This window comes from Pelecanus crispus, chromosome 10 (genome assembly GCF_030463565.1).
Source record: "Pelecanus crispus isolate bPelCri1 chromosome 10, bPelCri1.pri, whole genome shotgun sequence".
NCBI lineage: Eukaryota > Metazoa > Chordata > Aves > Pelecaniformes > Pelecanidae > Pelecanus > Pelecanus crispus.
Window position 1 is genome coordinate 5,668,769 of NC_134652.1, and position 71,190 is coordinate 5,739,958.

General features: G+C 46.1%; 4 protein-coding genes across 4 annotated transcripts; all 4 read right to left on the bottom strand.

The window, feature by feature from the left end:
• Positions 1-1,214: 1,214 nt before the first annotated feature.
• Positions 1,215-5,960, bottom strand: LOC104026680 (scavenger receptor cysteine-rich domain-containing protein DMBT1). The gene is given in 6 exon segments (XM_075717894.1): positions 1,215-1,509; positions 2,152-2,540; positions 3,073-3,245; positions 3,490-3,701; positions 4,014-4,233; positions 5,633-5,960. Coding segments are annotated over 6 exon segments (1,617 nt in total).
• A 1,077-nt stretch (positions 5,961-7,037) lies between these two features.
• Positions 7,038-12,928, bottom strand: LOC142594467 (scavenger receptor cysteine-rich domain-containing protein DMBT1-like). The gene is made up of 7 exons (XM_075717895.1): positions 12,898-12,928; positions 11,782-12,112; positions 10,184-10,488; positions 9,628-9,669; positions 8,861-9,172; positions 8,317-8,358; positions 7,038-7,567 (listed from the first exon to the last, which is right to left on the bottom strand). The coding sequence occupies exons 1-7, from the start codon at positions 12,926-12,928 to the stop codon at positions 7,038-7,040; spliced, it is 1,593 nt and encodes a 530-aa protein (XP_075574010.1).
• Positions 12,929-22,758: 9,830 nt separating this feature from the next.
• On the bottom strand, positions 22,759-38,443 carry DMBT1 (deleted in malignant brain tumors 1). Its single transcript, XM_075717897.1, is given in 19 exon segments — positions 22,759-22,931; positions 23,604-23,875; positions 25,667-26,055; positions 26,450-26,622; positions 27,713-27,921; positions 28,133-28,286; positions 28,797-28,844; positions 29,110-29,421; positions 29,980-30,291; positions 30,850-31,172; positions 31,719-32,031; positions 32,383-32,449; positions 32,585-32,901; positions 33,253-33,319; positions 33,455-33,771; positions 34,258-34,641; positions 35,200-35,511; positions 36,217-36,381; positions 38,377-38,443. Coding segments are annotated over 19 exon segments (4,374 nt in total).
• Positions 38,444-50,139: 11,696 nt separating this feature from the next.
• Positions 50,140-58,036, bottom strand: LOC104033850 (scavenger receptor cysteine-rich domain-containing protein DMBT1). The gene is made up of 10 exons (XM_075717898.1): positions 57,826-58,036; positions 56,535-56,688; positions 56,094-56,308; positions 55,356-55,447; positions 54,832-55,012; positions 52,993-53,143; positions 52,434-52,645; positions 51,994-52,166; positions 50,955-51,343; positions 50,140-50,425 (listed from the first exon to the last, which is right to left on the bottom strand). Exons 1-10 carry the CDS (start codon positions 58,034-58,036, stop codon positions 50,140-50,142), a joined length of 2,064 nt encoding a protein of 687 aa, XP_075574013.1.
• Positions 58,037-71,190: the final 13,154 nt, after the last annotated feature.

Consider the following 71,190-nt stretch of genomic DNA (forward strand, 5'->3'; position numbering starts at 1 on the left):
CACTACTCAAAAGAATTAGAATATTGTATAGTCACAATTCCAGATGCCATGGTAAGATCAATTTTTACATTTCCTTTCCAGATATGACCTATTACTTCTCCCCAAATTAAATCTTCCTTCCTCTTAATAAACCTTGAAATATTTATTGATGCCTCATTCATATTTTCTCCCCAGCTCACAAAATGTTGAGGCATTAGGTAAATGGTCTTAGAAGGATGTGAGAAGAGAATTAAAGAGGAGGAAAAGTGATATAATGATTGTACCAAACAACTTGTGACACGAATGTTGAAATTACTTCTTAATCATTTAAGAGGTGTTAGGATTACAAAGTTATTCTAAAGCATTGTAACAGGCTAGGATTCATTGTAGGTAAAGATATCACAGCTTCGTACAAATGGCACATGTGTGACTGTCGTCAGCGAAGCGTTTTGGCGGTTCATAATATGTGACGTTTGCCCTGTAGTCATTTAGTGGATGATGCAGACCTTTGATCTCACATTATCCCATGCAAAAGCGGTTTCTTCAGTGCAGGTCTCACAAGAAAACCGGCAAGAACAAAAACGGCAACTGCCAGGACAGCGACAACAGCAAGGACCGGTGTGAGGGGTTTATCATCACCAGCGGGAAGCGCCTGGACAGGAGGTGCAGAAGAGTCCAGCCCTGCGAGTGAAGGCAGAGGGGTTTGGTCTCAATATATTAAAGATCAGGGCACAAAGAGCTGCTGCGTTAAAAAGGATGGTTCCCAGGTTTAGAAATAAGCTAACTTCTTACAGATTCATTGATTTAAACTATTTGAACAGGCTTTATATTAGCATGGATGACAACTTAACTAGGCAAAATTCGTAAGCAGAAGACAACTGAGGGGATTAAATGTTTCTCAAGAAGGGTGGGAGTTTGCTCCCAGCTGGCCATTGGATTACACAAGCAGACCGGAGCTAATTAGTTCAGTGGAGTTATAGCACTAAAGTGGGTTTTGTGCTACCTCTCCTTTAGGACAGCCAAAGCAGTTATACTTTTTATACATTCAGGTGAAAACAGGAGGTTTGCAAGGTGTTGAAAGAAGAAGAGATTTGTAGACTTTTGGGTCAGCCAAACAATCCCTTCCTTTTTATGGAGAAGTTAGCAAAAACAGATTTCAGTGACAGATGTCAGAAACGTAGAGCTATGGCTTTTCTTAAAGCCCAAAGTAGTCTTAGGATAAATATGGGAGAAATTTATTTGACTTTACCAGTCACATACTTACTCCTACTCTGAGCACCCCCTTCTAGAAGCTGAAGTGGTCCGGCAGCCACTTTCACATTTTCCTGGGCAGAATTTGTATCTCTCTTGGACCTGTTAATACAGCCCTGGTAGCAGCGGGAGGAATAGTCACCGAGCCTGCACACCACCAGCTCACACTGCAGGTAGACTAACGTATGGCGGCTAATGAACTCAAAGGCATTAAATTTGAACCGAGCAATGTGGCTGTAGGGGGAGTAGTATGTGGCATAGGAAGAATCTCTAACACATCTGTGAAGAAACGGAACAGAGAATCAGTCCTCATGGATGCACACATGTACATTCCTGCAAAAATACAATAGATTAAAACAAAATTATATCATAGCCAGGTCCTAAGAACATGATGGGATAAAAATGCAACTTTTATAGCATAGTATAAGCTTTTTAAATATAGACTTATTTAAGTCCTATGAAACAGCTAGAGCATTGGCAACTCTTTTTTTTTCTTTCAAGAAAAGGAGAATGTAAGTGGTGAAGAGGGGAGAACAGACTCTTACTAATGTCCATGCTATACAAGGCATAAAAAATGAGTCTAATGCTTGACCTGGTTTTACTAAAATATTTAACACCTAGGACGATAGATTCCTGCTGCCAGTTTTCACTGTCTCATCTCCTCTCATCTCATATCCCTCACTCCCACTACTTTGAATTTTGCATGTAGGACAAGGATGAAGTAAGCGAAATGAAATGTTAGTAAGGTCTAAATGTTATTTCTTATTTCCAGACTCATACTGTAAAAATAAAAAATCAAAGACCCCTTTTAACTGTCTGTTGATAATGAGATCTAAACCAATTCAGATTGGTTCTATTCTTTTAAATAAATGCAGAAAGGGTATTACAGTTATGCTTCTAACAGCTTGAGAAAGCTCTTACCCGTTCTTGATTATATCATAGGCCAGAGTGTTAAAATCATAAGGATCAGGTGATGCCACACATGTGTCCACAAACACGATCAGATTTGGATCAGAGCTGTGAAGATAGGCTTCAAGGTACAGATTTTGGTTCAAGTCAATGTAGTATGGGGAGTCGTGCACTTGCCGCAAGAACAATGAGGAATCATAAAAAGTGATATTCATGTCATATCTTCCAAACTGATTTTCATTCATGTCTATGGTATCCTCAGCAACATACATTATTTGCATCCATGTGTTCTGTAGCATTTTGCAACTGATATGTAAGTGAATGTTCTTCTTCCTCTTGATTATGTGCCCAGAAGATGTAACTCTGATCATGTTGGAATAGTTGATTGTATCATTGTGCTCCTGTTTAACATGTAATTTAAAATAAAGAATTGCATTTTTGTCATGTTGCAAGTTCTAAGCTTTCATAGAGTAATATGCAATTTAAAAATGTAGATTCATCTTAAACTCTTTAAACCAAGAATCTTGATGTTGGTCTTTTCTGCTCCCACATTGTAAATAAACCTGCTGAAGTATGTAATTAAACAGAAATTAGTGCAGAAAAACTCTTTGTTAAATCCAAGGCAGAGCCAACTCATTGAACATCTGTAGAAAACACCAACCGTGTAGTACCCAGTCATGCCAAACCTGCATGGCACTTACAAGACTATGTCTACTTTAAATCATGGAAACTTCATATAACTTCCTCCCATGCTTTTCTTCCTAGAAGCTCATTTCTATTAAACATGGGGATTCCCTAAGGCATGGAAAGCTAAAGCACTAAAAACCTCCGAGTCTCGTTGGTTCTCTTCTTAGCACTGTGGACGTGAAAGGCCCTTTCACGACCCTTTTCAAAGTGGGTCCTGCCACTCAGTGCACAAAACGGTGAGCGTACCTCTCGTAGCGTCCCACAGCCATTGTAGGGAATGTTGAATATAACCTCGTGTGACGTGACTGTTGGTTTACAGAAATTGTCATTCAGGGTGACCATCTGAGCCGAGTAGCCTTGAGACTGGAGATAGTCTCTGCTAACCACTGCATGCATGTAGTCTGGCAAGCACAGAAGGGCTGGTAGAAGAAGAAGATACAGTATATCAGTGACTTCAGGAATTTGTTAATGATTAAAGGCCATAATTGAACTAAATGTTTTTTTCCTAATTTGGAAGGTAGGCAGTTCACATACCAACCCATCATATGTCATGCACATAATTTCATTTCCCTAACATCTTTAAATATACACAAATATTTATTTTGCAAACCAAAGCAATACAACAAAAGCTTGCTCGTTGAGAAACACCGACCGGGAACTTACTAGTGTTGTGATCTGATGGAATGGAGGAGTAGTGAGCCTGAAACCCCCTGAAGGTGTATCTAGAATCGCTGTGAAAGCGAATGGTCATCATGTTTGAAGAGGATACGTATGTGGGAAAGAAACCAGAACAAAGTCTCCCAAGAAGCGGGGAAGAGTGTGGAGGCCCATCATAGACTTCAATGTAGTCATACTGGCATCTGTCGCTTTGCATCCTGGCAAACAAACATCAGCACCTTGTCAAATGTGTTTCAGAAACTCTGATTTAACTGCCTAACACATGATAAAATCTTTCAGCACTTAAGGTTTTCATGGCAGAGGTTTTATTCATTTTGTATGTAGGTGTAGCAGAAAGCTGTGAGCAGAAAATACTACAGTAATCCAGGTTTTGTTCTGGTCTTCCAACTGTTGGATATTATTGAAAGTATCTTTCAAATTGGCAAGGTTGCCTGTTTCAAATAAGTTTTCAAACTTCTCAAGTAAGTTTTGACTTTGTTATTTACCCAGGGAATCAATGTTTTACTTACGCAATGTCTCTAAATGTGAGCATAACACGGAAATTGTTCTCTACTTGTATTTCCCACACACAGTCAGCGTTGTTTGGATAACTTCCAGGATAGAATGGACTCTGCAGCATCCCAGAGGAATTTGAGATTGAGCCACCACAAAAATAAGGTGCTGCAGAAAGAAATGGAAGAGAATTTACTTACAGTTAACTCTACAAAATTGTACTTGAGCTGTAGGCGTCTCATCTGCAGCTGCTGAAAAGCAGGTCTCCCGCTGACTTCAGGTGATATTCTGTATGACCCAAATTAAAACAAATATTTGGTTTTGCTTTAGGTTCACTTTCATGTCAGATTTGGGATTCCCTGTCACATCCATGGTGTCAGACCACCCTCTTCAGGCTGGGCTGGTAACACCTTGATGCTTTCTGCTCTGGTCTCTGCACTTGAGGACTGATTCTGGGAGGTGTCATGACAGTCAAAATGAAAGTACCATTGTGAACAGACAGCATGTCCTCGGTTACTCTGCTGCTTCTCTTTATTCCCCTAAGGACTTTGGAGGATAAATGATTTGCAAGTCTTCTAGGAAACCACTCGTTTTTATGTTCTCAGACTGAAATAAGCACTCCAGACTGTTGGGCCAAGTCTTAAATATATCTCATTTCTCCTATAAGCGTAGCTGCAAAAAGCTTTTGTGTTCCTGCCAGCATGAATGACATATAATTCTTATGTTAAACACACAGATATGTGTTTAAAGTTTCCTTATAGGAGGGTGAGCACAAGCTCTGAACTTAATTCTTACAAGATATGACATGTAAAGGCAACAACCCCCCATTTTATAGTCCTGCACAGGGACACTCCCCAGTGCAGCACACTCCTCCCTGCCTCAGGATTTTGAGATTCTCAGGCTATTCCAAGCTTGGGAGCATCAGCTATACCCAGACACTGCCCCTTCCTCTGATCAGACTGGATGGACTCTCAGGCACCTTCACATTCGTACTGTTTTCTACTGTGAATGTAAAGCTCTAAATCTAAAACCTGCTTTCTAAGGCAAAAATAGCACACTGAAGACCATAACAACTCTAGTAAGCAGAAAAGCCAAAAATTACGCATTGCAATACTTGAACGCCACCCTGCCAGTGCTGATGTATGTGGTTAAAAGTTAGAAATGAGACAACACTTCCTAAGCCTTGACCCAGCTGAAGAACCCAGCAAGGAAATGGCTTGCCCACCGCCAACCAGCATAGCTGCAAAATAAGCATCACTGAAATGCAAAGGGATGTCACAGCCTAAGAATTATCATGCAAATTTAAAGTGATTTTGTCACAGAAACAAAAATCAAATTAAAAAAAAAGCCCAACAGGGAGACAGTCCACAAATAAAAATGGTGAGAAGAGCCACAGAAGACCATTACCTGATGGAGGTGTTGGGGTGACCAGGGCACCTGCGCGTGTGGGGGAAGAAGAGCCACAGGTGAGACGTGTTGCTCAGGAGAAAGGTGCTGGGGCACAGATGTGGCCCCACCTTGGGGCGTAGGGTACCACGATGGGGATCGCAGTGAGGAGGGGGTGGGGACAGGGAGGGGTGGGCACAGAGCGCAATGAGCTCCACCGGAGAGTTGGTGGCCACCGCTGCCCGCGTACCTTCACAGATGACGCTGGCGTCCTCTGTGTGCCTACAGTTGTGTATGCCCCAGCCGTTGTGCCTGCACATCAGGAGGGAGGGCTCGTCCCCGCGGCACTGCACGTCGTCCAGGAAGATGGTCCCGGAGCCGAGGCCGAAGCGCGCGTTGCCCGGGGCGTCCGTGGGCTGTCCGCAGCCCAGCTGCCGGCACACCACCTGGGCATCTCTCAGGTCCCAGCTGTCATCGCACACCGTGCCCCAGCTGCTGCCATAGTACACCTCCACACGGCCCTCGCAGCCGTTGCGCCCGCCGGAGAGCCGCAGGCGGGTGCCTGCGGTGAGGCACATGGCACCAGGTCAGGGTCCTGCCACCCCAGCACCCCCGGTCCCCTCCTCCCCATCTGTCTTGGGGATTTGGCTGCAGTGCCCATGAGCTGGGGTGGTGCAGACCCAAAGGGAGCAAGGGAGGGCAGCGGCTGAGCAAAGACCGCGGGTGCGGTGGAGAGCAGTTGCACCATGTGCAGGGACCTGGTGGGGTGTCTGTGGGAGCTGCCTGGGGGCAGAGGTGCTCAGGGCACTGGGGAATTTGCAGAAAAATCTTTTGCTTACATTGAGCATGACCATGCCCTGAGGGAGCCCACTCATGCACCCTGGAGATGTTTGAGTCCATGGTACTCAACAGGGTGCATGCAAGGGTGCTGGCCACCTTGGCTTGACGTTGCAAAGGCACCGCCATGCCCTGGCATCAGGGCAGCAACCTGCTTCTGGGCTGCCCTGGCGGGCGTATGGGGTCGAGGGAAGGGATGACTCCCACCCCCTTGGCACTTGCTGCCCCAGAGTCAGGAGCCATGGGGTGGCTAGCCGAGCAGGGCTCGGACCTGTCAGCATGCAGCCGCCCTCCTGCAGCAGCTCAGCTCCTCCCTAGAAGCACCCCCAAACCCCGTGGCCCCTCACCATGGGCAGAGGGGAGCAGCGGCCCCGCACCGGGCAGGCACGGGCCAGCACGTCCCCCCTCCTCTACTCTCATGCAGGGCTGGGGCTCCCTGCAAGGCTGGGAATAATCTGGGTGGGCAGGAGTTACCTGTTGTGTACGGCCATTCAGCAGGAGTAGTTGGATGTGCAGCTGCAAGGAAGAAGAGAGAGTGAGTGAAAGGGCAGTAAATGCAGCAGGCTCGTGGCAACGGGTGGATGTGGACACAGACATGGAGATGGACATGGACATGGACATGGACATGGATATGGATATGGATATGGATATGGATATGGACATGGAAATGCAGGGCTAGAGCACTAATGGGGGGAGAGAACATGGGGCTCTCTCCTGCCATTCCCCCTCCAGACACAAGCCTGACGTGTCCCCAGTGCTGCCCCATCCTCCCCACGCTGCAATCCCGCAGTCTTGCTCTTTGCCAACGCACCGACCACCTACACCTGTGATTGTGGAGAGCCTGCTGTGCGCTCTGTGTGCAACAGCAGGGCTTTTGCATGACCCGTGCTGCCAGTGCCCTGCAGCAAAAGCCCCCAACCTCGCCACTGCACCGTGGCTCTTCCAGGGGAGGTAAGTGTGGCTGCTCCCAAGGGAGGGCACCAAAACCCACCCGGTGGCATCTGTGTGACAGCCGGTGGCCTCTGCTCCCACGCACCTTCACAGATGACACTGGCATCCTCCGTGTGCCCGCAGTTGTGTATGCCCCAGCCGTTGTGCCTGCACATCGGGAGGGAGGGCTCGTCCCCGCGGCACTGCACGTCGTCCAGGAAGATGGTCCCGGAGCCGAGGCCGAAGCGCGCATTGCCCGGGGCATCCGTGGGCTGTCCGCAGCCCAGCTGCCGGCACACCACCTGGGCATCTCTCAGGTCCCAGCTGTCGTCGCACACCGTGCCCCAGCTGCTGCCATAGTACACCTCCACACGGCCCTCGCAGCCGTTGCGCCCGCCGGAGAGCCGCAGGCGGGTGCCTGCGGTGAGGCACATGGCACCAGGTCAGGGTCCTGCCACCCCAGCACCCCCGGTCCCCTCCTCCCCATCTGTCTTGGGGATTTGGCTGCAGTGCCCATGAGCTGGGGTGGTGCAGACCCAAAGGGAGCAAGGGAGGGCAGCGGCTGAGCAAAGACCGCGGGTGCGGTGGAGGGCAGTTGCACCATGTGCAGGGACCTGGTGGGGTGTCTGTGGGAGCTGCCTGGGGGCAGAGGTGCTCAGGGCACTGGGGAATTTGCAGAAAAAGCTTTTGCCTACATTGAGCATGACCATGCCCTGAGGGGGCCCACTCATGCACCCTGGAGATGTTTGAGTCCATGGTACTCAACAGGGTGCATGCAAGGGTGCTGGCCACCTTGGCTTGACGTTGCAAAGGCACCGCCATGCCCTGGCATCAGGGCAGCAACCTGCTTCTGGGCTGCCCCGGCGGGCGTATGGGGTCGAGGGAAGGGATGACTCCCACCCCCTTGGCACTTGCTGCCCCAGAGTCAGGAGCCATGGGGTGGCTAGCCGAGCAGGGCTCGGACCTGTCAGCATGCAGCCGCCCTCCTGCAGCAGCTCAGCTCCTCCCTAGAAGCACCCCCAAACCCTGTGGCGCCTCACCATGGGCAGAGGGGAGCAGCAGCCCCGCACCGGGCAGGCACGGGCCATCACGTCCCCCTTCCTCTCCTCTCGTGCAGGGCTGGGGCTCCCTGCAAGGCTGGGAATAATCTGGGTGGGCAGGAGTTACCTGTTGTGTACGGCCATTCAGCAGGAGTAGTTGGATGTGCAGCTGCAAGGAAGAAGAGAGAGTGAGTGAAAGGGCAGTAAATGCAGCAGGCTCGTGGCAACGGGTGGATGTGGACACAGACATGGAGATGGACATGGACATGGATATGGATATGGATATGGATATGGACATGGAAATGCAGGGCTGGAGCACTAATGGGGGGAGAGACCATGGGGCTCTCTCCTGCCATTCCCCCTCCAGACACAAGCCTGATGTGTCCCCAGTGCTGCCCCATCCTCCCCACGCTGCAATCCCGCAGTCTTGCTCTTTGCCAACGCACCGACCACCTACACCTGTGATTGTGGAGAGCCTGCTGTGCGCTCTGTGTGCAACAGCAGGGCTTTTGCATGACCCGTGCTGCCAGTGCCCTGCAGCAAAAGCCCCCAACCTCGCCACTGCACCGTGGCTCTTCCAGGGGAGGTAAGTGTGGCTGCTCCCAAGGGAGGGCACCAAAACCCACCCGGTGGCATCTGTGTGACAGCCGGTGGCCTCTGCTCCCACGCACCTTCACAGATGACACTGGCATCCTCCGTGTGCCCGCAGTTGTGTATGCCCCAGCCGTTGTGCGTGCACATCGGGAGGGAGGGCTCGTCCCCGCGGCACTGAACGTCGTCCAGGAAGATGGTCCCGGAGCCGAGGCCGAAGCGCGCGTTGCCCGGGGCGTCCGTGGGCTGTCCGCAGCCCAGCTGCCGGCACACCACCTGGGCATCTCTCAGGTCCCAGCTGTCGTCGCACACCGTGCCCCAGCTGCTGCCATAGTACACCTCCACACGGCCCTCGCAACCGTTGCGCCCGCCGGAGAGCCGCAGGCGGGTGCCTGCGGTGAGGCACATGGCACCAGGTCAGGGTCCTGCCACCCCGGCACCCCCGGTCCCCTCGTCCCCATCTGTCTTGGGGATTTGGCTGCAGTGCCCATGAGCTGGGGTGGTGCAGACCCAAAGGGAGCAAGGGAGGGCAGCGGCTGAGCAAAGACCGCGGGTGCAGTGGAGGGCAGTTGCACCATGTGCAGGGACCTGGTGGGGTGTCTGTGGGAGCTGCCTGGGGGCAGAGGTGCTCAGGGCACTGGGGAATTTGCAGAAAAATCTTTTGCCTACATTGAGCATGACCATGCCCTGAGGGGGCCCACTCATGCACCCTGGAGATGTCATGGGCAGAGGGGAGCAGCAGCCCCGCACCGGGCAGGCACGGGCCAGCACGTCCCCCCTCCTCTCCTCTCGTGCAGGGCTGGGGTGCCCTGCAAGGCTGGGAATAATCTGGGTGGGCAGGAGTTACCTGTTGTGTACGGCCATTCAGCAGGAGTAGTTGGATGTGCAGCTGCAAGGAAGAAGAGAGAGTGAGTGAAAGGGCAGTAAATGCAGCAGGCTCGTGGCAACGGGTGGATGTGGACACAGACATGGAGATGGACATGGACATGGACATGGACATGGATATGGATATGGATATGGATATGGACATGGAAATGCAGGGCTAGAGCACTAATGGGGGGAGAGAACATGGGGCTCTCTCCTGCCATTCCCCCTCCAGACACAAGCCTGACGTGTCCCCAGTGCTGCCCCATCCTCCCCACGCTGCAATCCCGCAGTCTTGCTCTTTGCCAACGCACCGACCACCTACACCTGTGATTGTGGAGAGCCTGCTGTGCGCTCTGTGTGCAACAGCAGGGCTTTTGCATGACCCGTGCTGCCAGTGCCCTGCAGCAAAAGCCCCCAACCTCGCCACTGCACCGTGGCTCTTCCAGGGGAGGTAAGTGTGGCTGCTCCCAAGGGAGGGCACCAAAACCCACCCGGTGGCATCTGTGTGACAGCCGGTGGCCTCTGCTCCCACGCACCTTCACAGATGACACTGGCATCCTCCGTGTGCCCGCAGTTGTGTATGCCCCAGCCGTTGTGCCTGCACATCGGGAGGGAGGGCTCGTCCCCGCGGCACTGCACGTCGTCCAGGAAGATGGTCCCGGAGCCGAGGCCGAAGCGCGCATTGCCCGGGGCATCCGTGGGCTGTCCGCAGCCCAGCTGCCGGCACACCACCTGGGCATCTCTCAGGTCCCAGCTGTCGTCGCACACCGTGCCCCAGCTGCTGCCATAGTACACCTCCACACGGCCCTCGCAGCCGTTGCGCCCGCCGGAGAGCCGCAGGCGGGTGCCTGCGGTGAGGCACATGGCACCAGGTCAGGGTCCTGCCACCCCAGCACCCCCGGTCCCCTCCTCCCCATCTGTCTTGGGGATTTGGCTGCAGTGCCCATGAGCTGGGGTGGTGCAGACCCAAAGGGAGCAAGGGAGGGCAGCGGCTGAGCAAAGACCGCGGGTGCGGTGGAGGGCAGTTGCACCATGTGCAGGGACCTGGTGGGGTGTCTGTGGGAGCTGCCTGGGGGCAGAGGTGCTCAGGGCACTGGGGAATTTGCAGAAAAAGCTTTTGCCTACATTGAGCATGACCATGCCCTGAGGGGGCCCACTCATGCACCCTGGAGATGTTTGAGTCCATGGTACTCAACAGGGTGCATGCAAGGGTGCTGGCCACCTTGGCTTGACGTTGCAAAGGCACCGCCATGCCCTGGCATCAGGGCAGCAACCTGCTTCTGGGCTGCCCCGGCGGGCGTATGGGGTCGAGGGAAGGGATGACTCCCACCCCCTTGGCACTTGCTGCCCCAGAGTCAGGAGCCATGGGGTGGCTAGCCGAGCAGGGCTCGGACCTGTCAGCATGCAGCCGCCCTCCTGCAGCAGCTCAGCTCCTCCCTAGAAGCACCCCCAAACCCTGTGGCCCCTCACCATGGGCAGAGGGGAGCAGCAGCCCCGCACCGGGCAGGCACGGGCCATCACGTCCCCCTTCCTCTCCTCTCGTGCAGGGCTGGGGCTCCCTGCAAGGCTGGGAATAATCTGGGTGGGCAGGAGTTACCTGTTGTGTACGGCCATTCAGCAGGAGTAGTTGGATGTGCAGCTGCAAGGAAGAAGAGAGAGTGAGTGAAAGGGCAGTAAATGCAGCAGGCTCGTGGCAACGGGTGGATGTGGACACAGACATGGAGATGGACATGGACATGGATATGGATATGGATATGGATATGGATATGGATATGGACATGGAAATGCAGGGCTAGAGCACTAATGGGGGGAGAGAACATGGGGCTCTCTCCTGCCATTCCCCCTCCAGACACAAGCCTGACGTGTCCCCAGTGCTGCCCCATCCTCCCCACGCTGCAATCCCGCAGTCTTGCTCTTTGCCAACGCACCGACCACCTACACCTGTGATTGTGGAGAGCCTGCTGTGCGCTCTGTGTGCAACAGCAGGGCTTTTGCATGACCCGTGCTGCCAGTGCCCTGCAGCAAAAGCCCCCAACCTCGCCACTGCACCGTGGCTCTTCCAGGGGAGGTAAGTGTGGCTGCTCCCAAGGGAGGGCACCAAAACCCACCCGGTGGCATCTGTGTGACAGCCGGTGGCCTCTGCTCCCACGCACCTTCACAGATGACACTGGCATCCTCCGTGTGCCCGCAGTTGTGTATGCCCCAGCCGTTGTGCGTGCACATCGGGAGGGAGGGCTCGTCCCCGCGGCACTGAACGTCGTCCAGGAAGATGGTCCCGGAGCCGAGGCCGAAGCGCGCGTTGCCCGGGGCGTCCGTGGGCTGTCCGCAGCCCAGCTGCCGGCACACCACCTGGGCATCTCTCAGGTCCCAGCTGTCGTCGCACACCGTGCCCCAGCTGCTGCCATAGTACACCTCCACACGGCCCTCGCAGCCGTTGCGCCCGCCGGAGAGCCGCAGGCGGGTGCCTGCGGTGAGGCATAGGGGTTAGGGTCCCTCCAGCCTGGCACCCTGCAGTCCCCAGATTGGCCCCTACAGTAGGGTGGCTGAATGGTTGCTGCAAGGTCAAAGATGGGTCTGGTGGGCACAAATTAGCTGCCGAATACAAGAGTGTGGTGGGCACTGAAGCTACAGATGCAAGTAAGGATTTGCTGTCAATGAAAAAGGCTCTGAACGCAGTCAACGCACATCATGCACCCCAAATTAGCCCATCTTCAAGGAGTCCCTGCCCTATGGCACTTCACATCAAGCAGAGATCTTTCATTCAATTGAAATGACCGTTGTGACTTCTCTGTTTCATGCAGCCATCTGGTCCCTGGGCAGGAACCACATGCCTATGGAGGTCTAACTTGCATCACAAAACATTTGATGCAACAGCTATGTCTTCTCCAGTCACACCCCAAATCCCAGAGCATGTCTAGGAAATACCTATGTTACTACCTGTGTAGGAACTGGAGGGGTGAAGGCAGAATGATGCCCCGTTGCAATCCCCACAGTTACAGCAAGAGGAAATCCCTGCCGCAACAGTTTCCTTCACCAGCAATGGCTACAGAGGACCTGGCCCCAAACCTCGGCCCCCCCAGTTTACCAGCTCTTCTCCAGGCTCTGTTTGCATCCTCACTGTGGACTTGGGTGCCACAAATGGTCTAACTGGAGCAGCCCTGGGATGGAAGACTTCCTCCAGTGCACTCAGATCTGGGAAGGGACATCAGGGGAACTAAGGAGATCAATGAGTGACAGTGGACAGGGTTACCTGGTGTGCTCCCCTCTGCTGTGGCAGCCATTGGCGCTGTGGTCGTCTCTGCTGTGATGGTCGTCTCTGCTGTGGGTGTTGTTGGCACTGTGGTGGTTGCTGTCACAGGGGAGGACATCTCCAATAGGGAGGTTGTTTGTTCTGTGGTGGCCATCTCTGCTAGAGAGGTCATTGGTGGTGTGCTGGTTGTCTCCTCTATGGAGGTCGTCTCTGCTATGGAGGTTGTCTCTGGTGATAAGTTTGTTGGCACTGTGGAGGCCTTTCCTGTAAATACGGAAGAAAAACAGCCCCCACATGAGGACCGTGCTTATGCAATGGGTACATTTTTGTGTGAGCTACAAGTCCAGTTCCTCAAGAATGAAGTGAAATCATGGCAAATTACTCTGATGGTATACTCTGTCTTGACTGGGGTCAACAGAGAAAATGGAGGTGGGTACCAGCCAATTGAAAATTTTTCTTGAAAGTGGTATTTCCAGATGGTGACAGCAGGGAAAGGTACTGATGTGGCACCTGCTCCCAGCAACAGGACACCACAGCCCAGGCATGGCTGGAGGCTGCCCTCCATAGGCTCCTGCCATGGAGCCAGGTGCTGTAGGGTTGCTGGCAGCAGCAGGGCCTGGACCTGTCACCATCACGGACACCCTTCTGCACAGGCTCAGGTCATCCCAGGAGCAGCCTGGGCAGTGGTCTTGGGGTGGTGCTTGGCGCAAGGCCAGGAGTGGATCAGGTCAGCATGAATAACCTGTTGAACACAGCCAGTCTGTTGCAGGCACTGCAGATGCAGATGCAAGCAAGAAACAAATAGCGCTTAAAAAGACACTGAACATAGCACGCATATGCTAATAGAGGTATCGAAGCAAGTTTTCTTGTTTTCTTCCAAGTGCAAAGCACTGATGTAGCTTGCATTTTCTTCTAGCATGAATTCAGCTCGCTAGGCTCTTCCTCTGAGGAAATGTGGAAAACTGCAATACACATAAAACACCTGAACAACCTGTTGTTGTCAGCCATGTGTCACTTCATAATGATCTGTTGTTAATATAGGAGAAAATAACATACAAATGAACTACCTTTTCTTAAAAAGTAAGGGGAAAGTAAAATCAGAAAACAGCAAGGTGACAGAGTACTCAAAATGGATGGATATTTGTAAAGGAAAAGAATATTAATGGACCTAAACTTGAAGGAAAACTTGAAAAATACAGAAAAAAATGCAGAGTGAGTTGTCAGCTATGGCAGTTTGGCTTGTGACTGTGAAGTTATTATTGCCCATAATTAATGCATTAAGGCTTGAGATAAGAGGATGTGTTTCACCTAGCCCCATTCCTCCCTGGTGAACATTGCCTACCAGACATAGCTTTGCCTCTAATTTTGACTTGTTTCCTTATTCTTTTTGTCACTGCTGAGTGATTAGACAGAATAAAAGTTCTGCATATTGCAATGAACATCATTTCCTTGGGTTTTTAAATTGCTCTGCATGGAATGAGCAATCACAGTTTCTGTACTGCCCTAGTGAGAAAAACATGAGTCCATGCTGGCTCTACAGGGTCAGCGGAGCGAAAAGACAGGATTGTTGGAAGATCGGAATCTGCTTCCTAAGAACAGGCCTTTTCAAAGGGATTGTGCTCTTCCACAGAAAGAAAATTCTTCGTAATAAAGTAGAAAGAAAGATTAGACATATTTCTGGTATGTCTGGTATAACTTTCTACCATATGTCTTGAATGAATGGAATGTTATCTCAGGAGGAGAATGTCTGCATAGCCCCTTTCCGACATGTTGAGTGCAATTTATAGCAAAAGTATTTAGAAAAGAAAAAAAAGTGACAACACCTGAACAGACAACACCAGCATCTTCATAGTGGCCACAGTTGTGTATCCTCCATCCAGAGTGTTTACAATGCAACAAGGAGACTTCATTTCCTCTGCACTTCACATTGTCCAGCAGGATGTCACCTGAGCCTTGCCCAAAGTAAGCATTTCCTAGAGCTGCAACGGCCTGCCCACATCCCAGCTGCCTGCACACAACCTGGGCATCAGAAAGGTCCCAGGAATCATCACAAACTGTCCCTGGCCGTCCTTTGTAATAGAGCTCAATGCGACCTTCACATCTGTGCCTCCCATTCACCAGCTGGAGACGGGTCGCTTTGGGAGAGAGGGAATTGAGCACAAACACGGTCAGACAAATAAGCTGGAAGTGATCTTAAGAAGTCATCTATTCCGTCCTCTTGCCCCATCGTTCCTAGTAGGTGCTTGCCTGGCCCAATATTAAATGGCTGTGAGGATAGAGGTGATACACACCTTTTGTCTTCCTCTCTTCCAGATTTCAAAATCAGCTGCATATATTTTATGCAAGATTTCTACAGAAAATTTCGACAGCAGGCCAAGCACAAACTATTTCAGCAAGAAAGGAAATTCTTTAATAATAAAAAAAGCATAATAGGAAAGCAAAGGAGAGAAAATTAATTTCAGTATCTAAATGAAATCCAAGTAAAACTGTATTAAGAAAATAGCCTTAATTTTTTTTTTCACTTTGTTAATGGAAGAAAACACCAAAGAAATGGAAAAAAATATGTTTTAAGGACACATATCATGTTTATGTATTTCTTCTATTCATTAAAGAAAAAGGAGACCTTGCAATTTGCATTGAATCCTACTGGAATTTAGGATGTGCAGCACAGCTTTCCTGCCCTCAGCCTCTGTCTTACCAGAAGTACGCATGTGTAGCACTTCTGTGTGATACACAAAAGCCTCTGCTGACCTGGGTGCAGGGGGGGGAAAGCAGAGCGATGGCTCAGGCAGAACACCGAGGCTTCAGGGACACAGCAAGATGCAGCTTGGACAGCCAAGACCATGGCTTTTTCCTAAACTTATGTTCATGGAGCTGCTACAGTGCTGCCATTAAAAATTACCAGGCAGATAAATTGCAATTCATGAGATTTATGCACTACTGAAGGACAAGAAACAGTGCACTACTTTGCCTAAAATGATATCAGAATTAAGCCAAATGAATCCTTCAGAAAAAATGACATGATTTTAGAGAAAACAATGGGTTATGCAATTTAACTAGAATTTCTGTTCTTCCTCTAAAAATTTTAGCAGAATTTTAAGAACCTAGAGTCCACACATCACAACCAAATCCTATAGTTTTTAAGAGTAATTTTAGTGGAAGAATTCCACTGTGTTCAACAAAATGGACAATGCTCTCAAAGGGATTATAAAAATTTCAATAGGAACCCAGTGGCTTTATTTCTTATATGCTGGTAAAATGTTATTAGAGTTTGAAATAAAGAAATACCTAATAGCCTATCATCTATACATCTGGTTACTGCATTCTTTCAGGTAAAGCCCATCAGCTTTCCAGTTTGAGTTACCTTGTTTAGACATTCTGCAGTGAACAGTATGAAAATCCTGATTTTAGAGCTCCATTTTTGGTGAAGAAGTTTATTAAAGGCTTTACCACTAAGTGTGAGTAAATAAATATTGTAACTTAAGATTTGCAATATTTACACTTTGAAAATCAAAACATGCATGCTGCACTTGCTATACTTTGCCTTTCTGCCAAATACTTATTTAGCTTGTTATTTAACACTGAACAAGTTGTCCAAAGCAAAACAAATCTGAGAAGTTAACGGCTCCAGGATTTTTTCACTGCCTCTAATTCTTTGTTGTTGGACTAGAAGAACAGTCAAGACAGTGTCCAAAATAAATTCATCCCTATTTGTATGCATTTAACTAGCAGTTCAAAGGGAGAAGCTACAAAAGTGTCACTTGACATATCTAATTCATTTCTTCAAATAGCTACTTGGACATGCACCTTTTTGAACCACACTCATAGGATTTTTGAGAGGTGAAACAGCAAACCCGGCAAAAAGTCAGGGTGGGATTAGGAAATTGAAGCTGATCTAAAACATTTTTATTTGCTTTCATTCAGGGTCTGCCATTAACTGTGAGAGCATAACCATCAGCTGTGCATGTAATTAGATAGGTTGTGTCCTGCCTCACACTTTAAAGGTGTCCAAAAGGCAAAAGCCTGTGATTATACAAATCATCACTTACTCTGGCGCAGGAGACAGAGGCAGGGGCTGGGGAATGAAGCCAAGAGCAGAGAGAAGAACTGTCCCAGCAAGAGTGAGATGGCTTATCACCAGGCAAGCAGAGGACAGATGAAGAAAAATGGATGAGGTGGATGATGGCAATATAAATTATCATAATGATGCTTAAATAATAAGTTAGAAAAATAATCTGCAGTTATTCTGGGATATACATAGAACTATTTAGCTCAAAGTCACCTAAGTCACTTAGATAGAAACTAATCAGGTAAGGAAAAAGTCAATGACCAAAAAAAGTTGAATTAAAAGTGTTTCAGGTCTTTCATTATTTTTAGATGTCCTCTCATTAATCCACAGTGCTAGATTATGAAAACTAACTTCTTGTTATTATGTCATTAAATTGTACATAAAATCAAGAAGGATCAAATAATACAAACAATATTAAATATATAGCATAGGTATTTGAGCATATACTCTGGAATAAATATATATTAAAAAAAAAATCTTCCGTAATTCTTAGATCAAATTTCTGGAATTGGAATAATGACTCATTCATAACATATGGACACAAGTATCACAATGATATAAGACTCTAAGGCAATTACTACCTTGAGGCAGCAAAACGAACTCCACTAAATAGTTTAAATCATTCTTATCATTCGCTATGATGATTAGGTCATAATTTTAGTAGAAACTGTGGTATCTCTTTCATCCAATTTCCATTTTCATCTTTTGCCCAAACTAATAGCAGCATGAATGTGATTTCTATTCACAGAATCAATAGAGAGGACCCCAAAGAGGTTTTATATTTTATTTTTTTTATGCACCCTGGAACAAATCTAAATGCTTTACCTGTTTTGGCCTCCAGAAGTGCTAGACCGAACAAGAATAGCCATGTCAAAATCATAGTGGTACTCATCTCATCAGATGTTACTGTTAGAAAGGACTGTCAGAATATATAGTCTCTCTTTCTGAAGGGGAGTGGCTCTATAGGTTTCTCTTTCTACAGGAGAACAATAAAACAACCACACTCCTATGATCTGAAATGAAAATTTGATTTGTTATTCAAGGTTTTGTAACTTCCTGGGTTTTGCAGAAAGATGATATATCAAGAGTAACTTTTTCCACTGCCTGAAAGGAAATATCTGTGCTACTGTAGGTTTACACAATCATCTCATTGTACAAAGAAAATGAGCTCCTATCCAAAGATACCTTTCAATTCTGGACAATGAATCTCAGTATTTTTCTTTTATGGGGAGATTCTTTGACAGGTCTGGGGAAGGTAGTGGAACCTTGAAAAATAGAAGTGTTTTCTCCAGTAAAGTAATAAAAGAGCTTCATAACTTGGTTCCAACTGATGAGACAAGTCTCCCTGGGGAGCCATGAATTTCTTGCAGGTTTGGCATACTCAAATAAAACATGATAAGGCCTAGTGGCCCTGGTCAAGTGTGACTGGGAGGTTCGCTGAACATAACCCACGAGCACTGTTGCTGTTGCTGAATGCAACATGAAGATAACTGAGAGACACTTAATTGAGACAGTTGCATCTTACCAAAATTGCTAGCTCTACTACACCATTGATTCCTCTGCCACCAGCAGCAGAGACAACAATAAGAAGGTTAAGGTAGAAGGTGGTTGCATCCTTTTGGTGGGTGTAGGAACCACTGGAGAGGCAATGGAGATGTGAGAAAGGAGAGGAGGCAATCAGTGGTGCTGGGCTGAGCTACCAGTCCAGGACCTGGGGAAAGAGATTTGGAGTGGCAGCAAGGGGACCTGACTCTCAAGTCAGGTGTGAAATATTGCTTGCTAGTTTCCTTGCTTGAAAGCCACAGCCATAAGTGGAAGGGAGCTCGTACCAGTGCGCAAATGATAACTTTGCCTCACACATGGGTAATTTGCTCCAGGTAATTAAGGAGAGGGACTGAGCCAAACCTTGTAAGCAAATCACAGTGAGATACCTGAAGAACCTTGCAGTTGAAGTCAACACCTCCAGCTCCAATATGAATCCATTCCTTTTTGGCACTTTTAAGTTCAAGTCAAAACTCTTTTCACTGAGAGACTGTTAGATTACAAGGAAGTGTCAAGAGGGTCAGGGTCAGCTAATAACTTTTTGTGAAAACTGCAGAAAAATCAGTGGATTTTATGCATAGTTAAGTAAAGTACATAGGTTGCAACTTAACTTTATTCTAAAATTTCCTTTGATTCTTTAAACCATCAAATGGGGAAAAAATATTCAGATTTCTATTAAGAATCTTTCTTAATACATTTCTTGTTTAATTTTGCATAGTGATAATTACAGCTGTGTCATACTTTGAAGAATTAATCCAAAGCTTTTCCACAACATGAACTAATGCTTAATTCTCATTCATCGCTATCTTGCCAGAGTGGTTATTTTCCTGTATTTCTGTGTTCTAACCATTTAACGAGAAAAGGCTGATGACCATCCTAACGCTAAAGAGCCAAAATATTGTTCTTCGTCTGATTCCTACCCCTACAGCCATCATGGCTTGGATGGCATTATCAGGAGTTACAGTTTGTGGCACAGTTGTTGCCATATTCAAATTTATTGCCTCCATGTGTATTCATCAAAGATGAAGACTAAAGTCCAGGAGCCCAAGGGAAAAATGCCTTAGAAGGTCTTTCCACAAAGGCCAGCATTATTGGAATAGAAGAAGGAAGTGCAAAACACAAGAGGCCAAAGATAATGTTGGAAGTCTTGAAAGTGAACATTGAGAAAGGTAAATATGCTGCTTCTTTATACAAACAACCACATTTGCACATGAATGAGGAAATGTACACAACACCTGCTATACACTATTCATATTCTTCTGATTTCGACGTCTTGGCAAGAAGCAGAAAAGAACCAGTATATTTGACTGACCAATCAAACGCTGCAATCAGTGAAGCAAGAGTGAGTGATGGATAGTAATTCTTCTCCAAACTCTTGTAATAACTGAAAAGGGTGGGGAGGTAGGGGAACACAGGAGTGAGTCCCAGATGGCTCAAGTTAAAAAGAACACGTCAAACAGTCCAGGTAAATGAACAACACTGTTTAATTAATTCTTCACTACATTCTTCACTTATTAATTATTTACTATAAACTTCAAAGATCTAGATATTTCCGGAGAGCTTGATTACTAGACAATCTCTGCAGAGTAGGAATGGATAAATGTGAATTAATTAATTAATGCAAATATCATACAGCACATGTTTTCATCCTTCCCATTGGTTAGGTAAGTCTCTTGCAGTAACACATTTTTGCTCTCTGGGACTTCTTCTGGCAGCTTGAAGTGTCTCTCAGCACATTACTCTTTGAAAGAAGCTCCACTGAGCTTTGAAAACACTTTCTCTTCTACTGACTATTGTTAGGAGACTTCTGCAGATGTACTGGCTTTTGTGAGGTCCAAATGAAAGCCGTTGAAAGGACATAGAAGATTAATCAGCTTTCATCCATGACTATAAGAAAGTATCTAGACTGGAATGAGGGTATGCACAGACTTCTGGACAAAGAAACAATAGCCTGAATCCATGCGTTAAGATGCAATGAGGCAGCTTAGTCTGCTTTATTGGGTTCCTTGATGGCCTCTTGGGCTCTGTTGTGTGTTCATGTGAAGCATGCCATTGCAAATTGATTTGCATTTGTCTAATGATGAGGATGCAAGTGGATCAGAACTGTCTACTGCTGAGAGTCAAATACACTGGCTTTACCGGTAGAAGCTTTCCTGAATGCGGTGGGGCAGGAGGTGGGAAGGAAGGTTCTTGACAGAGACACTATTCACCAGGCACAGGTACATGACCTACACAGGTAGCATGACCCTTTCCTCATCACCAAATCCAGTTTTCTTGAATCCTGCATTTCTATAATACTTGTGGACCAAGGAAGGTGGCAGGAAACAAGGAGGATGATTCTGAGACACCAACTACTTGAACAGTTTAGTGGTTTTCTACAGCAACATTTACTATGGAAACCACTGAACTTAGTACTTTTACCTTGCTTTCTGATACAACCTTGGTATATCTCCATCTGGGATTCCTGGCACAGATATAGTATATGGGAAGACTCAGGTCTGAACAGTTCAGGCGTGTTGCATATTGGAGGCACCAACATCCTAGGTCTAGGATCTTTCTGCTTGTCTGATCACAATAATATTCAGGGACTAGGAGAAGTAGAAAAAATACCATCAAGCTATGCCCTGAAAACTGGTGGGTTAGCAACACCACAGCAGCAAGGCCACAGCAGGAGCAGGGGCAGGGCAGAGCAGAGCAGAGGGGAAGATCTTTTTCTAGAGAGGTAGGAAAACCTAGGTCCAGGACAGTCTTCACTGTGCTGAGCAGGTCGCTGGATTCCTCCAAGCCTGGACAATCTCTGGTCTACACAACAGGACTAGAGGAAAGGCAGAAAAGCCTCCTGGATTGCTCTGCCCTTCAAAGGTGGCTGTAGGCAGAGAGGAGGGGAGGACCCTCCTCAATCCTTGTTCCTCATACGTGGACAACAAAATTCATTTCCACTTTCTGTGGGCAATGCCAGTCCCTCCTTGTATGGTCCCTTCTCCACAGCATGGAAAGCTGATGAGAGGCCTGCCTGGAGTCACCTGCAAAAGGCAGCTTGCAGGAAGAAATCATACAGGCTGTAGTGATGATCCCTGTCAGAGCTGCCCACATCCTCCTCATCAGGTCAGGATGTCACCCTAGAGTGCAGCTCACCTTCCTTACATGTCACTATTTTGTCTCTGGATCACCTCACAAATAGTACTTTATACTGTTCCCAATGAACTTTCCTCTTTCACAGCTGCCTAGAAAACAGGAAAGTCTGAAGAGGAGCATTTCTCGGTCAAATACCAGTGACCCTTCCACCTGTAGTAAGTGGCTTCTTCCAAAGAGATTCTTCCTTTTTTATTGTTTTTATTTTGTTTTCATGTGGGGATAGGAGACAGGTCACACTTCCTTACGGGAACTTACGTACATTATCCCTTCCCCGCCCCATTACAGGTGTAGAAATGCGTAAGAGCAAGAGCACAAGCATTGCTTGCCAAAAAGTCTCTTTGTCAGAAACCACATTCTCCAACCTGATAATGTGTTAACCGGGAGTTCAGACACATAGGCGGTATGTTTGCAAGTACACAAAAAGAAGTATTGCTCAAAAGACATTTTTTTTCCTGCTTTTTTAAATTACACATTTACATAACAGATTTGATTATATTCGTCCTCTATACAAAATCTTATAAATGGACTACATTTTCTCAGAAGAACATGTAATTGTGAAGACCCATACCCCCCAAAATAAAGAATGCCGTACAGGAGCAATTCCTTACTTGCAGCCCCTGTGCATTTTCACTTATGGCTCATTATTGAGATAGTTTTACAGCAAAAAAATATTTTTCTTGGACTACTTTCCAGAGTGTCTCATGGTGCCACACAGGTGTTTTATCTGCATATCAGCAATGGCAAAATAATTTAGTTCTTCTTTCTCAAGTCACCTAAATCAGTCTTCTCAGACAGACAGTCAACCATGAGCTCAACTGAGATGCTCTGACATGTCTGGCATTGAAGACAGTAGCTTATTTGGATGCTGGGATGGAAGAATCAACCTTCCTTTAGACCTTAGGTGTATGTGGGCTTGAGGATTTTAAAGCCAGGCTCCTTTATAAGTTCAGTTTATGGTAACACTGGCTTTTACCTTAATACAGTGTGTTCTTCAAACTAGATCTGAACGGTGGAATAGTTAAGTAAGAGTTACTCTCTACAGAGACTGCAAAACCAAATCATGAAACAGATGGCTGGTGAAAAGATCCTTCCTCCTGCAAGTCTTGGGTTGCCTCTCACATTATTTGGTATGGGATGGGTTCCTGCAGTTTTCGCTTCAAAAGAAATCCTCCCACAGTGAGAACAGCAGCTGCCAGCACCACGATGGTCACAGCCAGAGGAACATGGGAGCTGGCAGCAGGCGCTGAGCTCGGAGACTCCCCTTTTGCCTGGACGCCAGAGGACAGCTCTGTGCATAAAAGAAAGAGAGAGGCTTACATTTGTTTTCCTGAGCTAGTTAATCTCAAAGGTAATTAGACAACGAAAACTCAAATTAAAATGTTGCAATCTGGATTCTGATCAGAAACCAAATCACTTTATTGCACACAGTTTCATAAATGATCCTGTGGTCATGCCAAACAAGTAAGGATTATGGCAAGAAATTAAAGAGCAACTAAGAATTTGCAACAATTACATTCTAAGACCATAAGATGCTGTTTTCTGATGATGGAAACAGCAGCTACAGGACACTGGGAAACAACATTTCCAAGGGGACCTACAGACTGGTTGCTAATAAATGAGAGACGTGCCTGTCAGGCATAGACAGCTTTGAAAAATTAATATAAATCCTGCAGGGAGATGAGTTACATATCATCCCTCTTCCCACAGAACTGAATCAATTGCCATTTGACATGTGCAGAAGAAATAATGGGTCGAAACTACAATAGAAAGGAAATAGCTTGTAAACATTATAAAACAATTTTATAAAAATTAATTTTTAAAAAAAAATCCCCATAAGAATTATAGCAGAGTTATGAATAAACCAGCACAGGCATATTTCAGAGCTGGATATCATGTCTGAACTGACACACAAACATACAGTAATATACAGTCTTAATTTACTTAAGTTATTTAAATTTACCAGCTTTCCTGTTCTCAGCGTGAGCTTCCTGAACTTGAATAGGTCCAATAACAACATTCACTTTTTCCTGGGAAGAACCTGCATTCCTCTTGAACCTACTAACACAGCCTTGATAGCAGCGGGAAGAGTAGTCGTTGTACCTGCACACCACCAGCTCACACTGCAGGTAAACTGATGGGTATCGATTAACAAATGAAAAAGCATTAAATGCAAACCGAGCAACACTGCTGTGTGGTGAATAGTAAGTAGAGTAGGTAGGATCCTTAACACACCTGGAAAGATAGAAAATTAACAGATTAGCTATTGTGAATAGAAACACTATTACACTATCTCTGTGCAATGTGTTTTGAGTTTAAATATAAACCTGGAAGGTAAGTGTATGTAAGAGAACTCAAAAGGCTTTAAAAAAAGTGTGCTTTTAGCAAGAAGAGAAATTAAGAGACAAAAATAACTAGGAATGGCAGTGTTTTCTACCACAATAATGTATACAGTCCAGAAATTTCATAGGTCAACGAAGTTTGTGTATACATGAATAGCTGAAAAATGACTAGTGGTTCCACTGGTTTCTGAGTTTCAGGTGAGGACCTGTTTTGCAAAGAGGCACCTGCAGGTTGTTGCAGAAGCAGAAAGGGCCCTTTCTACTCTGGAAGGACAAAACTAATTCTAATACATGTCTTTTTTTGGGCAATAAATGTGCTCTTTAGCCCTTTGATGTTTTTAGAGTACCTTGCTTGAGGAACCTCAACACCTGATAGAGATCTCCAGATGTTTCACAGAGCAAGTTGCTAGATTAACTTTCCTGTCAATGAGTTTCACTTCCTGGCAATTACTAGCCTTAGAAGTCAGCTAACTTAGATCCTAGTCATTCTGGTTTAATTTAACCACAGTGAAAAAAGATCAGAATAATTCACCCACAATTGTTACCCCAGAATATTCCAAAGTTGTCATTAATTATCTTTCTGTCTCAAAACAATTCCATTGTGCTCATCTCCCTAATAAAGACCCCAAGGCTTTTAAGTCCTCTCATTCTTAGTTTATTTTATACTGCAGTGGTATCCCAACACACCTGATATTTATAGATGGATATTATTGATTTCATATTTGGTAAATACATTTGCTTTTGACACAGTTCCTTGTCATGTGAATAAAAATTAACTGGAAAATGATCAGAATCTATTTGCCCCATCTCCCTGGTGAGTGTTCTGCTCACAAAGGTAGACTGTCCTCCTGTGTCCTGCTTAATGATATGTGTTTTTATAGATGAAATAAAAAGAAACCCCAACAAAAGGAAAACCTTCTTAAGATTCACATAAAGTGTAAAAGGGAGGACATTCACCCAGCAGGCAGGAGGCACTGTGTCACTTCATTAGCCTGTCACAAGCCTGACTTCCAGCTTAGCAATAGGTTACTGCACTGCTAAGGTTACTGATGTGAACACTCTCCCAGGAGGCAGAGAGATTCAAATCCCACCAACCATAGAAGGGAAATAAATTAGCATGAGCCTTTCATTCCTGGAACAAAATGCTTCATTCCTGGACACTTTTGTGCTTCTAGATCACTGTCCGCTTTGCATTCCTTACCAGAGGCCACAACTTTTCCTTTTCAAATCAAAAGGTGTATTTTGTATAAAATTAAGAAAATGGTTTAGGTTTTTAGAATAGCAGGAAAAGGCTAAGGAATTTCCTTTCTCTTTGAACAGACTGTTTTGTATTCTACTTATGATGCTGCATGAAACTATTTGCAAAACTCTAATTCTGATGTACGGGAATGTAGAGCCATTGACATCCCTACGTTTAATGTATCTATTATTTCAGAGACAAATTCAGACCTCAGTTTCCACACTGCCTCCTTGAGTGAAATCTCAGTGCTTGACTGCAACTTCTGAATGGGATTTCTTTGTCATATTTTATTCAGGCTTTGCCAAAAAGTCTTTCTTAAAAGGGTATTTGTATTGGGAATTGCAACCGGTATACACTGGCCCTAAAGAACCTCTTTCATAAGTGAAGCTCTTTCAGAACTATGCACAGAGATAGTTTTTAAATAATTCTTTAGAAATTTCTTACCCACTCCTGATCAGTTCATAGGTCAGTGTTCTAAAATTGCTAGGATCAGGTGAAGCCACGCATGTGTCCACAAACACCACCAGATTTGGGTCAGAGCTGTGAAGAGAAGCTTGAAGGAACAAATTCTGATTCAGGTCAACGTAGTAGGGGAAGTCATGCACTGGCCACAGGAAAGATGAGGAATTGTAGAATGTCAAGTTCACATTGTATCTGCCATACTGGGTTTCACTGACGTTAATGATGTCATCAGCAATGTACGTTACTTGCACCCAGGTGTTCTGGAGCATTTTGCAGCTGATGTGCACGTGAAGGTCCTTTTGCCTCTTGATGATGTAACCAGAAGCAGGCACTTTTATCACATTGGAGTAGGTGATCGTTTCATTGTTGCCCTATTTGACACATTAGATAAGTACAAAATTATCACATGTAGTCATGTTCACAACCTGTACTTTAAATTTCTGCATGTGCCAGGTCCTAGTATTAGTCAGAAAGAACATGTCATACTCAAGGTGCAAGCATCCTGGATGGGATTGTTCACTTAACTCTCTCCTATACTTTGTTCTCTAGAACATCACTCTGAAATAAATACAGGGATTACCTAAAGCCTGGAAGGATAAGTAGGAACGTTTAACAGATCTTAGCCTCCACAAACACATGCTGCTTCTCTGTGTTTTGAATACCTATGGGCTACAACACCCTTTGAGACTCATGACAATTTTCCAAATATTTATTCAGTTTCCATGCCTGGACTTGGAGAGCTCTCTAAAATATGTTGACACCAACCTGTCTACGTGTACCACAGCCGTTGTATGGAATGTTGAATACAACCTCAGTTGATGTAATTGTTGGTCTACAATAAGAGTCAGACAAGCTGATGTTCCACACCGAGTAGCCCCGTGACTGGAAATACTGTCTGTCTACAACTGCGCGCATATAGGTTGGCAAGCACGTAAGGGCTAGGGAAGAAAATATGAATTATTAGTGATTTCAGGTACTTGATAATGCTTGCATGTTACAACTTCAACAAATGCAATAGCTGCTACCGTTTAGGGGAGAGAATTCATAAGCCAAACCACTTATTTTTACACTTTAGGTTTAGATATGACTAAGCAATAGTCTCTGACAAACTTCAGCTGACCTTCAGTTACTCTCCTGACAAAAGTATGTAGTTTACAATAGGCTTTTGCTGAGACCTGGAGCCTGTATCACCACTCACACAAAAATGCTAAGAAGTGGGAGTTTTTCCTGAATAAGAATCCAAAAGCTATTGTGGAAGGTGTAGAGATAAACGTGCACACTGGCTTGCAGAAACACTACTTGGCTGGGAGGGGATCCTGAGTCCATCTCCATGACGGTTCACTGAGTCCGTGACATGAGCAGCAATGATCCCAAGGAGAGTTTAGCCTTTGGTAGAGAGAGATACGTGATGACAGGGACCTACTGGCAACACACAGCTTCTTCAAAGCCATTTACAAAGACAACAGAGCCAGATGCAATGGCCATTGTTTGTGCCTGGGGAGGCTGTGATTAGATAAACTTTCCCACCGGGACTGCAGGACAATACTGGAACAGGTCACCCAGAGAAGTAGTGGCTTTGAAGATTTCATCCTTTGAATGATTCTAGAGCCTCAGCTAGACAAATTCATTATGGACCTGACCTATTGGTGTTGCCAATAGCTCTGCTTTGAATAGTTGGAGTAGGAAGCCTCCAAAGGTCCTTTCTAACCAATATTTTTATGTTTCTATGAAAATATGTCCGCAAAGGTAGAAAAAATATATACGAATAATGATGTGATAAGAAGAAATATGAATTTAGACTGGCCATCATAGAAAACACCTAAAAGCAATTAATTTGATACTTTTTTTAAAATGAAAAAGTAATTATTGTCCGAAAGTGATCGGTCAATAACCAGTTAAGAAATTCAAGTAGGAATGTAATCCATGTGGGATTTCTTCAACAATATTAACAAGTATTATTTAGCAAATAAGATCAGGGTATAAAAGTTTCTGAGCAAAGAAAACATTACAAACAGAATGGAGACTTACTGGTGTTCTGGTCTGCTGGAAAGGACTGATACTCAGCATGAAACCCTCTACTGGAATATATGGAGTCACTGTGAAATCTGACAGTCATAAAGTTTGAGGATGATGTGTACGTGAGATCAGAACTAGAACAAATTCTTCCAAGCAGAGGAGAAGTATTGGGTGGCCCATCATAGATCTCAATATAGTCATTCTGGCATCCACCTTGCAACCTGAGGAAGAAACATGACTATATAATACGATGCATCTAGAAAACTTTGGGTTTTAAGTGCTGAACAAACAATAAACTAAGATATTGCACTGACACAATTCCCGTGTAATATTTATAATTCACTTATAGACATGAGAAATCTGCTTGGGAACTGTGGTTGTAGTTGAGATTTGGGACCCATTTATTACCCAAGCAGGAAGTGGTTTACTTACTGAATACTTCCAAATGTGAGCATAATGCGGAAATTGTTTGTTACTTGTATTTGCCACAAACAATCTGTATTATCTGGATAACTCAAAGGATAAGAAGGACTCTGAATTGTTCCAGAGGAATTAAAAAGGAAGCCACCACAAACATATTTTCTAGCTGAAAAAAAAAAAAAAAAACCCAAACCAGACAGACAATAAGGTATAGATGTGATTCATTTAGATTTACTTCTGATGGAATGAAAATACATTTTATGTATCCAAGCCATAGCAAAAGGAGGTTAAATCTCCAGAGAAACTGAATGGTTGTACTTTTCTCACTCAGGCTATAAGTATCTCTTCAGGGAACTCTGACTCTCCCCTTGCCATTTTGCATTTGGTAGGCTTAAGGTAAACATATGTAAGAGAGAAAGCAAGAGGTGCTGCCAAAATAACATAAAATCTAAAGAAGAAGGAAAATATTTCCACAAAATTACCACAATCTGAAATCCACACCCAGAGACAGAATCAGACAAACACGGGAGAAGTATGTAGGCTTTACAAAGTTAGAACAAATAATAAATTTTCTGAAAAATATTACACTGCACAAATGAGAAAAGCCCAACCTATAAAATGGTAACTACTACACCTCTAAAGTAACACATCAGAAAGATGAAAAAAACAGACAAACCTGGAGTAGTTGATAGTGGAGTGGAAACAGTGGTCGTGGTGGTGGCATCTGTTAGGGGAGGAAGAGAACGAAGCAAGTGAGGACCCTGCGGACAAAGGAGCACGACCAGGTTTTCTCCCAGCACTGGGGATGTTGGTGCCCCCCCATGACGCGGGTGATGGAGGGCTTGAGGGGTCTCAGTAGGGTGGTCTTCCATGGCAAGAGCAACAAAACTCACAATCTCTGAACTCGTCTCCAACACATACCTCATTGTGGCCAACAAGGGCCACTTTTGGAAAGCAGGCTGGTGTTTAGGAAGGAAAAGCAATGGTACCTGAGCACACAACACCAGCATCTTCATGGTGGCCACAGTTGTGGGTGCCCCAGCCACGGCTGCTGCAGTGAAAGAGGGAGGACTCATTCCCTGTGCACTGCACATCGTCCAGGTAGATATTGCCAGTGCCTTGTCCAAAGTAGGCACTTGATGGTGCAGAAACAGCAACGCCGCATCCCAGCTGCCTGCACACGACCTCGGCATCGTTCAGGTCCCAGTTGTCATCACAGACAGTGCCCCGGCTCCCGTAGCTGTAAATCTCTACACGCCCCTCGCACCGGTTCCTGCCGTTCACCAGGCTCAGGGAGGCACCTTGGGAAGGAGGAGAGAGGGAAAACATGGCAAAACCCCTCTAGCACGCAGGCACCTTCTCTCGCCGCGAGCATTGGCAATGCTCTACAAGTTTCAGGCCACCAGGACTGTCAGCCTCTGCTTATTTCGGCCGCGTGTTTCCCTGGCTCTGCTCTCCCATGGAGAAGACCAAACCCCACCCTGTGAGCCTCTACTGCTACCGCCAACAGTAGCATGCAGAAAAACCATGAGAAATTCAGACCCACCTGGAGGAACGGATGTCGTGTAGCTGGCTGTGGTCGTGGTGGTGGCATCTGTTAGGGGAGGAAGAGAACGAAGCAAGTGAGGACCCTGCGGACAAAGGAGCACGACCAGGTTTTCTCCCAGCACTGGGGATGTTGGTGCCCCCCCATGACGCGGGTGATGGAGGGCTTGAGGGGTCTCAGTAGGGTGGTCTTCCATGGCAAGAGCAACAAAACTCACAATCTCTGAACTCGTCTCCAACACATACCTCATTGTGGCCAACAAGGGCCACTTTTGGAAAGCAGGCTGGTGTTTAGGAAGGAAAAGCAATGGTACCTGAGCACACAACACCAGCATCTTCATGGTGGCCACAGTTGTGGGCGCCCCAGCCACGGCTGCTGCAGTGAAAGAGGGAGGACTCATTCCCTGTGCACTGCACATCGTCCAGGTAGATATTGCCAGTGCCTTGTCCAAAGTAGGCACTTGATGGTGCAGAAACAGCAACGCCGCATCCCAGCTGCCTGCACACGACCTCGGCATCGTTCAGGTCCCAGTTGTCATCACAGACAGTGCCCCGGCTCCCGTAGCTGTAAATCTCTACACGCCCCTCGCACCGGTTCCTGCCGTTCACCAGGCTCAGGGAGGCACCTTGGGAAGGAGGAGAGAGGGAAAACATGGCAAAACCCCTCTAGCACGCAGGCACCTTCTCTCGCCGCGAGCATTGGCAATGCTCTACAAGTTTCAGGCCACCAGGACTGTCAGCCTCTGCTTATTTCGGCCGCGTGTTTCCCTGGCTCTGCTCTCCCATGGAGAAGACCAAACCCCACCCTGTGAGCCTCTACTGCTACCGCCAACAGTAGCATGCAGAAAAACCATGAGAAATTCAGACCCACCTGGAGGAACGGATGTCGTGTAGCTGGCTGTGGTCGTGGTGGTGGCATCTGTTAGGGGAGGAAGAGAACGAAGCAAGTGAGGACCCTGCGGACAAAGGAGCACGACCAGGTTTTCTCCCAGCACTGGGGATGTTGGTGCCCCCCCATGACACGGGTGATGGAGGGCTTGAGGGGTCTCAGTAGGGTGGTCTTCCATGGCAAGAGCAACAAAACTCACAATCTCTGAACTCGTCTCCAACACATACCTCATTGTGGCCAACAAGGGCCACTTTTGGAAAGCAGGCTGGTGTTTAGGAAGGAAAAGCAATGGTACCTGAGCACACAACACCAGCATCTTCATGGTGGCCACAGTTGTGGGTGCCCCAGCCACGGCTGCTGCAGTGAAAGAGGGAGGACTCAATCCCTGTGCACTGCACATCGTCCAGGTAGATATTGCCAGTGCCTTGTCCAAAGTAGGCACTTGATGGTGCAGAAACAGCAACGCCGCATCCCAGCTGCCTGCACACGACCTCGGCATCGTTCAGGTCCCAGTTGTCATCACAGACAGTGCCCCGGCTCCCGTAGCTGTAAATCTCTACACGCCCCTCGCACCGGTTCCTGCCGTTCACCAGGCTCAGGGAGGCACCTTGGGAAGGAGGAGAGAGGGAAAACATGGCAAAACCCCTCTAGCACGCAGGCACCTTCTCTCGCCGCGAGCATTGGCAATGCTCTACAAGTTTCAGGCCACCAGGACTGTCAGCCTCTGCTTATTTCGGCCGCGTGTTTCCCTGGCTCTGCTCTCCCATGGAGAAGACCAAACCCCACCCTGTGAGCCTCTACTGCTACCGCCAACAGTAGCATGCAGAAAAACCATGAGAAATTCAGACCCACCTGGAGGAACGGATGTCGTGTAGCTGGCTGTGGTCGTGGTGGTGGCATCTGTTAGGGGAGGAAGAGAACGAAGCAAGTGAGGACCCTGCGGACAAAGGAGCACGACCAGGTTTTCTCCCAGCACTGGGGATGTTGGTGCCCCCCCATGACGCGGGTGATGGAGGGCTTGAGGGGTCTCAGTAGGGTGGTCTTCCATGGCAAGAGCAACAAAACTCACAATCTCTGAACTCGTCTCCAACACATACCTCATTGTGGCCAACAAGGGCCACTTTTGGAAAGCAGGCTGGTGTTTAGGAAGGAAAAGCAATGGTACCTGAGCACACAACACCAGCATCTTCATGGTGGCCACAGTTGTGGGTGCCCCAGCCACGGTTGCTGCAGTGAAAGAGGGAGGACTCAATCCCTGTGCACTGCACATCGTCCAGGTAGATATTGCCAGTGCCTTGTCCAAAGTAGGCACTTGATGGTGCAGAAACAGCAACGCCGCATCCCAGCTGCCTGCACACAACCTCGGCATCGTTCAGGTCCCAGTTGTCATCACAGACAGTGCCCCGGCTCCCGTAGCTGTAAATCTCTACACGCCCCTCGCACCGGTTCCTGCCGTTCACCAGGCTCAGGGAGGCACCTTGGGAAGGAGGAGAGAGGGAAAACATGGCAAAACCCCTCTAGCACGCAGGCACCTTCTCTCGCCGCGAGCATTGGCAATGCTCTACAAGTTTCAGGCCACCAGGACTGTCAGCCTCTGCTTATTTCGGCCGCGTGTTTCCCTGGCTCTGCTCTCCCATGGAGAAGACCAAACCCCACCCTGTGAGCCTCTACTGCTACCGCCAACAGTAGCATGCAGAAAAACCATGAGAAATTCAGACCCACCTGGAGGAACGGATGTCGTGTAGCTGGCTGTGGTCGTGGTGGTGGCATCTGTTAGGGGAGGAAGAGAACGAAGCAAGTGAGGACCCTGCGGACAAAGGAGCACGACCAGGTTTTCTCCCAGCACTGGGGATGTTGGTGCCCCCCCATGACGCGGGTGATGGAGGGCTTGAGGGGTCTCAGTAGGGTGGTCTTCCATGGCAAGAGCAACAAAACTCACAATCTCTGAACTCGTCTCCAACACATACCTCATTGTGGCCAACAAGGGCCACTTTTGGAAAGCAGGCTGGTGTTTAGGAAGGAAAAGCAATGGTACCTGAGCACACAACACCAGCATCTTCATGGTGGCCACAGTTGTGGGCGCCCCAGCCACGGCTGCTGCAGTGAAAGAGGGAGGACTCATTCCCTGTGCACTGCACATCGTCCAGGTAGATATTGCCAGTGCCTTGTCCAAAGTAGGCACTTGATGGTGCAGAAACAGCAACGCCGCATCCCAGCTGCCTGCACACGACCTCGGCATCGTTCAGGTCCCAGTTGTCATCACAGACAGTGCCCCGGCTCCCGTAGCTGTAAATCTCTACACGCCCCTCGCACCGGTTCCTGCCGTTCACCAGGCTCAGGGAGGCACCTTGGGAAGGAGGAGAGAGGGAAAACATGGCAAAACCCCTCTAGCACGCAGGCACCTTCTCTCGCCGCGAGCATTGGCAATGCTCTACAAGTTTCAGGCCACCAGGACTGTCAGCCTCTGCTTATTTCGGCCGCGTGTTTCCCTGGCTCTGCTCTCCCATGGAGAAGACCAAACCCCACCCTGTGAGCCTCTACTGCTACCGCCAACAGTAGCATGCAGAAAAACCATGAGAAATTCAGACCCACCTGGAGGAACGGATGTCGTGTAGCTGGCTGTGGTCGTGGTGGTGGCATCTGTTAGGGGAGGAAGAGAAAGAAGCAAGTGAGGACCCTGCGGACAAAGGAGCACGACCAGGTTTTCTCCCAGCACTGGGGATGTTGGTGCCCCCCCATGACGCGGGTGATGGAGGGCTTGAGGGGTCTCAGTAGGGTGGTCTTCCATGGCAAGAGCAACAAAACTCACAATCTCTGAACTCGTCTCCAACACATACCTCATTGTGGCCAACAAGGGCCACTTTTGGAAAGCAGGCTGGTGTTTAGGAAGGAAAAGCAATGGTACCTGAGCACACAACACCAGCATCTTCATGGTGGCCACAGTTGTGGGTGCCCCAGCCACGGTTGCTGCAGTGAAAGAGGGAGGACTCAATCCCTGTGCACTGCACATCGTCCAGGTAGATATTGCCAATGCCTTGTCCAAAGTAGGCACTTGATGGTGCAGAAACAGCAACGCCGCATCCCAGCTGCCTGCACACAACCTCGGCATCGTTCAGGTCCCAGTTGTCATCACAGACAGTGCCCCGGCTCCCGTAGCTGTAAATCTCTACACGCCCCTCGCACCGGTTCCTGCCGTTCACCAGGCTCAGGGAGGCACCTTGGGAAGGAGGAGAGAGGGAAAACATGGCAAAACCCCTCTAGCACGCAGGCACCTTCTCTCGCCGCGAGCATTGGCAATGCTCTACAAGTTTCAGGCCACCAGGACTGTCAGCCTCTGCTTATTTCGGCCGCGTGTTTCCCTGGCTCTGCTCTCCCATGGAGAAGACCAAACCCCACCCTGTGAGCCTCTACTGCTACCGCCAACAGTAGCATGCAGAAAAACCATGAGAAATTCAGACCCACCTGGAGGAACGGATGTCGTGTAGCTGGCTGTGGTCGTGGTGGTGGCATCTGTTAGGGGAGGAAGAGAACGAAGCAAGTGAGGACCCTGCGGACAAAGGAGCACGACCAGGTTTTCTCCCAGCACTGGGGATGTTGGTGCCCCCCCATGACGCGGGTGATGGAGGGCTTGAGGGGTCTCAGTAGGGTGGTCTTCCATGGCAAGAGCAACAAAACTCACAATCTCTGAACTCGTCTCCAACACATACCTCATTGTGGCCAACAAGGGCCACTTTTGGAAAGCAGGCTGGTGTTTAGGAAGGAAAAGCAATGGTACCTGAGCACACAACACCAGCATCTTCATGGTGGCCACAGTTGTGGGTGCCCCAGCCACGGTTGCTGCAGTGAAAGAGGGAGGACTCAATCCCTGTGCACTGCACATCGTCCAGGTAGATATTGCCAGTGCCTTGTCCAAAGTAGGCACTTGATGGTGCAGAAACAGCAACGCCGCATCCCAGCTGCCTGCACACGACCTCGGCATCGTTCAGGTCCCAGTTGTCATCACAGACAGTGCCCCGGCTCCCGTAGCTGTAAATCTCTACACGCCCCTCGCACCGGTTCCTGCCGTTCACCAGGCTCAGGGAGGCACCTTGGGAAGGAGGAGAGAGGGAAAACATGGCAAAACCCCTCTAGCACGCAGGCACCTTCTCTCGCCGCGAGCATTGGCAATGCTCTACAAGTTTCAGGCCACCAGGACTGTCAGCCTCTGCTTATTTCGGCCGCGTGTTTCCCTGGCTCTGCTCTCCCATGGAGAAGACCAAACCCCACCCTGTGAGCCTCTACTGCTACCGCCAACAGTAGCATGCAGAAAAACCATGAGAAATTCAGACCCACCTGGAGGAACGGATGTCGTGTAGCTGGCTGTGGTCGTGGTGGTGGCATCTGTTAGGGGAGGAAGAGAACGAAGCAAGTGAGGACCCTGCGGACAAAGGAGCACGACCAGGTTTTCTCCCAGCACTGGGGATGTTGGTGCCCCCCCATGACGCGGGTGATGGAGGGCTTGAGGGGTCTCAGTAGGGTGGTCTTCCATGGCAAGAGCAACAAAACTCACAATCTCTGAACTCGTCTCCAACACATACCTCATTGTGGCCAACAAGGGCCACTTTTGGAAAGCAGGCTGGTGTTTAGGAAGGAAAAGCAATGGTACCTGAGCACACAACACCAGCATCTTCATGGTGGCCACAGTTGTGGGTGCCCCAGCCACGGCTGCTGCAGTGAAAGAGGGAGGACTCAATCCCTGTGCACTGCACATCGTCCAGGTAGATATTGCCAGTGCCTTGTCCAAAGTAGGCACTTGATGGTGCAGAAACAGCAACGCCGCATCCCAGCTGCCTGCACACGACCTCGGCATCGTTCAGGTCCCAGTTGTCATCACAGACAGTGCCCCGGCTCCCGTAGCTGTAAATCTCTACACGCCCCTCGCACCGGTTCCTGCCGTTCACCAGGCTCAGGGAGGCACCTTGGGAAGGAGGAGAGAGGGAAAACATGGCAAAACCCCTCTAGCACGCAGGCACCTTCTCTCGCCACGAGCATTGGCAATGCTCTACAAGTTTCAGGCCACCAGGACTGTCAGCCTCTGCTTATTTCGGCCGCGTGTTTCCCTGGCTCTGCTCTCCCATGGAGAAGACCAAACCCCACCCTGTGAGCCTCTACTGCTACCGCCAACAGTAGCATGCAGAAAAACCATGAGAAATTCAGACCCACCTGGAGGAACGGATGTCGTGTAGCTGGCTGTGGTCGTGGTGGTGGCATCTGTTAGGGGAGGAAGAGAACGAAGCAAGTGAGGACCCTGCGGACAAAGGAGCACGACCAGGTTTTCTCCCAGCACTGGGGATGTTGGTGCCCCCCCATGACGCGGGTGATGGAGGGCTTGAGGGGTCTCAGTAGGGTGGTCTTCCATGGCAAGAGCAACAAAACTCACAATCTCTGAACTCGTCTCCAACACATACCTCATTGTGGCCAACAAGGGCCACTTTTGGAAAGCAGGCTGGTGTTTAGGAAGGAAAAGCAATGGTACCTGAGCACACAACACCAGCATCTTCATGGTGGCCACAGTTGTGGGTGCCCCAGCCACGGTTGCTGCAGTGAAAGAGGGAGGACTCAATCCCTGTGCACTGCACATCGTCCAGGTAGATATTGCCAGTGCCTTGTCCAAAGTAGGCACTTGATGGTGCAGAAACAGCAACGCCGCATCCCAGCTGCCTGCACACGACCTCGGCATCGTTCAGGTCCCAGTTGTCATCACAGACAGTGCCCCGGCTCCCGTAGCTGTAAATCTCTACACGCCCCTCGCACCGGTTCCTGCCGTTCACCAGGCTCAGGGAGGCACCTTGGGAAGGAGGAGAGAGGGAAAACATGGCAAAACCCCTCTAGCACGCAGGCACCTTCTCTCGCCGCGAGCATTGGCAATGCTCTACAAGTTTCAGGCCACCAGGACTGTCAGCCTCTGCTTATTTCGGCCGCGTGTTTCCCTGGCTCTGCTCTCCCATGGAGAAGACCAAACCCCACCCTGTGAGCCTCTACTGCTACCGCCAACAGTAGCATGCAGAAAAACCATGAGAAATTCAGACCCACCTGGAGGAACGGATGCAGAAGATCTCTCTCTGCTCATGGTGGTGGCATCTGTTAAGGGAGAAAGAGAAAGAAGCTGTGTATTTCTCAAGCCTTTTTTATTTTCAGTATCACACACAAAATACTTGGTAATTCCCGCACGTTCAGAAAGGGACTTTATACAATGAGACAGATATCAGACTTTAATGTAAAATGAACAGCAAACAGCAATCACTATATAAACTTCTCCTATACTTCCAGGCTAGGTAATGTAAACTCTATTTGGCTTCATGATTAAAATATATATTCTTGTAGTAGGGGAATCTTTTAGAAAGCCAGAGTAACTTTCAGTAAATAATGGTTTGTGCATCGTTCAAAATTGCACAGCTTGATTTAAAACAACCCCCCCAATGGTCCCTTTAACCCTCCCCAACTGAAGTGCTTTTCTTTAAGAAGTGATGTATAAAGCCACAGGTTTGAGTCACACTGTTATGTTTATATAACATGTAGTTTATTCAAATCATCCCTCATCTGAATAATACTCTTTAATTCTTTGTGAGTCAGGCTGCCTGCAAAATTTTCAAAATCTGGTTTGCTTTTGGTGTTACTTTTTGGGCTGCTTTATTCTATTATTTTATTTTTCTAAATGTCTGTTATTCTGATTTCCTTGGCTTAGTTTTTCTTTCTCTGTTTTCTGTTGTTATAATTCAAGCATTTTGTACTGCCTTTTTGAAAGCAGTGGGCAAAATAAGCAACATGCTCTATATCCTTCATATCCCCACGGATATGATGGATGTTGTTTTCTTATTTATAGCTGCAAAGAACAGAGTACAGACAGGTGTCCTAGGAAGAAGGGACTCCCAGCAGGAGCATAACACTTCAGATCTCTTCTCTGAAGGAGGAGTCATAGTTAAGCATTTTTTTTTTAATGCCTTGCAAGTGCTTGTGCCTGAATTGAAGCAGGGAAGTCACCTTGCCAAGGCAAAGCGAGAGGCTGGCAGGCATGATACAACTCAAGAGGTGTTTGCCAGGAATAGTAAATCCAAGAAGTCATCCCTGTAAAATATTGATAGTATTCAGAAAGTCCTCAGCGATACTAAATACTGGTTTCTGAGAAAATCCAACATTGTTCTGATTTGCATGTTTACACGTGCATGTGCAGACTGGATTGTTACAGTCTCCAGGTTTTTATTCCATGTGCATGAAATTCTCAAGGGTGCAACTGTGAATAAAATGCACACCTCTGGGACTTCGTGATACCATACAGGATAGCAACTGTGTCTTACTATTGTGCTTCCATTAAATTATATAAATTTAAATAAGTATTGGGTGGGTCTGCGTGCATCTGCAAGGCTGAAGTCTTTTAAGGCATATATGCATCGCAGGCAAAGAAACTATATTCCCTCTTAATTCCATACTGAAAACCACAGATCTATAGGAACAGTTTTTCAGTAGTATTTTCATGGTAGTATTTTTTATTTATTTGGTTTCAACTATGCTACAAGACACTACTGCAAAACAGTTAGAGCAATATTAATTTCATTGCACTAAATTTACTTCAACACAAATAACAGTTAATCACCATATCGGTTCATTCATATTTTTAATAAGACAACATGATACTATCTAATTTCTGTCTTTCTTCTAATCTTTGCACAAAGTTGATTATACTAGTATGTGAGTTACATGTATGGAACCAGTGTAGAGGAGTAAGACATCCCCTTTTTCCTACCTTTTTTTGAAGAAAATTATTTAAAGATTTTAAGTTGTTTACCTGAGGTGGCATCCAGGAGTGCTGTATTTAAGAAAAATAGCCACAGCAAGTTCTTGGTGGTACCCATCTTGTCAAGAGATGCCAATAAAGCAGAGCATCAGAATTTATAGTCTGCACCTGTAAAAAGTTGAGGCTCCCAAGGTCAGTCTGGCCCATGGTATGTCTGATTTCTTATGCAATATTTTTATGACTACCTGATCTTTACAGAATGATTATACCTGAATGGTAAAGTTTCCATTTCCTGGATAATTTGTGCTACTGCCCTTATTATAAATTATCTTAACTGTATGTGCAGGCTCAGCATTACCTTTGGAACCAGACTGGTGAACTTATGTGTTTCTTTGCCCCCACCTTCCCAATTTTATTTATTTACTGCTAGTAGCTAATGACTGACTTAAGCAGACTGTAATGCATTGCAAGGTGAGGCAGCAAATTCATAGCAGGATTTGTGATAAATCCTTCAGCAGAGTGCCCTGGTCTCATAAACATCTATATTTCTGATTTGAAATTACAGTTGAATTATATTTCCACTTGGAATTACAGCTTGTTTCCCTGTTACTTGTACATGAACAGCACGTCATAAATGGGATTATGTCGGGTATCAAAAGTAAATTAATAGCAGCTACTTGTGACATACCCTAAGTGGAACTCATCTGGGGGCCTCTGTTGAGCTTGCTCTGCTTTACCAATGTCTTCCCTCAATCTACAGCTATGCTCCTTAGCTGAATCTGCTAACAAGACTTCCTTCAATCCTTTGAATCACAAACTTTATAAAAAGGGTAAGAAGTATGGGTTGAAGTAAAACCAAAAGTCCTGTTGAAATGGTTTCCTTGATTGGTCTATGTGAAGCCTTAATGGAGTTATATAGATTGCTTTGGGCACAACATAATCCTGTCCTGCTAATCTGTTCGCTAGAGGCACTATATTGCACTTCTACTGTTTCTCATCTAATGAGGAGAAATACAGATCAGCTAGAAACAGGCCAATTGTTGGTCTAATATTCTATTCATTACACTTCATCCAGGCTGTACCTATCTGTTCATTTTGGCTATGATACAAACGGCAACCAAACTGCAATAGTTGACATAACTCATGATTCCTGCTGTATATTGCAACCTTCTCCTGCAGAAAAGCACAGCTCGGGTCTAGAAACAAAGGGAATAAAGAGTCCTCTTTCTGCAAAGGTTCACAGGACTAGAATAGAGGAAGGAAAGACAAAAGGCAAGAGTCCAGAAACAGAATCAGAAGCTGTCAAAGCAGTCGCTGAGAAGAGCAAACAAACTGGAGGACAATGGTAAATACAACTGATTGTATTCATATGTTAATAAAGAAATGTAAGCCTGATCACAGCTCTACTGTTCCTGACTTCCTGACAAAAGCAAAAACAATACCATGTGCTCAGTGAGTGATCACACACTCTCATTAGGAAGGGGCCTATGGGGTCATAATCCTGCCTCTAAATTCTTGAAAAATAAGACCTTTGTACAGACCAAGGAGCCCAAGCAGCTGGAAAGCAGTTTTGCAGAAAAGGATGTGGGGGTCCTGGTGAACAAATTGACCATGAGCCAGCAACGTGCCCTTGCAGCAAAGATGGCCAGTGGCATCCTGGTGCTGCATTCAGAGGAGCGTTGCCAGCAGGTCAAGGGAGGTGATCCTCCCCCTCTACTCAGCACTGGTAAGACACAGCTGGGGCGCAGGTTCCAGTTCTGGGCACCCCAGTGCAAGAGAGACATGGACATACTGGAGCAAGCCTAGCAAAGGGCTAGTAACATGATTAAGGGACTGGAGCATCTCTCACACGAGAAGAGGCCCAGAGAAGAGAAGGCTCAGGATGATCTAGTCAATGTGTGCAAATACCTGATGGGATGGAGTAAAGACAAAGCCGGACTCTTCTCAGTAGTGCCTGGTGGCAGGATGAGAAGCAGTGGGCATGAATTGAAGTACAGTAAATTCCATTTAAACACAAGAAAAAAGAATTTCACTGTGAGTGTGGTCAAGCAGCGGAATAGGTTGCCCAGTAAGGTTATAGATTCCTCCATTCTTCAAGATACTCAAACCCAGCTGGACACAGTCCTGAGCAACCTGCTTTCTCTGACCCTGCCTGCTTTGAGCAAGGGTGGACTAGAGGATCTCCAGAACATCCCGCCTTAGCTGGGTTGTGACACCGTGAATAGAAAATTTATGGATGATGTCAAGGAGATTCAAGAGCAGAGGAGCACTAAATATGCTGTGGTTAAATTTATCCACAACAATTAAATCTGCCAGCACCATTCTTTAACAAAAACTTGGCTGTCAGAGTTCTCGCCAGGCCTTACCAATTTCAGCTTCCTGGTGCATTTCTGACATTTCCAATAAACGTTCTGTATGAGGACCTATGTCTTCAGGTTTGATAACAGGCACCTTTGATTTGTAGCTGCTAAAATGCCGGTGTCCTCTGTACACCTTAGCCTCTAATTTCTATTGCACATACTGACATCAGAGCAGCAGGAAGTTTGCCACAAAATAAAGTACCATAAAAACCTGTAAATAACCTGATGTATGACGCTGCATTCCTGATAACATATCAGCAATCCGTTGCTGTTCTCACATCAGTAGGAAATAGAAACTGTGAATGCTGAATGGGGGCTCAAAAGAGTGGAGTGGAGGGGGAGAACCACGTCCCTTGACATGCTTCTTTGGATGCAGCCCAGGATATGGTTGGCTTTCTGGGCTGCAACCACACATTGCCAGGTCATGTTGAGCTTCTCATCAACCAACATCCCCAAGTCCTTCTCCTCAGGGCTGCTCTCAATCCATTCTCAGCCCAGCCTGTATTTTTGCTTGGGTTTGCACCAACCCATGTGCAGGACCTTGCACTTGGCCTTGTTGAACTTCATGAGGTTTGCATGGGCCCACCTCTTAAGCCTGTCAAGGTCTCTCTGGATGGCATCCCTTCCCTCCACCATGTCGACTGCACCACAATGTTTGGTGTCATTGGCAAACTTGCTGGGGGTGCACTCAATCCCACTCTCTGTGTCACCAACAAAGATGTTAAACAGCGCTGGTCCCAATACTGACCCCTGAGGAATGCCACTCATCACTGGTCTCCACGTGGACTTCGAGCCATTGACCACAATTCTTTGTGTGCAACCATCCCACCAATTCCTCATCCACTGAGTGGTCCACCCATCAAATCCATGTCTCTACAATTTAGAGACAAAGATGTCATGCAGGACAGCATCAAATACTTGGCACAAGTTCAGGTAGATGATGTCATTTTCTCTTTCCCTATCCACCAATGCTGTAACCCTGTCATAGAAGGCCACCAGATTTGTCAGGCACGATTTACCCCTAGTGAAGCCATGTTGGCTGTCACCAATCACCTGCTTATTTTCCATGTGCCTTAGCATAGTTTCCAGGCGGATATGCTCCATGATCTTGCCAGGCACAGAGGCGAGACTGACTGACCAGTAGTTCCCTGGGTGTTCCTTTTTTAAAAATGAGGGTTATGTTTCCCCTTTTCCAGTCAGTGGAAACCTCACCAGACTGCCATGACTTCTCAAATATGATGGATAATGGCTTAGCAACTTCACCCACCAGTTCCTTCAGGATCCGCGAATGCATCTTATCAGGTCCCATGGACTTGTATACCTTCAGGTTCCTTAGATGGACTCAAACCTGACCTTCTCCTAAAGTATGCAGTTCTTCATTCTCCCAGTCCCTGCCTTTGCCTTCTGTGACTTAGGTGGTGTGGCTGGAGCACTTGCCAGTGAAGACTGAGGCAAAAATGTTGAGTATCTCAGCCTTCTCCATATCCTGGGTGACCAGGTCTCCTGTTTCCTTCCAGAGAGGACCCACATTTTCCCTAGTCTTCCTTTTATCATTGACATACCTATAGAAGCTTTTCGTGTTGCCCTTGACATCCCTGGCCAGATTTAATGCTATCAGGGCTTTAGCTTTCCTAACCTGATCCCTGGCTGCTCAGACTATTTCTCTGTATTCCTTCTAGGCTACCTGTCCTTGCTTCTACCCTCTGTAGGTCTCCTTTTTGTGTTTGAGTTTGTCCAGGAGCTCCTTGTTCATCCATGCAGGCCTCCTGGTGTTTTTGCCTCTTTGTTGGCATGCATCGCTCCTGGGCTTGGAGGAAGTGATCCTTGAATATTAACCAGGTTTCTTGGGCCCCTTCTCCCTCCAGAGGTTTATCCCATGGTACTCTACTAAGCAGATCCCTGAAGAGGCCAAAGTCTGCTCTCCTGAAGTCCAGTGTAGTGAGCTTGCTGTGTGCCCTCCTTGCTGCCCTAAGGATCTTGAACTCCACCATTTCATGGTCACTGCAGCCAAGGCTGCCCTTAAACTTCACATTCCCCACCAGCCCCCCCTTGTTGGTGAGAACAAGTGCAGCATAGCACCTCTCCTCATTGGCTCCTCTATCACTTGGAGAAGGAAGTTATCATCAGCGCATTCTATGATTACTTATGCCCTGCTGTGTTGTCCCTCCAACAGATATCGGAGTGATTGAAGTCCCCCATGAGGACCAGGGCTTGTGAACATGAGGCTGCTCCTATCTGTCTATAGAGGGCCTCACCTACTCAGTCTTTCTGGTCAGGTGGCCTGTAGCAGACTCCCACCATAATGTCACCTGTCCCTGCTCTCCCTTTAATCCTGACCCATAAGCTCTCAGTCGGCTCCTCATCTATCTCCAGGCAGAGCTCCAGGCACTCTAGCAGATCATTGACACAGAGGGTGACACCCCCTCCTCGTCTTCCCTGCCTGTCCTTCCTAAAGAGCCTGTATCCTTCCATTCCAACACTGCAGCTGTAGGAGACATCCCACCACATCTCTGTGATGCCAGTAAGACCATAGCCCTGCAGGCATGCACATGTTTCTAACTCATCTTGTTTATTCCCCATGCTATGTGTGTTTGCATAGAGGTATTTAAGTTGGGCCCCTGATGAAGTTGACTTACTGGCTGGAGTGGCTGGAATTCCTTTGTGCTGGTCTTCAGGTGCCCTCCTGCTGACCTGTGATCCTTCTCCAGGCTCTGGGCATCTATTACTGGCACTGGCATCAAACTGGTAGGAGTGGGATGAAGTTCTCCTCCCCCAGCAACTGTAGTTTAAAGCCCTCCACCAGCTTGGCAAGCCTATGACCAAAGAAGCTTTTCTGTTTCTCTGACAGATGGACCCCATCAGCCCCCAGTAGACCAGGTTTCTCAAAGTCCCATGGTCTAAGTAGCTGAACCCCTGGCTGGGGCGCCAGTCCTGTAAGCATTTGTTGATTTGACAGATTTGACTGGCCCTTTCAGACCCTTCCCATTGACTGGGAGAACTGATGAAAAAACTACCTGTGCTCCAGACTCCCTTACTGCTGCTCCCAGGGCTCTATAATCCTTCTTGATACTCCTCAGACTGCTCCTGGCTGTATCACTGGTGCCCACGTCAAATAACAACAGTGGGTAATAGTCAGTGGACTGTACAAGGCTTGGTAGTTTCTCAGTGACATCCCTGATATGAGCCCCCGGTAAGCAGGACACCTCTCCTGAGACTGCATCAGGTCGGCAAATGGGTGCCTCTGTACCTCTCAGAAGAGTCGCCTACTACTATCACCTATCGCCTTTTCTTAGTGGCGCTGGTTGTTATACAGGGAGCAGACTGGGCTGTCTTACTCAGCTCCAGTGTCCCTCCTGATGTGATGGGTCTTTCCTCTTCAGTCTGCAGAGTGGTGAAGTGGTTCTGCAAGGGCACCTCAGGCTTTGGGGGAAGACTCTTCCTCCTGCTAGTCCTTGCTGTTGCAAGCTTCCATTCTTTTGTGTTGTTGGCCCTGCTCCCCTCTGTGTGTGCTGGTGGGGGAGCTTTTGGCTGTTTGGCTGTGGGCTGTAGGTCCACTGCAGACTGCGCTTGGAACCAGCTATCTAACTCCTGCTCAGCCTCCCTGATGTTACGTGGCCTTCTCACCGCCTCCTGCAGCTCAGCCACCTGCTGCAGAAGGTCCTCCACCTGAGCACATCTTTTGCAGGCAGCTCTGCCACCTGTCCCTGTCCCAGGAGAAAGGTCCAGGCACTTCCTGCAGTGTGAGGTCTGCACTGCAGCCTCCCCCTTCAGCAGCTCCATCTGGGTGGAGGCATTGGCCACCGCTGGGGTAGATGGTGCAGACCTCCACCTCCCAGCTGGAGCAGCAGCCTTTCCTCTCAGACGAGTGCCCACCATTCTGACTTGAATCGTAGAATCATAGAATCACAGAATGCTTTGGGTTGGAAGGGCCCTTCAGAGCCCCCCCAGCCCAGCCCCTGCAGCAAGCAGGGACAGCTTTAACCAGAGCAGGGTGCTCAGAGCCCCGTCCAGCCTGGCCTGGGATGGTTCTGGGGATGGGGCCTCCACCGCCTCGCTGGGCAACCCCTTCCAGTGCCTCACCACCCTCACTGTAAAAAATGACTTGAGGGTCAGGTAGGATGAGTGCCCTTGACCTGTGCAGATGGTCACAGAACAGTACCTGTTTGCGGGGTTATGTGTACTTCAAGTGTCCCGCTTGGCCAGTGGAATGCCTCTCCTTCGAAGAGGCGCCCACCTGTGTGAACTGCCACCCCACGTCCTGTTGGCAGTGCTCCTGGTTGCTCGTGCTCCCCAGGCTGCTTTTTATAGGCATGGAGGTGGTCGTGGTTGCTCTGGCAATGCCCAGGCCTCATCAGTGTCTCCCATGAGAGCTGGTGGCTCCTGGCGGGAGAGAAAAAACACATTAAACTTACCTAATGTTTTTAATCCTAACAAAGCCAAGCAAACTAAAGATCTTGATTCCCAAAGATGTAAGTCTACAGTGCTAGCCAGTGCTGGTTTTGATGATTTTCCCGCTCAGCCCAGCTCATGCAAGGTCTTCCCAAAGATTCCCAAATTGGTAGCCTGGACAGCAGATGTCTATATTGTGCTGCTCAGTGCCTTGCCTCTTTCAGGAATTTTATCTTCTTTCAGAGGCTGAAAAACAGGAGAAACAAAGGGCCATAATGGCCCATTTAGATTTTCTCTGCTCAAGGCCCCAAGCATTTACACATTTCATACAAAGGCTGTGTGCCTTGGTTTGTTATTTAAAGTAGAACTAGATTGTTGTTTGTGTCTATCATATTTCTTAACACTTCTTAATACTTTTCTTTGTATTTCTTCCTTGCACTAACCAAAGATCTGAAACGATGGAGTAGTTTGACTTAGGAATGTATTGTTTTAATAGTTAAAAACTGCACCAAAGAAAAAACTATCAATTAAAAAAAATATTCTTCGTATCTCCAGTCTAATACCTAGTGCAACAGGACCTAGTTTTCTGAGCTGTATGTTTTATTTTCTCTGAATCACAAATGTAGCAAGATGGCATGCAAAGTGCAGTATGTGCCATTTCCTTTTTTCTTTCCCCACACAACTGGGCAGACCATTTCTGCCAGTGTGCTTTTTGTAATATGAGGGGTGCTGTACATGTGATAATCTGAGGCAACAGGAGTGTAGTGTTTACTAAATGGCTGGGCAATGACAAATATAAATACACCCCACCTGTTCCTCTCCCTACCCCCATTACTTAGGCATTATATAAGAATTTGTAGACAAGGAAAAGAAGTTAGTGAATTTTGCCATACTAGATGAAGTCAATTTTATACATATATTGCTGTATTAGGTACTGCACTATGTATTGACATTTAACTGGGAGCCAGGATGCATCGTTAAAATTAAATATAAGAATGAGCAGCAAAATTTTGTAATTCTTTAACTAAGCTATGTGCATAACTCTTTTGCTATGAATAGTCTCCCAAAATCTTTGGAAATTATTGAGGTAGTTAAATGTTTGCCTTAACCTCTGCAAGATCAGGCCTCCAATACACTTCTCAAAATCCATTCTGAAGATATTTCCTGAAATGCTTACTGCTCAACTGATGCACTCAGCTCATAAATTTCACAACAAGGGTACATACTGAGGGCAACATACCTCAACCTCCACATTGGAAAGCTCCCAAAGGCCAAACCAGACCGTGCTATGCCTTTCTACACAGCCTGACACAACTGGGGCATGACCATACCAGCACCAAGTAGTAGGTTTTGTTCTTTATCATGATGAGAAAGCACAGCAATACTCTCAGAAGGTCTGAGCAAGTCATGAGGTCTCCAGGCTTTGCTTGCCATTACATAAATAACAGCTAAGTGCTACTATAGAGAGCCTACAAGTTGGCTGTAGCATAATGCATAGGGAGGCCCTGGCCATATTAACTGGCTGCCCAAATGCTCACAGCCTGCTGAAAAGGCTAGGCAAGGCTTAGCTGCCTAACCCAGTCACTTCAGGCCTTGCAAACATATCTTTGTTAGATAAGAGGAATTTTGTATTGGTCTATTTGTCTAAAAAAGCAGAAGGAAAAAAAGGGGGAAAGGTTATGGAGATGCCTTGAAGTGAGGTGATATAAAATATCTTCTTACAGCTTTCACTGACATTCAGTTTTATTAGCTTGATTATAACTTCAACAAATATGGTCCAAGAACAGTGCAGATCTATAGAAATGTTTAAAATACTCTCAGAAAATTTTGTATTGTGCTTGCAAGTTATCTGTTATAAGAATCTCATACATCTCATCCCCTGCATGACCCATATTTTTTTCCTGAGGATTTCACTGTGCTGCAGCTGCCTTTGGCTTTGGCATTCCCTGGTTCACGTGAATACAATATACAATGAATCTACTTTGTCTTGTCATAAGGATGCATGAGTCATCCCTTAAAAAAGAAAAAGACAATCATCATTGACTTATTCCATTGTGCCTTTTGTAGCTGCCACCCTACAGTGTAGGAAGATTGGTGTAGTTTTGAAACAAGAACCTGAGCTAAGAATAGTAATGATATAAGCTTTACTGAACTGACAAAAAACCTTGAAAGAGAAATAAATACTAACACAAGCCTTTTCAAATGAGAATTAGCAGAGCACTTAAGGAAAGAGCAATTAAAAAAAGAAAATGTAAGAGTAGATGTTAGTTATTAACAATCATTATTTGTATTTACTAAGAGCACATCAATGACTACACTGTTTGACGTAAATTCTGAGATTTGATATATAGATGGAGGAGACCTGCTGTACATAACCAAGGACTGGTGGGGAAAACTTCAGACGTTAGTGCAAATATGACAGTGTAAATAGTTTTATAGGGATGCTCATATCTTCTCTATTCATTCACCAGCATTTAATAGAGGGGGAAATCATGGAGACATTTGGGGGTTTGCTGCAGTTATGTAGGTTGTAGTTTCATGATAACAGAAATTTATTATAGCCCTTTAGCTACTCCACATATTTTGTTTTTAAACATTAAGTACTTGTGAATCATTAAACTTTCATCCAGTTCAGTCCTCAACCTATGTTATCTTTTAGCCCTCCTCTTCTTCAGAAACCTTTCACAGAAAAATTTCCTCCAGCTGTATGCAATTACATTATCACAGTGGTAATGTGGTGAGTCAAAAGGCACTGAAGTCTGATCTAGTTTTTTCCCCGGGGAAGTTTTGAACATGTTTCAAAACAAGAGGCTGTAACAGTACCTTGGTTTGCCCATTCACAGCTCCAATTACACGTAAGCAGGTTATCTCCAGTATCCTAAGCTTTTGTTGGCAAAGAAAAAAAAAAAAACCCAAACCTCCAAAACCAGACATGGGACTTTTAAGTTGTTTTCCAGAATTGCTTTTGGTTGACAGTGAAGTGCTAGGTTAGGCTGTAGCAATAATTACACCATCACGGTAATAGCATAATAAAGATTTGTATGAATTTTACAGAGGTGCCTGGCTTAGGCAGTAAGTCATAGACATAAGCTGTTATGCAGGGCTGATCTCACAGCAGATCTGGAACACAAATAAAGATCATCTTGGGTTTTTCCAGAACCCAGGTACGTGATGTTCCTGTGTTCTTGCAGGAGAGCCCCATATATGAACAACATATTGCTTGGAAAAATTCTTTATTACAGATGATGCTCTTCAAGACAGCAAAACTTTGATTTCAAATGCAGAGACACTTTCAGGAATCAAGACAGTAATATCACACCAGAAATATTGTCTTCCTGATTTTGCAATTACATAATTTATATTGGAAATCAGCCATAATTGAAAATAGCTCATTTTCTCAACAAGAAGAACCCCCCTAAAGAACAAGTCACAAAATATTCAGACATTATGTATGAGGATCCATATGCAATTGGAAGAATAATTTTTCTCTTTCAGTCCTGCGTGATTGTCTAGGTATTTTTAGCTGCATAAAACCTTTTCCATCTGAAACATTTCATTATGCCATGCAATTTTTATGCAAAATTTAATCTCCATCTCAGAAAATCAGAAGTGGTAGAAAACAGGACTTAAAAGAAGACTTAGGAGAGTACAACAGTAGTACTTGCATTCAAATATTTTGCCTGCTAACACTGACTGCAGTGGAAAGAGAAAACATTACAAGGCAGTTTCAACAGTGCTAGCCTTGCCTGGAGGGTAAATTGAAATATATACCTTGCATCGCATTGACATTTATTGAAGTATCTGTCAGAGGTATACAGATGGGCTCCGTTACTGGCTATCACACAGCACACATTTTGTGATGTACTCACAACTGCCCTGCAGCAAGGAAGGACTCTTGATATTAATTTACCTCTGAGGAAGTGGGAAACAAACTCACGTTTGGTGTGGAGCGGGAGCTGGCTATCTGGGTTCCCACAACCCAGGCTGTATTATTCACTAGCAGAGTCAAGATATCCATCTTCAGAGGAGGAAGCTGATGATTCAGGTACTGTGTTAAGATTTGAGAGCCTAATATTGTAGGTGGCAACTAATTTGAGGGTTGTGGTTGAGTTGCCTCCTTTCCCTGGTCTTACGGCTTCCTTCAATGCTGAATTGTTATGCCAAGCCCACCTCTTCTCATGAGGTGAGCCATCACCACAGAAAGCCTTTCATGCTTGGATTTTAATCTTGAATTGTCGGTGAAATTACTGAATGCAAGAAAATTACTCAATCCTTCAAATTACTCAACCAATGTGACCAGCTGCAGGTGTTTACCAAGGTTTACATGATCTGGTATGGAATTGGTTTCTTCACTTTATGTTTCAAAAGAAACCCAACAAGAGTGAAAAGCAACTGCCAGGGGCCAGAGAGCAATAATAAATGGTGCATGAGAAATATCAGCTGGAGCAGGAGCTGAATTCCTGTTCTCCTGGATGACAAAAGGGTCCAGCTCCGGGAAGGATGAGAGGACCTGGTTACATTTGATCCCTCATCTTGTTATTTCCAAAACATTTAAAAAAGAAAGAAAAAAAAAAATTCTAGATCAGGTTTAAAGATCAATCAATTTTTTGCATTCTGATACATCCAGAGTACTCTAGATACACATCAAACAAGGATTAAATTAGAAGAGTTTGTTTATAGAACTTAAACTGCAAATTAAGCATTTCAGTTCTACCACTAAGAACACAAACAACAAACAAAAAGCTTAGAAATCAGAAATTTGTCTGGGAAGCTTTCAGATTGGCTTTTCAGATGCAGCAGCTACAAGTCACAGGCAGTTTGGGAACAGGTGAGTTCCACGGAGCTGCCTGTGCCCTGTCTCATCAGACTTCACGCAGAGCTGCTGAATTAACATTTTTATGATGTGCAGACAAAGTCAATGGATGTGGAGTGGGATTAATAGGCAAGAGTCAGTAAGCACATTCCTCATGTTTATTGTAGAGCTGCTGGCAATCCAGCAGCAGCGTAGTTTCATGCAGAATTAAGTTGGCATTTAAAGATGCTATCTGCTAAAGGAGACAAAGTTTTATTTAAAACCACATGCATTCCTATTCTCAGCACCATCTTGCTTAAGCTGTATTGGCCCAGCAACAACAGTCACACTTTCTTGGCCAGAGCTCGCCTCTCTCTTGGACCTAGTAATACAACCTTGGTAGCATCTGGAAGAATAGTCATAGGCCCTGCACACCACTAGTTCACACTGCAGGTAAACCAATGGATTGTTATGAATAAACTGGAAGGCATTGAATTTAAACCGGACTATGTGTCTGTAGGGTGAATAATATGTAGAATAGGTGGAATCTTGAACACACCTAAAAAGAAACAAAAAAATCTCTCATCAATACATGCTGCCATCAGTCATTTACATGCAATATAACACGTAACGTGAAAAGTGATTTTAAAACATGATGAAAATTGTTCAGAAACCTGCAATTAGGAAAAGCAAGATGCCCTTCTTTGGCAGCATTGAGCCACGTTACCTCCCTTCAGCCTGTCGTGTGTCTAGATACCTAGTGTTTGTACATTTTTCTGAAAGTGAATTAGCCTTACCTGAGATATGCCACTGTTACCTCTCTGATAAGAACAATCCATGGTAAACTGGCCATAGCTATTTAGTCTGTTTATAATTTTAAGCTGGGGGATGGTGTGTGTTACATTTTTGGTCAATCCAACCCCCTTCCCCCAATAAACCTCAATTGCCTATATCCATTAATTAGTTAGAAGCAGACATTAATGTATGCTGTATTCACACTATTCCATTAAACAAAAATGAAAAAAGAAAAAAAAGATACAGGAGTTCAAAGGCAGTTCTTTCAGTAATTGTAACGCATAAGAGCTTACCCGTTCCTGATTATATCATAGGTTACCGTCGTAAAATTGTGGGGAGTGGGAGATGCCACACATGTGTCCACAAACAACATGAGGTTTGAATCAGAGCTGTGCAGGTAAGCTTCAAGGAACAAATTCTGGTTGATATCAACGCAGTATGGCAACTCATTCACTGGCCGTGAGAAGGATGCAGAATGATAAAGTGTAAGGTTTACATCATATCTGCTATACTGAGTTTCATTGACGTCAAAATTGTCCTCTGCAACATACATTATTTCTGCCCATGTGTTCTGGAGCATTTTGCAGTTGATATGCAAGTAAAGGTTTTTATTTCTTGTGATTACAGTACCAGAAGACGATCCTCTAATAAGGTTGGAATAGATTATTGTATTGTTGTTTCCCTGTTTGGCATATAAAATAAAATGCAGAATTAATTCATGTAGTCAGGTTTCCTATTATGCATTCTAAACTTTACTGTACCCTTACAGCAATGTGCACAGTAACTGCATTATTTCCCAGAAAGTCTGCTGTGGAGAAGTCTGAGCCTAGTAATTTCTGTTCTCAAGATAAGAATCTGTAACCTACAGGTAATATTCAGTGACTACAGTGTGGACCTAGAAAACTACTACCTGCAGACATAACTAATTAAATACAAACTATACAATTCTTTGAACATCAAATGTCTGAAGGATCTGGTCCAGCACAGTTTTTAAGTTCAAATCTGACCTAAACCACTATTGGTCATATTTAGTAAAGGCTTTGAGACCTTTAAATCACTATACTCAGCTTGGGACCTTGAAAATGCCAAGTGTTTGCTTCTTCCCACACTTTATTCCTTACAAGATCAGCAGCAGATGCAGGAAATATGAGTGTTAATAAACCTTATCCCTCAGGAGAGGGAGAGGCAATCCATAATCAACAGGACACTTCCAGTCCCTGCAGACCTCGGTATAGCTTTCAATTTGTGCTGGTTTTCAAAACTAGTTCTTTGGTTTGAATTTTTACACACTCACAATATTTGCATATTCTGTTGAAACGTTTAAAGTCATACCTCTCTCACCGTGCCGCAGCGAGTGTATGGTATATCAAATATAACGTAGTCTGATGTAATGTTGGGTTTGCAATAGGGGTCATTCAAGGAGAGCTTCCAGGCGGAGTAGCCTTGTGACTGGAGGTAGTACCTGCTCACAACTGCACGCATGTAGTCTGGCAAACACAACAGTGCTAGCAGATGGCAAAGAAAATACATTACAAGCTCATTGAAGTGACTGAAAAGGTTATACTTAAATAAACCATATCTTTTGCAGAAGTAGCTGATATTGCAGAAGGAGTTCAGAATCCAAATCATATACTTGCATCTCTATGAAATATTACAGACTTAATTTAAAATAACATGAAATGGGTGATTCATTGAAGTGGTACAACAAGATTAATAATCAGTGAATTAGCAGATAATTGAGAAGGAGGTTTCTGCTTTAAACATTAACTTACTAGTGCTCTGATCTGCTGGAGTGGAATAATAGTCAGCCTGAAACCCTCTGTATGTGTATCGAGAGTTACTGTAAAATCGGACAGTCAGCAGGTTTGAGGAAGATGTGTATGTGCGAAAATAACCAGAACAAAATTTCCCAAGGAGAGGAGAGGTACGGAGTGGCCCATCATAGACTTCCACATAGTCAGACAGGCATCTGCCACCTTCCATCCTGGGGAGCAAACATGACTATTTAGTGAAATGCTTAATTTTAATTTTTTTAATATTTCTTTTTCCTTTTTGTTTTTTTTTTTTAACTCAGATTACCTGTTCATAGCAAAAGAGTACATTTTAGTGATATGACTATCAAGTCTTTGGAACAGAAATTACAGCCCCCAGTTTCTGTCTCATTAGATGCCAGCCACATTATTGACTAAATAAACAAAAATGAATAATTTTTTCATCTCAGACATAGTAAAAGCTTTGAAAAACATCCTTGAAATCAAGCAGCTACCAGCTTACTAAGTCAAAGGTGTCGATCCCATACATCATCTTCCCAAGTAAGAAATTTTTACTTACTGAACATCTCTAAACGTGAGTGTGACACGAAAGTTATTCTTTGCTTCTATTTCCCAAACACAGTTGGCATTGTTTGGATAATTTCTGGGGTAAAATGGACTCTGTAATGTCCCAGATGGAGAGGAAAGCAAGCCGCCACAAGAATAATCCTCTGCAGAGAAAAATATGAGAAGAAAAATATACATATACACTATTTAAGGTTGCTTTTGGAACACGTCTTTGTAGAATTTATAAGTCTAAAATTTAGTGGCAGTGACTTCTACGGGCTTCAATGGTCTTTCTATTAGGTACATATATCATCTGAATGCAGATTAGGAGATGCTAACATACTGAATAGCTTTTATAATGCTGATCTTCAGTGTCTGCACTAGCAGGATACAAATATTTGTCACAGAACTGCGCAATCATTGAGGCTGGACATCTGGAGGTCAGCTGTTCCTTGAAAGAGGAAAAGTCACAGCTGAGCCTGGTTCACCTCTATTACAATTTCTAATGACCAAAGGGAAGGAAAAAAAAAGACCAAAATTATTTTGTTTCCAAAAAAGAATGCTGACAAGTATCCGATTCATAAACATGAAGACTTTTTGTCACAGTCAAAGAACTGTATGAAATTTATATATAGATCAGTTGCAGCCTAATCAAATAATAGGGGAATTAAGATCTAAGAAAGTTTAGAAGTAAAATAAAGTCATGGATTTCTAGGATACTTTTCAGTACAAGCTCAAACTACTCCAAGAAAAGAGAAATGTGTAAATGGACATCATCTTTTGAATTATATTCCAAATTAGAAAAAAATACACATTTACTTCTTTTAACCTAAGGAATGAACAAGAGACCTACTGAGGTCTAAGAGATTTTCATTTTTTATTTTCAGCTTCTAGCAAACTGAAAAAAAACCTTCTCTCACTAACTGACCTAACATTTACTATGTGAACAATTAAACTTTCAAACTATGCACTAACCTCAAAGGATGTGCTTGAACAAACAGCTGAAATAGGAATTAGTGGAATAATACTACTTATGAAGTGGTTGAAAACAATGCTGCCTAAGCACTTGTGAAATTACTGCTCGGCTGCAAAGAAATAAGTAACTACACTGAGTGTGAAATCACCTGCATTGTAATTCTGTGATAATTTGAGGCATCGTTCTTTTGGTATTACATGAAGAGGAATATGCCCCAAAACTATGGGCAGTAACATTTCTCTCATTGGCTACAACCATGACCGAGCAATTCCTCTGCCTGCACTTGCACACACAGAGCCCCAGCACAAACACATGAGCCTTGCCATCTGGGAACCCCACCTTAGATGCTCCATATATGTTCTGCCTGAAGATCAGGACACACTTTTGTACTGTGAGGGTGACTGAGCACAGGCCCAGGTTGCCCACAGAGCTTGTGGACTCTCCATCCTTGGAGACAGTCAAGAACCATCTGGACACTGTCTTGGGCAGCCAGCTCTAGGTGATCCAGCTTTAGCCAGGGAGTAGGACCAGATGACCTCCAGAGGTCCCTTCCAACCTCTGCCATCCTGTGATTCTGTGATCCATAACCAGGGGCAGGAGCTAATCAGACCCCTCAACCCCTCCTGACATACCTGTGGTCGATGACATGGTGGACATCGAGCTGGAGCTATATGGCACTGCAGGGAGAGAGCAGCAGGTGAGCGAGCAGTGTTTTGCCTAGCAGGAACAACCTGCTTGGAGTCACCCCTCTCCAAAGGGCTCCCCGGACACTGAAACCCAGCACCCACAGTCACCACCTGGATCCGTGGCAGGTCCCTGTGTGGCTGCACCTTAAAGCCTTCCCCCTCCTTCCCACCAGCCCAGAGTGCAGCTCACTTTCTACGTGTACAATAGCTCCCATCAGCAGGACCTCGCATGCCAATGGAGGAACATCTTTGTTAATCATCAGGATGATGGGACAGGGTGGACCCTCGGCAAGTTTGCTGATGACACCAAACTGGGAGGAGTGGCTGATCCGCCAGAGAGTCCTGCTGACATCCAGAGGAACCTCGACAGGCTGGAGAAATGGGCGAACAGGAACCTCATGCAGTTCAACAAGGTGAATTGCCAAGTCCTGCTCCTGGGTAAGAAGAACCCCAAGCACCAGTAAGCATCTGGGCCACTCGGCTGGGAAGCAGCTCTCCAGAAAAGGCCCTGGGGGTCCTGGTGGTCACCAAGTTGAACATGAGCCAGCAATGGTTTGCACAGGGGGGTGGGACTAGATGACCTCCAGAAGTTGCTTCCAACTTCAGCCATCATGTGACTCTCTGATCTGAGCAAGGGCAAGAGATAACCAGACCCCTCGACCCCTCCAGACCTACCTGTGGTCGATGACACGGGCGGAGTCAAGCTGGAGCTACCTGGCGCTGCAGGGAGAGAGCAGCAGGTGAGGGAGCAGCACTGTACTTAAGATGAAGAGCCCGCTGGGAGTCACCCCTCCCCAAAGGCAACCCTGGGAGACATAAACCCGAGACCCACAGCAAGCACTGTAACCTGGCAGGACCGAATGAGACCAATCTTGACCATCCTGTGATTCTGTGATCCTGAGCAGGGGCAGGAGATAACCAGACCCCTCAAACCCTCCAGGCCTTACCTAAGGTCAACAACAGAGGGAAGTTGAGCTGGAGCTACCTGGAGCTGCAGGCAGAGAGCAGCGGCTGCTCTCATTCCTCAACAACTCCTCAGCTGCAAAAAGGAGTTCAGTGCACTGCATGTGAAGCCATTGACCTTCTTTACTTTGGGAAAAGAAGTAGTAACCAGGAGCAGCAGGAACATTGGCCTCTGCAGCTTGCAGCAATGAGTGTGCCATGAACAGGCAACTCCTCTTCCTGCAGTAAAGGCTGGAAAACTCAACGATGGTTCAGCGGCAGCACTGGTGGAGGTGGAGAAAGCCCTGTCCCTGCCCATCAGGCAAAGAAACAGCATTCTGGCAGCAGTCTCGTGCCAGTCCTGTCCACAAAGATGCCCCCGAACCAAAATGCCTGTCAGTGGGGCCAATGGGTCTGGATGCCCACAGGTGTCAGGAGCCATCAGAAGGCCCTTAAGGAAGAGTTTGTGCTTCTGTCCTGGCAAAGAGCAAAGGACAGCTGCGATCTTACCTGTGGTGCTGCTGAAAGTGGAAATCGAGTAGTAGTAGGCCTGGAAACCCCTCTGGGTGACACTGCTGTCACTGCGAAACAGGATGGTCAGCTGGTGCCTGGATGACCTGAAGATGTGATGGTCATTCCAGCAAACAGTCCCGAGGAGCGGGGCCTGGGGGGACCCGCCGTCGTACACCTCGATGGTGTCGTACCAGCAGTTGTTGCCTTCCAGCCTGCAGAGGGAGAGGAGGGTCTGTCTGCACTGTAGGCTGTACCACCTCCGAGCACAAGTACCAGCAGGAGCTGCAGGGCTCAAGCAACCCAACCCCATTCCCAGCCTGTCCCCGGAGCTCGGGCAGAGGTGGCCAAGGCGCCGCAATGGGGACGAAGCTGCCTCTGAGCCCAGAGCCAGCACTGGGCACACTGCCCACACCACAGCTGCCACCCCGCTGGACTCACTCAACATCTGAAAACTGGAGCTCGACTCTGCGATCCGGCTGCCACAGCTGTATGCGCCACACGCAGTAGGCACTGTTGGGGTAGGAGTTGGGGTAGCCCGGGCTCTGGACTGAGCCGGACAAACCCTGAAGCAAGCCACCACAGGAGCCAGCCTCTGTGGAAAGGAGCAGAGCCCAGCAATGGGCAGGGAGCTCTTGACATCCTATTGCCAGAAGCTGTCAGAGAAGGCACAGCACCCTGCAAGGAGGCTGTGCCACAGCCCCACAGAGATCCTCCCTCCTGGCCACACCCCAAAGTCTCATCCCTGCGTCCCCCCAGCCCAGAGCACAGGTTGCGCTCGGCACGGGCACTAATCCCCATTGGCGGGGCCAGGTTGTCCAGCGGGACACCTGAGGCAGGAGAAAACCAAACCCCTTAACCCCTCCAGACCTACCTGTGGTCAACGACACAGGGGAAGTCAGGCTGGGGCTACCTGTTGCTGCAGGGAGAGACCAGCAGGTGAGCAAACAGCATTTTGCCTAAGAGGAACAACCTGCTGGGAGTCAACCTTCTCCAAAGGGCTCCCAGGACACTGAAACCCAAAACCCGCAGCCGGCACCGTAAAGTGGCTGGACTGAGCAAGACAGCTGCAGCACTGACAGCCCCAGCACTTGCTCAAGGGCATCACCACTGTGGCACCATGAAGACTAGTGCCAAACCTCTCCCACAGTAGAAGCAACTGCTTAATCCCAAAGGATTCCAAATGGTCCCGCATCATCCCGGAGCATCAGAGATGTCACCCAGGCTCTATAAGCGCAGCCCACAATTGGGTCTTCTGCTCTGATGGAGACAGAGCATCCCAGAGACAGAGCACCCCAAGGAGAAGAAGAATGTAAAAAGAAATCTCTGGTTACCTGTTGACCAAAGTGTCCCTAGTCCCGAGTCTGGAAGGAGAAAACCAGAGGGCGTGAGGCACTCGGACCCCTTGGCTCCCCTCAGAGCACATGCTATAAGCTCATGGAGAGCTATGGAGGGACCCATGGGGCAGATGGTCTGGCTCAAAACTGACCCCTTCCTCATACCCTGCTCTGTGTGCGAGCCATCACCCGAATCCCAGACCTCCCGAGCACAGCCTGCAAGCGCAGGCACGGTGCTCCCTCTGAAACATGGGCCCCTGCATTAGGAACACGGACCCATGACCCGCTGCTGCCCTGCAGAGCATGGAAAAAGGGCTGACCAGCCTTTGCCCAGCCCCATACGACCTCCAGACGGGTTTTCTTCAGGAAGATGACACCAAAACACAAAAACCCACCTGAGCATATTACAGAAGCATCCCCGTGATAACAGCCAGAGTGCATTTCGTTGTAAGGGCAATACCACAAAGAGTATTCATAGCCCACACAATCCACCTCTGTCATCATGTACGGGTACCAGTCGCTCGAAGGGAAATAGTGCATCACACCAAGAGGCGAGCCGCAGCCAAGCTGCCTGCACACAACCTGGGCATCTTGCATATCCCACATGTGTCCACACACTTTAGTCCAGACTCCGAAATAGAATAATTCCACGTTGCCTGCACATCTGTTCGGCCCACCGGTCAGCTGCAGCAACAGCTCTTTGAAAGACACAAAACCCTTGGTCAGGCCAGCAGTGCTCTGGTTTCAGGCAATGATATTTGCTGACCAATGCATGAGAAAGCGGGCAGTGCCAGTGGGTCAGGCAGACCCATAGATCTTTGCAAACCAGCCCCGGCTTGTGTGAGCCCTGGGAAAGCCATGGGGGCCAGGACCTTACCCCTGGGATGGTGGGCCTGACCTCTCAGGTTCAGCCCCCTGCTTCCTGGCAGGGCAAAGGGAGAGCGCAGGATTCCCCATCCTCCCCGGGCACAGCTGTTCCCTGACACCCAGCAGCATCCACCCACAGCTCAGTGCAGGGCCAGCAGCCCCTTCTCGGGCTCCCACACTGGGGTACAGAGAGGCTGGGGCAGCAGTGGGTACGCACGTCCCTGGGGCCACGATGACCTGGCAGACAGACTCACCGTCAGCTATGGTTGGAACTGCAGAGAAGAACAAGCAGACAAAAACCACACAGAGAGAAAGTGAATTAGGACAAATCCTTTGGGAACTGTCAGCACGCTTTACCCTTTCCCCAGTGAGTCAAGTCAAGTCCCCAGCGAAGGGCACAAGCGACAGAAGATCACTTTCTTTCTAGCAAGGATGCTGCCTGCTGGGGGGCAGAGCCATCCTCAAAATCCCAGCTCCCAAATAACTTTGTTCTCGCACACACCCCAGCTCCACCATAAAGCAAACACGTAAGCTTTTTCATCATAGAAATTTATTCCCAAGAATAAATATGATGGTAAAAATATAAAGCTATCACTATCATATAAAGTAAAACTCTGAGAAATCTTACTTACAAATAGTGTTCTCAGGCGTTGTGGTAGCTGTAGTTGTTTCTTCTAGAGAAGAAAAAAACCCATACATGATACCATACAGGGAGGTCAACAAGGGAAATACAATTTGAAATTTCCCCAAACACCATTCCAGCCTCTAGCAATTTGTGGCTGACGAGCTTTAGATCCAGGAGATTTCTTTCTTATTTTATTAGACCTCTGCAGTTTTTCCCTCCATTAATTGTCAAATCTCTTTGTGAACCCACCAAAACCTGCAACTGGCCCAGAGAGTGCCAGGTGCCCTTGAAGTGAGAAAAGTCTCTCTCTCTGTTTGCTTTGAAGAAGGTATCTGCTGGCTTCACCTGATCCGATCAGAAGTTAATGCCTCTGCTTCTTGCATGAGAATAGGCTGTGGACAACCGTCTCCTCCTCTCTTTCTCCATACCAAGAACAGCAAAGCTACCCCAAAAATCTTAACAGAAACGAAGATGACAGAAAACTATCTGGGGAGCTGGTCAGAGCAAGGCCAGTGAGGAAGGGAGGCTGCAGATCCCATTACTTTCCTTCATTTTGCACAGCTGCTGACAAAAAGGGGGTCTCCAAAAGCTCCCTGTGACAGGTTTTGCTCACATTCCCAGCACATTTAAGCTACGCTCGTTCCCTTCCCCTTCCAGCACTACTGATTTTGTGCATACCTCGCTGCTAAGCCCAGCTGGTGCCATAAACTCTGGGTCAGAGAAGAGTTTTCCCTGCTAAGGCTCCTGTACAGGATGCTTGATGGAAAGCCCTCCAGGTAGCACCAGCAGATCGAAGGTGTCCCATGGGACGGGGGCCTGGCCGGCCAAGAAAGGTGATCTCCTTCCTAGTGTTTCATCTAACCTAGAGTTATGTTTTCTGAGATAGGGCTTGATGGGGTTATTCAAACCCCAGGGGAAGGACAGCATGCAGACCACCATTACCCTTCTGCATCAGGGCTGACAGCTCTCCAAACGTCCTCTCAGAGAAATGTTTAAAATTATTTACAATAGGTGAGTTTGGCTGTTTAAAAACTGGTTTCAAAACATAGACGGGGTTGTTCCAGTGTTTAATTTATTTTAATAATTGCAGAAACCAAACTGGTTTCCATATTGCCTTAATCACAGTGTCACTATATTACTTTGTAAGGATTGCAGTTTTGAAAAGGATGAGCTGAGGGGTCTGGTAAGATGAGAACAAGCACGGCAGAGCATGGAAAAATTAGTCCACAGGACCAGGTAACAGCACCAATCCTATCATCAAAATGAATAAGGGCATTTCAGGGGGACAGTGAGGTCTTGCTCTGTCTCTGTATAAGCCACTGGAAAATAGTCTACAAACCTGTATTTAGTTAAAATTTGTCTGTTCAAACTGTGGATAACTTTCCCCTGTGCTTTCAGATACCCAGAAACTCCTGCATTTATACAGCCTCCGTTTTTCACATGGCATTATTGTCCTAAGGTTTTAGCCCAAGCACTGATTTGTTTAAGCTCTTCATTGCAGCAATGACACACAGTTTATGTATTTAAACTGATTTCTGGATGTAGAGGAAGATCCTAACAGGAAGACCTGTCTTTATTCAGTGAGTAGGGAACTTTCCGACACATCCCACCACGCTACTCCTCATGCATGCAAGGCTTTAAGTCAAAATTAATTAGATGATGGTAATAAAAGGATCAAACAGTAATTCAGTATTTTCCAGCTCAATATCAACATTCCAGCTTAGTTTTTCATATCACTAAGTGCACCTCAGGTATTTATGGGGGGAGCAAATAATACGAGCATTAAAAACCTGAACCCAGAAACAGCCCTGAATCGTTATTTCTTTCCATCATGTGTGTGGGTGTGTGGGGGAACACAGAAAGGGAAAGCAGGGTTTTGCTTTTGGTTCATTAGTCCAAGCCAAACTAACCTCAGAACTTCACATCTGAAAGAGGGAGGGATGGAAAGACAGCAGCTATGGCAGACACTTTTGATCTTTTGCCCTTCCTCCCTCCTGCACAAAGAATGCAACAGCAGCTGCTTAAAAAGAAATGCCTTGTTTCTCACAGCACCGTGCTGGCACTATGCTCAGCCAGGGGAGCCTCACCTGAAAAAGGGGAAAGTGTTTTTTGAACACAGGAAGACCATTTTACCCTGTCTGAAGCATCATCCCTCCCATCAGACCCACCCATACTTGTATCCGTCCCTGAAGGGTTGAAAGCGGCTGGGCAGATCGCTGCCTCTGCAACCAAATCGAGTTACTGTCCTAACAGGAATTAGACTATGGGAAATTAGAATAACAGAAAATTACAGTAATTCCTATTATATTCTAATAATTGCAATAACCATAGGAACCGGGATGTGCTGTACTTCTTTTATCTAGGGCATTCTTATTAAACACCACTCTGTTAGTTGCAACAATGTACTTAATCAAATACAAAACACATGGTTCAAAGAGCACCTCACACTCTAAAATAAACATACATTTCATCCAGAAAATATATATCAGTCTTCATTACCCCAAAACAAAGATTCAGAAAATTATATAATTTGCTTTACAGTATATTCATTTGAATTTCATTAGTAGCCTCTTTACAAAAAATGGTGAGAACAAAAATTTAAATTCATTAAGCAGTTTCAATAAATGCATTTGAATTAATGATTGTAATGATTAATGAGTATAACAATTGATTTGCTCAGTTCATAGGTTTGACCTGCTCATGGCTTTTGAAAGAGCTAAGCTGTGCTGCTAAATCCTCTTTTACCCTTAAATCTCAGTATTACCCTGGTGTGAAATATAGCCATGGAGGTGATCAGAAGTGAGACTCTTTACCTGCATCCACCTGAATTCGAAGACTTATCATTACCATCCAAGACAAGATCATGGAGGCAGCCATCTCCTTGGAGCTCCTGATATAGGAGAGCACCAGACTTTATAGGCAGAGTCGCTAAAGGGTGTAGCTCAGCAGCCCAACCTGTCCCCTCAGTAAGTCAATACCAAACACATTCCCTCACTGCTGTTACTTCCCTGACTTCCATGACTGTATGTTTGATTTGTTACCCAACATTTATATCTTCCTGGTTCTACAAGAAGACAAAAACTGACATCTTCCTCAGAGAAGGCAGAGAACAAAAGTGGTTGCAACAACTGCTATTTTTCCATCCCATCCCTCTTTCAGCTGTGAAGTTCTGTCGCTGTCACAAATGTAACATGTCCCTTTCTCAGGGTTGGGTTGTATCTGAGCCAAAGTTGCTTTTTAAGTCTGGGTAGCAGAGCCTTCCTTTTTGTGACTGAAGGTGTGGAAGGGTAAGAGCCTGGTGGGAAACAATTGAGAGGCTTATGGAGACCCTTCTGCATGGCCTGGACTCCCTCGGGGGACACACTCACCAGCTGCTGGGAGGACATCACCCAGAGTCAACCACCATGTCGCCAGTCCCTTAGAGTTGTGGAGGTGCAGTTTCAGGAACTGTCAAATACCACCCATAACTTACCATCATGTATTTCTCAAGTATTAGTTACATATTAAGTTAACTTTCTGGAGGTAGAAGAGTTTGGAACTAGGATGCTGAGCTGCCTTGTATTCTCCTAGACTATTTTTATGAGTATTTCTGTCCTAATAGGTGTCACATAAAAGTGCAGTAGAAAGTGAGTACATTCATCTCTTTCTGATCTCCCTCGTCCATCCTTCAGCGTGCTTTAGCTTCACCAGGGTAGCAAGACTGACAGTACTTTTAAGCTCTGCAAGTCATCTACTGCAAAACTGAAACCACCAAAGTCATCTTCTGAATTTTGTCACAAACTCTAGTCACAATTCAGTGGTCATGCACTGATCATTTTTAAACCATGCAAACCCTCCCAGAGAACAAGGAGTTTAAGTCTGCGAATAGGGGCAAGTATAGAAAATAAGGGACAATTCATCCCAACTTCTCTATTTCTGAAGTTCTTAAGTACTTTACAGATCCCTTGACACAGTCTTCCCACCAGGATTTACAATATATTTAAGATAATAGATAAATAATGGGATCCAATGGAACTCTACAATAGATTTTTACAAACTATATTTCAGGTCATGGTCAGGTTTAGGTGGATCTGAGTTCCCATCAAAGAAAATGCATTTGCACAGCACTGTTGAATTTGGCAACGTTTGAACAGTATATAAAACCCCAGAATCACAGAAAGATTTAGCCTGGAAGGAGCCTCTGGAGGCTATCTGGTCCAACCGCCAAGTCAAAGAAGGGCTGTCTTCAAAGTTCGATCAAGTGGTTTGCTGTCTTAGTTATTCTTGTAACACAGAATTCCATATTTTTTTGCCTAGACAAACGGTGCAAAAACTTTTACTAGATAAAGATTTGACATGCTGGTTGTTCCTGCTGCTAGTTTTAGATGGGTTTGGGTTCATTACTGATTGGTAATCTAAAAAAAGATATTCCTTCTCAGGAACTCAGAAATATGCTTCTTGTGCCTTATGAAACACACAACACAACTGTCCTGGTGCAGAACAGCCAGCACCCAAACTCAGCTGGATACAGCAGAGGACAGTCACAAGATTAAAGGGAGAAAGGAAGCACAAACTCCATAGTGGGAAGGGAAAAAAAAGAAAGGGTGACTTTGTTAGACATGCAAACAATTCATTGACTCTGTAAACATGGGTAATCTTCTCTTATCATGGTTTTGCAAGCCAGATGGAAGAAGTGGTCATTCAGAGAGACTGAACAAAGTAAGGGAGGTGGCTTGGTAAACAGCTTGGGGCAGCTGTTGCATACCTGGAAAGATAAAAGAAAAGCAAAACCAGATTAAAAATGTTGACAATTCAACAAGAACTCTTAATGTTTGAATGGAAAAGAACATGTGCAACAACTGCAAAGATTAAGTCTGAGGCAAGCTCAGGGTGGCTGGTCCACACAGGCCCCAAGACTTGCAATGGCAAGCATCAGTGCATGGCCATCTTGCTTGAGGACTGGCATTCACCGCTTGGAGCCCAGTGTCTCAGTTCTTCTGTCCTTAGATAAAAAGAAAACAAGTGCAGTGGATTGACCTTGGCCAGCTGCAAGTCACCCACCCAGCCCCTCTCTCATTCCTCCTCCTTAACAGGGCAGGAGAAGAAAATAAGGTGAAAAAGCTCATGGGTTGAGGTAAGGACAGGGATGATTATTGTCACGGGGAAAACAGACTCAACTTGGGGAAAAATAATTTAATTCATTGCTGATTAAAATAGATATGGATAGTGAGAAACATATATAAATTAAAACAACACCTCCCCATTTTCCCAGGCTCAGCTTCAGTCCTTCATTGCCAACTCCTCTACCTCCCCTCTCCCCGAGTGGCGCAGGGGGTATAAGGAGAATGGGGGGCCACGGTCAGCCCATAGCAGTTTGTTTCTGCTGCTCTGTCCTCCTCACTCTTTTCTCCTGCTCCAGTGTGGGTCCTTCCTATGGGCTGCAGTCCTTCAAGGATCAGCCTGCTCCAGCATGGGCTCTCCGTGGACACAGCTGCTTCAGGAAATGTCCCCTTGCTCCAGCACAAGGTCCTCCATGGGCTGCGGGGCAATCTCAGCTCTGGCACCTGGAGTACCTCCTCCCCCTCCATCTTCTCTGTGTTCGTTATGGATGTCTGAGAGCCCATGCACAGCTAGAACAGAACTGATTAAAGATCTTACGTGATTGCAATGGACCAGCAACAGGAGTCAGAGCTGTGGACAACTGCATAGACAGTGCAGGCCTCACCACATGGCTATGCGGGGCTACCACTCCTCTTATTCACCCTCTTCCTCTTGGCTTGCTGTTCCTTTCCAAGCCCTCTCTGCTCCCTTGCTGGCTCCTTCTTCCCCAAGAGGAATGGCATTTAGATCCACAGTAATAGCTCACAAGAGGGCACTGTGCAGGAGAGCAGCGAGTGTTTGGCCAAGACCTGTGCCTGGTGTGTTACAGCTGAAAGTAAGCAAGTAAGTAAGCAGGTGAGGACGGCTCTTTGTGAGAGTCAAGAGCTGCATAAGGAACTAATTGTATTGATCTTATGATACTCAGGATCTACGACACGTTTCTGAAGAGTAACCATACCGCTGGATGGAGTGAATACTTTTGAAAAATGGGGAGAAAAAAGGCTCATCACAAATTCAGGTCAAATTTGGCAAACAATTTCATTTGAGCAAAATGCTATAGTGTAAAAAAATTCTGTTCTGCACCTGTCATAATGAAATGTTTCAAAGAAAGTTGTTGGAAATGGACCCAATCTATTTTTTAAAGCTTGAAGAACCTGAGAGCAAAACTACACTGTTCCTTTGAGATAGTGTAAGATTGCAACTGAAAAATGTATTAGTCACCAGCTCTGCTATTATTGAACTGCTTGACCATGCCTGAAAGAGATGTTGAACTGTTGAGGAAGAGAGGGGACTTGGGAATATCTGGGAAAGGTACTAGGCAGATGGTCATGAAAGACACAAAACTTGTGCCTAGTCCCCATTTTGTGTTCCTGTTTGGTGCCCCTCACCTGCTTCCAGCTCCTCTCCCTCTCCTGGACCTCCACTGACTCCATCCCACCCCAGCTAATGAACACCAACCTCTTCTTCACACCCAAGTGAGGCACACAAGCTCATTACCACATTTGAATCCACAAGATCTGTTTACCAAAGGTTTGTATGAGATAACAGCAACCAAAAGCTTTTACCTTACAATGAGGGGACACTTTGCAGAGCAGAAACTCTTTGATCCCTGTTTACTTTCTGGTAACAAAAACCCCAATATATTATACAGCATGTCAGAGCACGAGTTACTCCTTATATGAATATACACTCCTCACTCCTTATGTCAACACACTCATATCTGCAGGTGGTACAGATAGATAAAGAGTCAACGGCAAAGGGAAAATAAATGAAAAATATAATCTCATAAAATATCCTTGTCACTATGAAGTTTTGAACACCTAAAGTTTACATAAACAGTTATTGGAACAGACACAATAATGACACCTAGAGAACTCTCCTACCCTGGCCAACTGATAGTCAAGTGTTTAGATCGGTTTTCTGGGATGAGATAGATGGATTTGACCCCTTCTCACCTTGGGCATTTTCTTGCTTAAACAGATTAACTCTTAAGCCATTTTAAGATGGGAACCACCCATGCTCAGAAGGAAAATGGCTTCTACTTTCCCATCTGCAGGCAGCCTCATCCAGTCATACTGCACATGGCACTCGCTGAGATCACCCACCATTTCAGACCTTTTAGGCAGGTGCTAAATGTCTGATTACCCATAACCAAATTTAAGTGCCTCCAAGGTTGGTGGCAATTGATGTCAGCAAGAGATAGGGAAGAGCAGTTCAATTTCCATGCCTCTGAGAGCTCCCTTGATTCTTGCCTTACGCTTGTTGAAGAAACTTGATCTAACACCTGACAAAACAGCAGAAGTTGGAAAGGGCAAGCAGCAGCTTGCAGAAGGAGGATGGGTCTCTTATTGTTTGCTGAACACAGAAAGGAAAAAAAATTAGTAGAATGATCCATTAAACCACAATAATGAAGAAGGACACAACTGCAGAATCCCACCTAGTTTTGAAATTAGAGCAACAGTTTCATGAATTCAGCTGGGCTGGTCACTGCTAGTTTTACACTTAGCAGTTATGCCTCCATTTCTCAATATGACTTGTAATTACATTAAATACTTCTGCCATCCTGACAAAATAAACAAGCCCACAGCCAGATGAAAAGTCAAATCAGCCCTTAAAGACATTTAAAAGAAAAAAGAAACCACAAAAATATGCTTCATGAGGGGAACAACTGTTTGACCAGCACAAACATATGACTGATTTCTGCAGTTGCATCCAGACTGGCACCAATGCTCTTGGTGGAGACAGCCCCAGCTCTCCTTACCCCTGCACTGCCCTTCTACAGGAGGTTTGGGATCAGATTAAGGTGTTTTCCTCTGCCTTGGGTTTCTGTGCCACTTCCCACTCCTTGTTCTTCAAAGTCACTGCACAGTGTCTGGGAATAATTTTCTGTGGCCTTTGTTTTAAATAAATTAATTATATTTCTTTGCTGAAGCACAGTCTCCTGGAAGCACAATTTCACTGCTGTGGCTAAGGGTCAGCAAGGGTCTGATTCAGAAACAGAAAATCCCCTAAAGCAAATCCCAACCCGATTCCCTGCAGGGCAGCAGCTATGAGAATTGCAAACACTGTTTTATAAAAAACACACAGGCAGCATATCGCAAAAATGAGGTGCCAAGCAAAACTCAGAGGCAAAATCCTCCCAGAAAAAACATGTTTCTTACCAACACCCAGCCCTGCCTGACCCTTCATATAGGACTTCTGAGTCCCCGGGGAACGCCGGGGTGGTGCCACCCGACTCGTTGCACCAGCCATCTGCCCAGTATCATGCTGATCTACTTCGCTTTCAATAACGCCTGCAACAACAGGGCACCTTCACCAAGTTCCCATTCAAGATGTACCACAGAATGGCTCAAACAACATAAAAGAGAAAAGAAAGAGTCATAATATGATGTGTTTTTGTAAATACAAGGCTGTCTGACTCCTGCAAAGCCCACCTCGGGCTGTACATCTTGTTGCCTTTCTGAGCAATGCCCACTTCCACAGAAGAACTTATATACGCCTGGCTTGCACATCAGTTCATCTTAGAAAGACTGTATTAACCCTTCTGAGTTCTTGCCTGGGAGAAATGCAGGCAAAGAAAACAGACTTAAGAAAATGAATTGCCATAAACTAAATTTTAATGCAGGCAACCTGATACCCAGAAGCTAGCCTCATGTTTGCTAGGTTGCTTGTTTTCCTGTAATGAGGGCAAGTTTCAAGTTTTAGCAGTAGCAGCATAGTTAACATAATATAACATGCGGATGTAATTTTGACCAAAGGGCAATTATTGCACAGGCAATTGTCATATTTGAATGCAATAATTAATGATTGATTCTAAATAACAGGATTTACAATTATATAAAATAAGTAGCTAATAGCATGTTATAGTTATTTGCTGGTTATATAAAAGTTACATAAAGATTACCCTACAGTAACATCTGGATATCATGATATCTAGTTCAAGATAGATAAAATAAATAACCCTTCCAATTCTAGCAATAAAGCTTCTACCACTTAATTTCTGTTTAAGCACGTCTAGCACTTCTGTGGTAAAGATGAGGAAGTACATGTTGTCTCGTTCAATCTTCGGTTTACCTGATGGCCAACAACTGCGTGGTATAGCTGCAGCTGCAGGGGAAAGCCTGCTACATATAAAGATTTTCTAATATGGGAGACTGTTGCGATGCCCTAACTTGTGAGGGAAACAGCTGAGAAAAAAGTGAGTCAGAGCTACAAGAGACCAGTTCAATCAGCGCAGACAGCCTGCAGAAATACCTAAGAGCAGATAGACTACCAAGAAAGAAAACTATCCCACCAGAAAACATGTTAATGCAGTAATATGGATAGTATATTTTTATATCTCTCTCTCAGTGTACTGTATGTAACTTAGTAGAACTGAGCAGTAAACGTAAAATTCTTTGATAACATTCTACTGCTGAGATGATGTGAACAATGAGAAATGAAACCAAGACCTCCCTGTTCTCATGAAAACACACAAAAATTAAAGTGTGCAATATCTCTTCTGGAAAATGGATTAATAATTTACTGAAAAAAGATTTGTAAATTGTATTATGCATTCATCAACTTATTACTACATATCCACATTACATCAAAACAATACCACTAAATATTTAACATAAACAAGATAAGTCTAGTTGGATGGTGCTAACACTCGGTGGACATGATGCCACAGATACACGGGGTACACGAGTGCTGTGAGCCAGCATGGCAGCTCCTGGAGAGGGGAACCAGGGCCAAAACTGGGCTGCAATTTCAAACCCTCACAGACTGAAGCCAGAGTTAAAGAATAAACTTCATCCTATATAAAATCACTCCACTGCTAGCCACAGATTTTCTGTCTCTCCTGAGTTGCTAGAAGGTGCAGCTGGACCACTGTGCGTGGTGGTACTTTATCCATACAACAGCAAGCGATGCCCTCTGGCCAGGTGCTTCACTTCAAGAAGGATTTGAATCAACCGACAAGAGCCCGGTAATGAGGACAGGTATAGAAAATGTGATAAAGAGAGATTAAAATAATTGCTGAGGGCAATTGCCCTCTGTCTTCAGAGGAAGAAAGCCCAAAGCAGGGATGTGTTAGCAGTCTTCAAATACACGTAAGGTGCTGAAAAGAGGAAGCAGGCAACATGTGGCACTTTGGGACATGGTTTAGTGGGCACGGTGGTGTTGGGTTGATGGTTGGACTGATGATCTTAGAGATCCTTTCCAACCTTAATGGTTCCTAGTTTTCACTTTCATTAAAAAATAATCCAGCCACCAAGCCAGGAAACATGAAATTATTACTCCACGCTTAGTTGGTTTAATGGTGGACTTGGTAGTGCTAGGTTAATGGTTGGACTGGATGACCTTAAAGATATTTTCCAACCTAAACGATTCTATGATGTGATGTCCATGCTTATAGCAGACAGGTAAGTAGTAAAGCTTTTCAGTAACAACCTGAAAGATTATTCAGTGTCAAGAAAAAAAATCTAACTGTACAGCTGATGGGAGTCAGCAAATTTATGGAAACGTCAGGGAGGATTGGACTGTGCACAGGAGATGCATCACCTCTCCAGCCATGTATGCCATGGAGATTTTATGTGTGGTTTGAGGAATATCCCTAGTGACTTGTCAGGCAACAGTCCTGAAGTTGTTTGTTCTGCTGTACACCGAGGACTGAGCTGGAGACACGAAGCTCCAAATGAGATGGAATGGCAAGGTGTTTAAAGCTGCTCCCACTTCCTATCTTGAGTTGTAGCAAGAGCGGAGCTGTAGTATCCAGCATTTCTAGTGACAAAGCAAATGATACTATGAACGTCTGCGGCATGGGATTTGATCTTACTCTGTCTGTTCCTCCACGATGGAAACAGTGTTGAGCAGAGAGCTTTGGCAGACTAGCTTCTAATAAAATAAAATTTTAAAAAAAAATTATTCTGTTCTTCAGGCAATAAAGCAATTTGAGCAGATAAAGCCCTTGCACGTGGTGGCAAGGTTTGCAACGGCCCTCAGTGCTTGCCGAAAGCCATTGCACAGGCTGGAACTGATCCCAATAGAGCACTCTTCTCTTGGGAAGTGCTTTTTCATTAAACATGCCAAAAACCCACTGAGCTGAGGATAAATAAAAGCAAAACTAATAGACTGTAAGAAAGAAAAAAGAATAAATTAAAGACATAAGCTATGAAATAAATTTCATAGCTTCAGTATAGTATTATCCTTTACGTAAGTCTGTATATGCAATGGTAACATTTACATGGTTGTAAACCCTTTCCTGTTGCATCAACAAAATATTCATCTCCCGCTAACCATGCTGGTGAAATGCAGCATTCTTTTGGCAACTCCTCTTCAAAAGGAAGGTTTCCTTTCAAGATCCCAGCCTTCAGTTCAAACGAGACGTACCCTTCTCAACCACGGACGACGACTGACCCTGCTGCGTACTTTCACAAGCCCCATCTCGTAAGGGGGAGGAGCGACGCCACGATTGTGCTGCCACAACTGCGTTCAGCAATTCAAATTGCGGTTGAGCTCCCAGCTTCCCCTGGCCCCACTGGTACTCTTCTCTTCAAGCAAGATGCTGTCTCTGACCATGCTTTCTGATTCAGATGTGAGCAAATGTACTCTTATTCTCCAGTTAATCACAGGCATGTTTTATTACGGGTTTGTTTTGCATCAGAGGGCGACAGCTAGAGCTTCTTTTCTGTTATATTTGCCTGTTTCTCATTGGGGTTTTGGTTTTTTTCTTAATTTTTTTCCCCTATAGAAGCAAAGCTGTACAGGATTTTAAACGACTCACAGCATCCTGAAACTTTCTACGTTTCCAATCCAGACTGTCAACTCTCCCTCCTTGCCAGACACGTGAACTTACCCAAGACGCAGACAAAACCTACTCCTTCTTTGCCAGGTCTGCCCGGTCCCTCAGAAAGGTGGAATCAACTCTGTCATGAGAACAACTTGCAGCTCTTCTTTCTGAACGGACACTCAGTTCAGGCTTCCGTGGACATCTGCTTTTCCCCCTGCACCCTCTCCTCCTGCGAGTGGTCGCCCCACTCAGCACCGCTGTACACGGCACCAGCAGAAAGTGCTCGATCGTCACAGTGCAACGTCCAGACACAGCATGTGCAGCTTCCACGGAGGATGGTGTTGAGTTTTTAGCTTCAATTCGCCCCCTCGTGGACTTACTTACAGGTACCTATTTCTCCTGGAGATGAGCCCATGG

What these genes read in the sequence shown, in the direction of transcription:
- LOC142594467 (XM_075717895.1), bottom strand. Translation starts at nt 12,928, where the DNA reads ATGGCTGCCACAGCAGAGGGGAGCACACCAG. An exon ending in AGCAGAGGGGAGCACACCAG is followed by an intron (nt 12,113 to 12,897) that starts GTAACCCTGTCC and finishes GCCTCACCGCAG; the next exon opens with GCACCCGCCTGCGGCTCTCC. An exon ending in TGCCAGTGTCATCTGTGAAG is followed by an intron (nt 8,359 to 8,860) that starts GTGCGTGGGAGC and finishes TCTTCCTTGCAG; the next exon opens with CTGCACATCCAACTACTCCT.
- LOC104033850 (XM_075717898.1), bottom strand. Translation starts at nt 58,036, where the DNA reads ATGTGGGATATGCAAGATGCCCAGGTTGTGTGCAGGCAGCTTGGCTGC. An exon ending in CTCACGTTTAGAGATGTTCA is followed by an intron (nt 52,646 to 52,992) that starts GTAAGTAAAAAT and finishes TTTGCTCCCCAG; the next exon opens with GATGGAAGGTGGCAGATGCC. An exon ending in TCCAGCAGATCAGAGCACTA is followed by an intron (nt 52,167 to 52,433) that starts GTAAGTTAATGT and finishes GCCATCTGCTAG; the next exon opens with CACTGTTGTGTTTGCCAGAC.